Raw genomic sequence first — 72089 nt, forward strand, 5'->3', positions numbered from 1 at the left:
GGGAGCCACGAGGGTGGGGGCGCGCCCACCCCCCTGGGGCGTGACGACCCATAAGTATAGGGGATCTATCGTAGTCCTTTCGATAAGTAAGAGTGTCGAACCCAACGAGGAGCAGAAGGAAATGACAAGCGGTTTCCAGTAAAGTATTCTCTGCAAGCATTGAAATTGTAGGTAACAGATAGTTTTGTGATAAGATAATTTGTAACAGGTAACAAGCAATGAAAGTAAATAAAGTGCAGCAAGGTGGCCCAATCCTTTTTGTAGAAAAGGACAAGCCTGGACAATTTCTTATAATGAGAAAAGCGCTCCCGAGGACACATGGGAATTATCATCATGCTAGTTTCATCACGCTCATATGATTCGCGTTCGATACTTTGATAATTTGATATGTGGGTGGACCGGTTCTTGGGTACTGCCCTTTCTTGGACAAGGATCCCACTTATGATTAACCCCTATTGCAAGCATCCTCAACTACAAAAGAAGTATTAAGGTAAACCTAACCATAGCATGAAACTAGTGGATCCAAATCAGCCCCTTACAAAGCAACGCATAAACTAGGGTTTAAGCTTCTGTCACTCTAGCAACCCATCATCTACTTATTACTTCCCAATGCCTTCCTCTAGGCCCAAATAATGGTGAAGTGTCATGTACTCGACATTCACATAACACCACTAGAGGAGAGACAACATACATCTCATCAAAATATCGAACGAATACCAAATTCACATGACTACTAATAGCAAGACTTCACCCATGTCCTTAGGAACAAACATAACTACTCACAAAGCATATTCATGTACATGATCAGAGGAGTATTAATATGCATTAAGGATCTGAACATGTGATCTTTCACCAAGTAAACCATCTAGCATCAACTAAAAGGAGTAATTAACACTAGTAGCAACCCACAGGTACCAATTTGTGGTTTTTATACAAGACTGGATACAAGAGATGAACTAGGGTTTTGAGAGGAGATGGTGCTGGTGAAGATGTTGATGGAGATTGACCCCCTCCCGATGAGAGGATCATTGGTGATGATGATGGTGATAATTTCCCCCTCCTAGAGGGAAGTTTCCCCGACAGAACAGCTCCGCCGGAGCCCTAGATTGGTTCCGCCAAGGTTCCGTCTCGTGGTGGCGGAGTTTCGTCCCGTAAGCTTGCTTATGATTTTTTCCAGGGTAAGAGGCTTCATATAGTAGAAGATTCGCACCGGAGGGCCAACAGGGGGCCCAGGAGACAGGGGGCGCGCCCAGTAGCCCCCCCCCCCTCCTGGACAGAGTGTGGGCCCCCTCTGGTATTTTCTTTGCACAATAATTCTTATTAATTCCAAAAGTGACTTCTGTGGAGTTTCAAGATTTTTGGAGCTGTGCAGAATATGTTTCCAATATTTGCTCCTTTTCCAGCCAGAATCCCAGCTGCCGGCATTCTCCCTCTTCATGATAAACCTTGTAAAATAAGATAGAATAGCCATAAGTATTGAGACATAATGTGTAATAACAGCCCATAATGCAATAAATATTGATATAAAAGCATGATGCAAAATGGACGTATCAACTCCCCCAAGCTTAGACCTCGCTTGTCCTCAAGCGAAAGCCGAAATCGAAAAATATGTCCACATGTTTAGAGATAGAGGTGTCGATAAAAATAAAATACGGACATGAGGCCATCATGATCATTCTTATAACAACAATATATATATATATATATATTTTGTCATATGATTCCTCATGCTCAAGTAACAATCTATTCACAATGTCAAGTATGGTTCAGAAACTTCATTGGGAACTATCAAACTATAATCTCAGTCATTGAAGCAATTGCAATTTATCATAACATTAGAAAGAGTCAAGAATAGAGCTTTTCAGCAAGTCCACATACTCAACCATCATATAGTCTTATACAATTGCTAACTCTCACACAATACTTATGGTTATGAAGTTTTAATCGGACACTGAGAAAGATAGGGGCTTATTGTGTTGCCTCCCAACGTATTCACCTTTAGGTGATGTCAACAATAATAGTTCATGCTAACTTACATCCAATTGGATATATATATATATATATCAGGATCTTACCAATAAAAAGGGAAAGGTGAGGATCACCTTGACTCTTGCATAATGTAAATACATAAAGTAAAAGATAGGCCCTTCACAGAGGGAAGCATAGGTTGTCATGTGCTTTTAGGGTTGTTGCACAAAATCTTAATGCAAAAGAACGTCACTTTATATTGCCACTTGTGATATGAACCTTTATTATGCAGTCCGTCGCTTTTATTACTTCCATATCATAGGATCGTATAAAGCTTATTTTCTCCGCACTAATAAGTCATACATATTTAGAGAGCAATTTTTATTGCTCGCAACATGACAACTTACTTGAAGGATCTGTAGATATGGTAGACTCTCATGGCAAAACTGGGTTTAAGGATATTTGGAAGCACAAGTACTATCTCTACTTGGTGCTAGGAATTTTGGCTAGCATGAGGGGGAAAGGCAAGCTCAACATGTTTGAAAGATCCATTGCAATATACTTTAACTGAGATGTGAGAAAACATAACCCATTACATTGTCTTCCTTGTCCAACATCAACTCTTTAGCATATCATACTTAATGAGTGCTCACAATCATAAAAGATGTACAAGATAGTATATTTATATGTGAGAACCTCTCTTTTCTTATTACTTCCTATTAATTGCAACAATGACCAAAACTATGTTTGTCAACTCTCAACAACTTTTATGCCTCATACTCTTTATATGTGAAGTCATTACTATCCATAAGATCAATATTAACTCTTCTATTTATTTTTATTCTTTCTACTTTCTCAAGATCATAGCAAGATAGCAAAGCCCTTGACTCAACACTAATCTTTATTATAGATAGCTCACGGACTCGATTATATAGAGATATCACAAAGCAAAACTCAATACTACTTCATACCAAAACTTTATTCTAATAGATCAAGATATTACTAAAAGGATCAAACTAAGTAAAACGGTAAAGATAGGAGTGTGATGGTGATACAATACCGGGGCACCTCCCCCAAGCTTGGCAGTTTCCAAGGGGAGTGCCCATACCCATGTGATTATGTCTTTGGAGGTGGTGAAGAAGGAGTTGTTGATGATGTAGGCTTGTCGTCCATCTTCCAAGGCATAGGCTCACCATCATAGAAGGATGATCGAGTCTCCGGGATCCTGAAATCTGCAGCCAAACTTATCCTCTTGAATCTATATTCATACTCACAGTTTCGGTTTTGCAGGTCATAGATCTGGGCTTGGAGGTGCTCGATTTTCTCTTGAAGCTTGAAGATGGTCTCCCGAATGATCTTGGCATCTAGCTTGTGGTTGTTGGTGAACTCCGCGATCATCATCTGGTTGGCGTTGAGTCCTCGCTCCACCATCCCTTGGCACTTGAAAACTTGTTGCTCCATGGCTTCGAGCTTTGTCTCCACGCTTCCGGTTCGCCTTGGTCCCCCCACATCGCGGATGTGCAGCACCTCCTCACGCATCTCAATGGTTTGAGGGTGTTGCAGCACCTCCGCAAGATAGGGGTTGATAACCCTCTCGAAAAACTTGTCCTTGTAAGCGCTTGGAGACGTCATGGTGCTCTAGATCTATCAGAAAAACAGCTCGAAACGAAAACAAAGGATTTTTTTGCGTGATACGGTGGTAAAAACCTTCGGGAGATTATATAATGAATTTTTACTGACCAAAAGAAGTATCGTGCAAGAAAACAGAGTCCGGGAGGCACACGAGGTGCCCACGAGACAGGGGCGCGCCCAGTAAGGGTGGGTGCACCCTCCACCCTTGCGGAGGCCTCGTGTCCTTCCTGGATTACTTCTTGCTTCCCAAAATTATTAAAAATTCCAAAACGGAGAAAAAATGCCATTAGAATTGTTTTGGAGTCGGTTTACTTACCGTACCGCATACCTATTCCTCTTCGGAGTCTGAAATGTTCTGGAAAGTGCCCCTTATGTATTCCTTCGGGGTTACGGTTTCATATTAGTTTCAACATTGATAGGATTACGTGAGATATAATTTTTGATTCTTTGACCGTTCACCACCCTCGGACTTGTGCCTTCGAAGTTGTTGATTTTTATGGCACCAGAATGATAGACCTCCTCGATAACATAAGGACCTTCCCACTTAGAGAGAAGTTTTCCTGCAAAAAATCTTAAATGAGAGTTGAATAGCAACACATAATCACCTACGTTAAATTCTCGCTTTTGTATCCTTTTGTCATGCCGTCTTTTGACTTTTTCTTTGAACAGCTTGGCATTCTCATAGGCTTGGGTTCTCCATTCATCAAGTGAGCTAATATCAAATAACCTCTTCTCACTGGAAAGTTTGAAGTCATAGTTGATCTCTTTAATAGCCCAATATGCTTTATGTTCAAGTTCTAGAGGTAAGTGACATGCTTTTCCATAGACCATTTTATACGGAGACATACCCATAGGATTTTTATATGCAGTTCTATAGGCCCATAATGCATCATCAAGTTTCTTGGACCAATTCTTTCTAGATCTATTGACAGTCTTTTGCAAAATTAATTTGAGCTCTCTATTGCTCAACTCTACTTGACCACTAGACTGAGGGTGATAAGGAGATGCGATTCTATGATTAACATCATACTTAGCAAGCATTTTACGAAAAGCACCATGAATAAATGTGACCCACCATCAGTCATAAGATATCTAGGGACTCCAAACATCGGAAAAATAACTTCTTTAAGCATCTTAATAGAGGTGTTATGATCAGCACTACTAGTTGGAATAGCTTCTACCCACTTAGTAACGTAATCAACAGCAACTAAAATATGTGTGTATCCATTAGAGGCAGGAAAAGGTCCCATATAATCAAAGCCCCAAACATCAAATGGTTCAATAACAAGAGAATAATTCATAGGTATTTCTTGACATCTACTTATATTACCTATTCTTTGACATTCATCACAAGACAAGACAAACTTACGAGCATCTTTGAATAGAGTAGGTCAATAAAAACCGGATTGCAATACCTTATGTGCAGTTCTATCTCCAGCGTGGTGTCCTCCATATGGTTCGGAGTTACACTTGCGTAGGATCTGTTCCTGTTCATGCTCAGGTACACAACGTCTAATAACACCATCTACTCCTTTATAAAGGTGTGGGTCATCCCAGAAGTTGTCTTAAATCATAAAAGAACTTTTTCATTTGCTGGTATGTGAAGCTAGGTGGTATAAATTAGCAACAATGTAATTAGCATAATCAGCATACCATGGAGCAGTACAAGAAGCATTAATGACCGCTAATTGTTCATCAGGAAAGCTATCATCAGTAGGTAGTGGGTCATCAAGAACATTCTCTAACCTAGACAAGTTGTCTGCAACGGGGTTCTCGGCTCCCTTTCTATCAATAATATGCAAATCAAATTCTTGGAGCAAGAGAACCCATCTAATAAGTCTAGGCTTAGCATCTTTCTTTTCCATAAGATATTTAATAGCAGCATGATCAGTGTGAATAGTAACTTTAGAATCAACAATGTAAGGTCTGAACTTATCACATGCGAATACAACTGCTAAGAACTCTTTTTCAGTAGTAGCATAATTTCTCAGGGCAGTATCAAGAGTTTTACTAGCATAATGGATAACATTTAATTTCTTATCAACTATTTGCCCTAGAACAACACCTACAGCATAATCACTAGCATCACACATAATTACAAAGGGTAAATTCCAATCAGGTAGTTGAATAATAGGTGCAGTGATCAAAGCTTTCTTAAGTATTTCAAATGCTTCTACACAATCATCATCAAAGATAAAAGGAATATCTTTTTGCAATAAATTAGTCAGAGGCCTAGAAATTTTAGAAAAGTCCTTAATGAACCTCCTATAAAAACCGGCATGACCAAGGAAACTTCTTATACCTTTAATGTCCTTGGGACATGGCATCTTTTCAATAGCATCAACTTTAGCTTTATCAACTTCAATACCTTTTTTAGAAATTTTATGCCCGAAGACAATGCCTTCAATAACCATAAAGTGACACTTTTCCCAATTCATGACAACGCTAGTGTCTTCACATCTCTGCAAAACTCGATCCAGGTTGCTCAAGCAATCATCAAAAGCGGATCCATAAACGGAGAAATCATCCATGAATACCTCACAAATCTTTTCACAAAAGTCAGAGAATATAGCCATCATGCATGTTTGAAAGGTAGGAGGTGCATTACGTAAACCAAAAGGCATACGTCTATAAGCAAAAGTACCGAAAGGGCAAGTAAAAGTAGTTTTTGATTGATCCTCCGCTGACACAGGTATTTGAGAGAAACCAGAATAACTATCTAGAAAGCAAAAATGTGTATGTTTGGATAGTCTTTCTAGCATTTGATCAATAAAAGGTAAAGGGTAATGATCTTTCTTAGTAGCTTTATTTAATTTACGGAAATCAATTACCATCCTATAACCTGTATTAATTCTTTGTGGAACCAATTCATATTTATCATTAGGAATGATAGTGATACCTCCCTTCTTAAGGACGCAATGGACAGGACTTACCCAATCACTATTAGCAACGAGATAAATTATACCTGCCTCAAGGAGCTTTAGTATCTCCTTTCTTACCACTTCTTTCATCTTAGGATTTAACCGTCGTTGAGGATCTCTAACTGGTTTGGCATCTTTCTCCACTTTTATTTTGTGTTGGCATAGAGTGGGACTAATGCCCTTAAGATCATCCAAAGTATATCGAATAGTAGCACGGTGCTTCTTCAGAGTTTTCAATAATCTTTCTTCTTCCTGCTTTGAAAGGTTAGCACTAATAATAACAGGATATATCTTCTTTTCATCAAGATAAGCATATTTGAGATTATCAGGTAAAGGTTTGAGCTCAAACACGGGATCTCCCTTGGGTGGAGGAGGATCCCCTAGGATTTCAACAGGTAAGTTGTGTTTCAGAATAGGACCCTGTTGAAGAAATACTTCACCTATTTCCCTTCTTTCATTCATAAACATATCATTTTCATGGTCTAGCAAATATTGTTCTAACGAATCAGTAGGAGGCAGGGCAATAGAAGCAAGACCAATAATATTATCCTTACTAGATGATTCTCTATCACGGGGTTGTCTATGAAACTTAGCAAAATTAAACTCATGAGACATATCCCCTAAGCCAATTGTAACAATATCCTTTTCACAATCAATCCTAGCATTAACAGTATTCGAGAAGGGTCTACCAAATATACTGGGACAAAAGTCATCTTGTGGGGAACCAAGAACAAGAAAATCAATAGGATATTTAACTTTCCCACACAAGACTTCAACATCTCTAACAATCCCAACTGGTTTAATGGTGTCCCTATTGGCAAGCTTAATAGTAACATCAATACCTTCTAACTCAGCGGGTACAATATCATGCATAATTTCTTTACATAAGGAAAAGGGTATTGCGCTAGCACTAGCACCCATATCACATAAGCCATGATAACAATGATCTCCCATTTTAACAGAAATAATAGGCATGCCTACAACAGGTCTATGTATCTTAGCATCTAGTCTAGCAATATTAGCAGTTTCACCATAGAAATAAATAACATGCCCATCTATATTATCATCCAAGAGATCTTTAACCATGGCAATACTAGGTTCAACTTAATTTGCTCAGGGGGTGTATAAGTTCTAGTATTACTCTTACGATCATCATCAGAAGTAGCATTATAAGTGATAGTCTTTTCTTCAACTGTAATAGGTGCAACTACTTTTACTTCAATGGGAGAATTATATGTAAACCACTTTTCCTTAGGGAGATCAATGTGAGTAGCAAAAGATTCACAAAAAGCAGCTACTATCTCAGAGTCAAGTCCATATTTAGCGCTAAATCCATGAAAATCATCGGTATCCATAAAAGATTTAACACAATCAAACTTAGGTGTTATACCTGACTCCTTACCATCGTCGGAACCCCAATCTTCAGAGTTGCGTTTAATTCTTTCCAATAAGTTCCACTTGAATTCAATAGTCTTCAGCATATAAGAACCAGCACAGGAAGTATCAAGCATGGTGCAATCATTGAGAGAAAGCCGAGCATAAATTTTTTGAATAATCATATCTCTTGAGAGCTCATGATTGGGGCATGAATATAACATGGACTTAAGCCACCCCCAAGATTGAGCGATGCTTTCTCCTTCGCGAGGCCAGAAATTATATATGTAATTACGATCATGATGAACAAGACGCATAGGATAGAACTTCTGGTGACATTCCAACTTCAATCGTTTATAGTTCCAAGATCCCGTATCATCACATAGCCTATACCATGTCAATGCGTCTCCCTTCAAAGATAAAGGGAAGACCTTCCTCTTAACAACATCATCGGGTATACCTGCAAGCTTAAATAATCCACAAACTACATCCACAAAGATAAGGTGTAAATCGGGATGCAATGTTCCATCTCCTGCAAAGGGATTAGCTAGCAGTTTCTCTATCATACCGAAAGGAATCTCAAAGTAAACATTTTCAGTAGGTTCAGTAGGTTGAGTAGCAACTCTTTGCTCTACTGGTCGGGGTGAAGATACCCCTAACAAGCCCCTCAAAGGATTAGTCTCCATAGTAACAAGTGACAGAAAATTTCAGCACACTATATAGATGTTTCCTTACCAAGTTCCACTCACCAAAGGCGCTTCACTCCCCGGCAACGGCGCCAGAAAAGAGTCTTGAGGACCCACAAGTATAGGGGATCTATCGTAGTCCTTTCGATAAGTAAGAGTGTCGAACCCAATGAGGAGCAAAAGGAAATGACAAGCGGTTTTCAGTAAGGTATTCTCTGCAAGCACTAAAGTTGTAAGTAACAGATAGTTTTGTGATAAGATAATCTGTAACGGGTAACAAGCAATGAAAGTAAATAAAGTGCAGCAAGGTGGCCCAATCATTTTTATAGCAAAGGACAGGCCTGAACAATTTCTTATAATGAGAAAAGCGCTCCCGATGACACATGGGAATTATCGTCAAGCTAGTTTCATCACGCTCATATGATTCGCGTTCGGTACTTTGATAATTTGATATGTGGGTGGACCGTTGCTTGGGTACTACCCTTTCTTGGACAAGAATCCCACTTATGATTAACCCCTATTGCAAGCATCCGCAACTACAAAAGAAGTATTAAGGTAAACCTAACCATAGCATGAAACTAGTGGATCCAAATCAGCCCCTTACGAAGCAACGCATAAACTAGGGTTTAAGCTTCTGTCACTCTAGCAACCCATCATCTACTTATTACTTCCCAATGCCTTCCTCTAGGCCCAAATAATGGTGAAATGTCATGTAGTCAACATTCACATAACACCACTAGAGGAGAGACAACATACATCTCATCAAAGTATCGAACAAATACCAAATTCACATGACTACTAATAGAAACACTTCACACATGTCCTTAGGAACAAACATAACTACTCATAAAGCATATTCATGTTCATGATCAGAGGAGTGTTAATATGCATTAAGGATCTGAACATATGATCTTTCACCAAGTAAACCAACTAGCATCAACTACAAGGAGTAATCAACACTACTAGCAACCCACAGGTACCAATTCGTGGTTTTGATACAAGATTGGATACAAAGAGATGAACTAGGGTTTTGAGAGGAGATGGTGCTGGTGAAGATGTTGATGGAGATTGACCCCCTCCCTATGACAGGATCGTTGGTGATGACGATGGTGATGATTTCCCCCCTCCCTGAAGTTTCCCCGGCAGAACAGCTCCGCCGGAGCCCTAGATTGGTTCTGCCAAGGTTTCGCCTCGTGGCGACGGAGTTTCGTCCCGTAAGCTTGCTTATGATTTTTTCCAGGGTAAGAGGCTTCATATAGCAGAAGATGGGTTCCGGAGGGCCAACAGGGGGCCCAGGAGACAGGGGGCGCGCCCAGTAGGGGGGGGCACCCTCCTGGCCAGGGTGTGGGCCCCCTCTGGTATTTTCTTTGCTCAATAATTCTTATTAATTCCAAAAGTGACTTCCGTGGAGTTTCAGGATTTTTGGAGCTGTGCAGAATAGGTTTCCAATATTTGCTCCTTTTCAAGCCAGAATCCCAGCTGTCGGCATTCTCGCTCTTCATGATAAACCTTGTAAAATAAGAGAGAATAGCCATAAGTATTGAGACATAATGTGTAATAACAGCCCATAATGCAATAAATATTGATATAAAAGCATGATGCAAAATGGACGTATCAGGGCGCGCCTCCCTGCCTCGTGGCTTCCTCGTTTGCTTCTTGACGTCCACTCCAAGTCTCCTAGATTGCGTTTGTTCCAAAAATAACTCTCCCGAAGGTTTCATTCCTTTTGGACTCCGTTTGATATTCCTTTTCTGTGAAACACTGAAATAGGCAACAAAAAAACAATTTGGGCTGGGCCTCCGGTTATTAGGTTAGTCCCAAAAATAATATAAAAGTGTATAGTAAAGCCCATAAACATCCAAAACAAGTAATATAATAGCATGGAACAATCAAAAATTATAGATACGTTGGAGACATATCATCATGAATGATGAAGATCCAACATCTCTAGAGGCTCAAGAGAAGAGACAGAAAGCAAAAGCTGAGAAGGTAGCAAAGATGCCAAGTGCTGAAGAAGCTTCACAAGTGTTCCTCAAGTCAAAGCAAGACCAACTTGGATATCTTATTCAAGCAACCTTGAGAATTGAGAAAGGACTGGCCACCCTGACTCAGAACCAAGAGAGCTTGGAGAGGATCATTGAAACAAAATTTTATGATCTTGACTTGAAGGTAACAGAAATTCAAACAGCAGTTGAGCAGCTACAAGAAGAAGAAGAAGAGAGGAAGGGGAAATCAACCACTGAAGTGTTTCAGAGAGTGCCTAGGGCACAGAGGTCTGCAGCAGTGCCAGTGCCAGACACTAGAGCTACAACATCAATACCTGCAGCCACAGCTCCAGTTGCCCCTCCAGTGGCAACTCCATCAGCTCCATCAACTTCAACAGATGCTCTCATCCTTGGAGTCCTCTCAACACCACCTCCTGAAGATCAAGCCTAGAGAGTCGCATAACACTATGCATTTTCAAGCTTTTTGGTAACTTGTTGCCAACGGGGGAGAAAGTGTATAGATCATAGGCTTCGGAGAGAGAGAGAGAGAGAGAGAAAGAGAGAGAGAGAGAGAGAGAGAGAGAGAGAGAGAGAGAGAGAAAGAAAGAGGGAGCTTTGCTTCATTTTGCCACTTATTTGCTTGCTTGCTTGGTTGTTGGTTGAGATACTTTATGTTTATGTGTGTGAGATACTTTGTATTGTCATGTGTTTGATCATATTGTGCTTAATGTCTGTGCTTGGGTGATGATATTCTCTATATTTTATGTATGATCATTCACTTTGCCTTGGTGATGAGTGCTTTTTCCTATTTTTGTCATTTTGAGTCCTCCACCAAGATGTATGTGACATGGAAGAGTAACCCATGATCCTAATTGGTTGTGCATTTGCATTCAAAAGCAAAACCTAAATAATGGACAAATTTAGGGGGAGCTCTTACTTATCACATTATTCTCAAAGCGGCGATGTTTTTCATTCTTATTATCATTTGTCGAAGCTTTGATCTATATGTTGTCATCAATTACCAAAAAGGGGGAGATTGAAAGTGAAATTAATCCCTGGGTGGTTTTGGTAATTCTTAACAACATATAGCTCATTGAACTAATGCTCTTTCAAGATGATCATTTCAGAAATTTCAATGATTGGCATGCATGGACTGGAGATGTGGACCACTCAAAATGCTAAGGACACATATTAGCAACAAGCTCAAGAATCTACATTTTTATTTAAGTGATCCAAGATCACATCGAGTCCATAGGAAAGCCAATACTATTAAAAGTGGATGAGGTGTTGCTTAACGGCCTACTTGCTCAAAATGCTTAGTGATATGCTCCAAAATCCTCAGCCACTTTCTCATTTCCACATATGTCCTAAACCTAAAAGTCAAACTCGGCCCCACCGATTTGATATATCCAGCGCCACCAAGTTCATTTGACATAGCCACTGCCACAAACCCTAATAAGTTCGGTCTCACCGATAGGGATCTCGGTCTCACCGAGATGGGATTGAAAACTCACTATTTCCTTTTTGTAACATTTCGGTCTCACCGAAATGAGCGAATTGGTCCCATCGAGTTTGCAATGCAAACTCCCTATTTCCTTTAACGTTTCGGTCCCACCGAGATGAGCGAATTGGCCCCACCGAGTTTGCCTGGCCAACTCTCTATGTGCCTATTACAGAAATCGGTCCCATCGAGTTCATGTGATCGGTCACACCGAGATTACATTATGCCCTAACCCTAGCGAATCGGTCCCACCGAGTTGATTTTATCGGTCCCACCGAAAACTCAAACGTTCATATTTTGACCTGAATCAGTCTGACCAAGTTTTACCATTCGGTCTCACCGAGTTTGGGGATCTGTGTGTAACGGCTAGATTTTGTGTGGGGGTTATATATACCCCTCCGCCCATTCTTCATTCGCGAGGAAAGCCATCAGAACGTGCCTACACTTCCACCATTCATTTTCTGAGAGAGAACCACCTACTCATGTGTTGAGACCAAGATATTCCATTCCGACCACAACAACATTGATCTCTAGCCTTCCGCAAGTTGCTTTCCACTCAAATTCCACCATAGAAAAATCTGTGAGAGAGAGTTGAGTGTTGGGGAGACTATCATTTGAAGCACAAAAGCAAGGAGTTCATCATCAACCCATCGTCTATTACCTTTTGGAGAGTGGTGTCTCCTAGATTGGTTAGGTGTCACTTGGGAGCCTCCGTCAAGATTGTGGAGTTGAACCAAGGAGTTTGTAAGGGTAAGGAGATCGCCTACTTCATGAAGATCTACCCAAGTGAGGCAAGTACTTCGTGGGCGATGGCCATGGTGGGATAGACAAGGTTGCTTCTTCGTGGACCCTTCATGAGCGGAGCCCTCCGTGGACTCTCGCGGTCCTTACCCTTCATGGGTTGAAGTCTCCATAAACATGGATGTACGATAGCACCACCTATTGGACCCACGCCAAAAATCTCCATGTCAACATTGCGTTTGCTCCCTCCAAACTCCTCCCATTTACTTTCTTGCAAGTTGCATGCTTTACTTTCCGCTGCTCATATACTCTTTGCATGCTTGCTTGAATTGTATTGAGATTGCTTGATGATACGTCTCCAACGTATCTACTTTTCCAAACACTTTTGCCCTTGTTTTGGACTCTAACTTGCATGATTTGAATGAAACTAACCCGGACTGACTGACATGGTGTTGTTTATTGTGCAGAAAACAAAAGTTCTCGGAATGACCTAAAAATCCACAGAGATAACTTTTGGAAAATATAAAAAATACTCGCGAAAGAATCAAGGCCACGGGGCCCACACCCTGTCCACGAGGGTGGGGGGCGCGCCCCCTCCCCCTGGGCGCGCCCCCTGTCTCGTGGGCCCCCTGGAGCTCCACCGACCTCAACTCCAACTCCATATATTCCGTTTCACGGAGAGAAAAAAATCAGAGAGAAAGTTTCATCGTGTTTTACGATACGGAGCCGCCGCCAAGCCCCAATCTCTCTCGGGAGGGCTGATCTAGAGTCCGTTCGGGGCTCCGGAGAGGGGGATTCGTCGCCGTCATCATCATCAACCATCCTCCATCACCAATTTCATGATGCTCACTAGCGTGCGTGAGTAATTCCATAGTAGGCTTGCTGGACGGTGATGGGTTGGATGAGATTTACCATGTAATCAAGTTAGTTTTGTTAGGGTTCGATCCCTAGTATCCACTATGTTCCGAGATTGATGTTGCTATGACTTTGCTATGCTTAATGCTTGTCACTAGGGCCCAAGTGCCATGATTTCAGATCTGAACCTATTATGTTTTCATGAATATATATGAGTTCTTGATCCTATCTTGCAAGTCTATAGTCACCTATATGTGTTATGATCCGACAACCCCGAAGTGACAATAATCGGGATACTTCTCGGTGATGACCGTAGTTTGAGGAGTTCATGTATTCACTATGTGTTAATGCTTTGGTCCGGTACTCTATTAAAAGGAGGCCTTAATATCCCTTAGTTTCCACTAGGACCCCGCTGCCACGGGAGGGTAGGACAAAAGATGTCAAGCGAGTTCTTTTCCATAAGCACGTATGACTATATTCGGAATACATGCCTACATTACATTGATGAACTAGAGCTAGTTCTGTGTCACCCTATGTTATAGCTATTACATGAGGAATCACATCCGACATAATTATCCATCACTGATCCAATGCCTACGAGCTTTTCACATATTGTGCTTTGCTTATTTACTTTTCCGTTGCTACTATTACAATCACTACAAAACTGTTATCTTTACTTTCGTCACTGTTACCGTTACTTCCATACTACTTTGCTACCAAATACTTTGATGCAGATATTAAGTTATCCAGGTGTGGTTGAATTGACAACTCAACTGCTAATACTTAAGAATATTCTTTACTTCCCCTTGTGTCGAATCAATAAATTTGGGTTGAATACTCTACCCTCGAAAGTTGTTGCGATCCCCTATACTTGTGGGTTATCAAGACTAATTTCTAGCGCCATTGCCGAGGAGCATAGCTCTATTCTTTGAGTCACTTGGGATTTATATCTGATGATCACTATGAAGAACTTGAAAGATGCAAGAACTAAGATTTTTCCCTCAACTATGAGGGGAGGTAAGGAACTGCCATCTAGCTCTGCACTAGATTCTCCTTCTGTTTTGAGTAAGCTTGCGACACCTAAACCTGCTACTGCTATGAATTATAATATGTCGCATGTTATTGATGATGCCACTTCTGTTATGCATGATACTTATGATGAAACTACTTCTATGCTTGATACTACTATGCCATTAGGTGAATATATTGATGAACAACTTGCTAGGGTTAGAGAGAATGAAATTATTGAAGATGAAATTATTGATGATAGTGATGATGAAGGTTCTCCCCCAAATTATGAATTGCCTGTTGTTCCTGAGGGTTATGTTGTGGATGAAGAAGATGCTAGAGCTATTTTTGCTTGCAATGATAGATATGATCTTAAGAAGTTATTAGCTAAATGGAAGCAGCAATCCCTTAATGCTAGAATGAAACCAGACCCCTCTTTTGCTACTTCACCTATTTGTGTTACTGATAAGGATTATGAATTCTCTGTTGATCCTGAAATAATTACTTTGGTTGAATCTGATCCTTTTTATGGCTATGAATCTGAAACTATTGTGGCACATCTTACCAAGTTAAATGATATAGCCACCCTGTTTACTAATGACGAGAAGTCTCGCTATTATTATATCCTTAAGATATTTCCGTTCTCATTAAAGGGTGATGCTAAAACTTGGTTTAATTCTCTTGATCCTGGTTGTGTGCGTAGTCCCCAAGATATGATTTATTACTTCTCTGCTAAATATTTCCCTGCTCATAAGAAACAAGCTGCCTTGCGGGAAATATATAATTTTGTGCAAATCAAAGAAGAGAGTCTCCGACAAGCTTGGGGGAGGCTTCTCCGATTACTTAATGCTTTGTCTAATCATCCTCTTAAGAAAAATGAAATACTTGATATCCTTTATAATGGACTAACCGATGCTTCCAAGGACTACTTGGATAGTTGTGCTGGTTGTGTTTTCAGGGAAAGAACAGTCGACCAAGTTGAATTACTATTGAATAATATGTTGACTAATGAAAATAATTGGACTCTTCCTAAGCCAATTCCCGAGGCAATTCCTGAGCCAATTGAGCCAACTCCTGAGCCTATTCCTAAACCAACTCCTAAGAAGAGGGGAGTTCTATTCCTCAGTCCTGAAGATATGCAAGTGGCAAAGAAATCTTTGAAAGAAAAAGGTATTAAAGCTGAAGATGTTAAGTATTTACCCCCTATTGAAGAAATACATGGTCTTATTATACCGCCTATTGAAGAAATACATTGTCTTGATAACCCGACACAGGTAGTAAAGGTAAATTCTCTCTATAGATATGATAAAGTTGAAATCACGTCTACTAAATTTCATAGCCCATGCTTAGATGAATGTGATGACTTTATGGCTAGACAAGAAAGTTTTAATGCTTATGTTGGTAGAGAATTAAAGAATAATGCTTTCGAGATAGGACGCTTGAGTGATTATATGGCTAGAGTTAAAGGTGAACTTAAACTCATTAGCAAATATGCTTCTATGGTTACCACTCAAGCTGAAGCAAGTACTTAAAGCTCAAAGTGATTTGCTCGATGAATTAAATAATAAACATGATTTTCTGTTAGAGTGGCTACTAGAACTGGTAGAATGACTCAGGAACCTTTGTATCCTGAAGGCCACCCTAAGAGAATCGAGCAGGATTCTCAGAGAAATAATTTAGAGGCACCTAGTTCTTCTAAAAAGAAGAAAAAGAAAAATGATAGGACTTTGCATGCTTCTAGTGAACCTGTTGTAGACACACCTGAGAATCCCAATGATATTTCTATTTCTGATGCTGAAACACAATCAGGTGATGAACATGAACCTAGTGATAATGTTAATGATAATGTTCATGTTGATGCTCAACCTAGCAATAATAATGATGTAGAGATTGAACCTGCTGTTGATCTTGATAACCCACAATCAAAGAATCAACGTTATGATAAAAGAGACTTTGTTGCTAGGAAGCACGGTAGAGAAAGAGAACCATGGGTTCAGAAACCCATGCCCTTTCCTCCTAAACCATCCAAGACAAAGGATGATGAGGATTTTGAGCGCTTTGCTGAAATGATTAGACCTATCTTCTTACGTATGCGCTTAACTGATATGCTTAAATTAAATCCTTATGCTAAATATATGAAGGATATCATTACAAATAAAAGAAAGATACCGGAAGCTGAAATTTCCACCATGCTTGCTAATTATACTTTTAAAGGTGGAATACCAAAGAAACTTGGAGATCCAGGGGTACCAACTATACCATGCTCCATTAAAAGAAATTATGTTAAAACTGCTTTATGTGATCTTGGAGCCGGTGTTAGTGTTATGCCTCTCTCTTTATATCGTAGACTTGAATTGAATAAGTTGACACCTACTGAAATATCTTTGCAAATGGCTGATAAATCAACTGCTATATTTGTGAGGATGTGCCTATTGTGGTTGCAAATGTCACTATCTTAACGGACTTTGTTATTCTTGATATTCCCGAGGACGATAGTATGTCGATTATCCTTGGTAGACCCTTTTTGAATACTGCAGGGGCTGTTATTGATTGCAACAAAGGCAATGTCACTTTTCATGTTAATGGTAATGAGCATACGGTACACTTTCCGAGGAAACAACCTCAAGTTCATAGCATCAATTCTATTGGAAAAGTTCCAACTATCATTATTGGAGGTTTTGAATTTCCTCTTCCTACTGTCAAGAAAAAGTATGATATTCTTATTGTTGGGGATGTTCATATCCCCGTTGAGGTAACCTAGTGTTATTCGAAATTTCTCCGGTTCCATGTTATTCGGAATGAGTTTGTTAACAAGACTTGATCAACCTTGTTAGTGGATTCATTTGGATGATCATGAGATGGATGAAACTAGAAGGCACAACCTTCTGTACCCTCTTTTTACTTTCTGTTAGTTAGAATAAATAAAGCAAAAATAGTATTATCTGTCTGTTTTCTGAATTATCCGTGCAATAAAAAATATCCCGAAAATAAAAGTGCTCCAAATGCCCTGCAAATTTAGTATGATTTTTATGGAATATTTGAGGATTTTAGGCACTGAGAACACTGCAGGGGGGCATGCACCTGGGCACGAGGGTGGAGGGCATGCCCACACCCCCTGGGCGTGCTCCCCTATGTCGTGGGCCCACGGTGGCCCCCCTCCACTTATTCCTGCACCCACACACTTCATCTTCCTCCCAAAAAATCCCCATCCAGCTCAAGCACGAGTTCTAGCTCATTTTGCTGCGATTTTCGATCTCCTTGCTCAAAGCTCCATTCACAAAGCTGCTTTGGGAGATTGTTGCTTGGTATGTGACTCCTCCATTGGTCCAATTAGTTTTTGTTCTAGAGCTTTATTCATTGCAAATTTTTGCTACATAGGTGACCCTGTTCTTGAGCTTGCATGTCAAATTTATGAGGTCCCAAGTAATTTTAATGCGTGATATAGGCTCTAGGCACTTGTGGGAGTAGTTGCTATCAATCTTGTTTAGTTTTATTCACTTTTATTTTGAAGTTACTAAAAATTTCAGAAATTTTTAGAAAATGATAAGCAGATTTTTTAGGGTCTCTTCTAGCCAAGGCTCCAAGGATAAACAAGCTAAAGATAAGGAAAAGGCCAAGTATAATCTTCCTCGCGTAGCGGAAATACGGCCGTGTGAATGGCCTTGTGATAATTTCTAGAGAGAAGCCAGGATTTATGAAGACTTATATTCTCTGGCTGAAAATGCGGGCCTCACCGACTTCCTCCATGACCGGATCAATCAGTATCTCTTGCCCACCAATACTTTCGTGCAAACTTTTATTATTATCCCAAGAATTCACCTCCTTCAGTATCATTTCATTTATATGATGAGTTCAAGGAAATGTCATTACGTAATTTTTGCGCGGTATGTAGAATACCCTTTGAGTGTAGTTTAGATGAACCACATCGTAAAGATGTGGATGGTTTTGTTAACACTATTACTATAGGGGATTCGAGGAAGGGTTCCGATGCGAGAATCACTAGCATACATTTTCCTGTTTTACGCTACTTTGCCATATTTGCTAGTCGATGCTTAATTGGTCGTGGAAATAGTGGAAACTTCAGTGTTCCTGATATCATTATTCTGTTCCATGCCTTGTTTGGTGATAACAGTTTTAGTATGGGTGTCGTTATTGCTAAACGGCTAAGCCTGAACCGTACAAAGGGCCCCATCTTTGGAGGTATCTATGTTGCACGCCTTGCTAAACATTTTGAGATACCTATTAGGCATTATGAGAAAGAGGAGACAATGCTGCCTCTTTCCTTTTTAGATTACAGGAGCATGGTAGCGCATGAGTTTATTGTTGACAACAAAGATAAGATGCTTCTGTATAACCTGAGATTTAATAAGAAACACAATGAGATTATTACCCTGCCTGCGCCTTTGTTGTTTGATTTGACTGCAGATAATTACCTTGTCTTGCCGGAAGCGGTGTATGCTCATCGAGGCCAGGCATCCGCTCCAGAGCCTGAGCCGGAACCTCCACTAGACCCTTATCGTCCATCATCTTATCAGTGGGATCCGAAGGAGATCGCTAGCCAGTGGTATCCTGATGAAACTCCTCAGTACATCGGGAAGAGTAGCCGCGGTTCTTGGCATTAGACCAACTTAGGCCAAAAGCCTAAGCTTGGGGGAGTACGTATTTCTCACCGACGTTACATTCATGCTCACACACTATTCTAGTTGTCGGTGCTCATACTCTTTCATTGTATTACCCATGTTAGTTTAATTTCTTTTTCTAGTTTTCTTCTTGTGTGTTTGATAAACCTTAAGAAAAAAAATTAGTTAGTTTAATTTCCATGCTCGTAGTACCAATTAAAAAGAAAACCCCAAAAAGATTTCTCGTTCTTCTTTTGCTTGTTGGGATCTTTCCCGTGTAAATAGTTTTATTTTATTTTCTTTCCTTTGGGGGTCGAGAGTAGAAGGCCATATTGAAAACGCTTAGTGGTTGTTATATGCATGATTGTTGATTTAACTTAGAGCCCATATTACTTTGTCTTCTCTCTTCAATTGAATGCTTGCAGATTCTAGCTTAGTCCAATGCATGTGCACTATTATTATTATACACACCGTTTGGTCGTGCAAGTGGAAGGCAATAATGACGATATATGATGGACTGATTGAGATGAGAGAAGCTAGTATGAACTCGACCTCTTTTGTTTTTGTAAATATGATGAGTTCATCGTTCCTGATTCAGCTTATTATGAGTAAACATGTTTGCAATGACATTTAGAGATCATAGTTACTTATGCCATGCTTAATTAGCTATGAGTTTATAATGGTTTACCTTGCATGCCAACATGCTATTAAAATGATTGTGATGTGGTATGATGGGATGGTATCCTCCTTTCAATGAATTGAGTGACTCGACTTGGCACATGTTCACGCATATAGTTGAAACAAATCAACATAGCCTTCACGATATTTATGTTCATGGTGGATTATATCCTACTCATGCTTGCACTTGGTGTAAATTAATTTTAATGCATGTTCATGACTGTTTTCGCTCTCTCAGTTGGTCGCTTACCAGTCTTTTGCTAGCCTTCACCTGTACTAAGCAGGAATACTGCTTGTGCATCCAAACTCCATAAACCCCAAAGTTATTCCATATGAGTCCACCATACCTTCCTATATGCGGTATCTACCTGCCGTTCCAAGTAAATTTGTATGTGCCAAACTCCAAACCTTCAAATGAAATTATGTTTCATATGCTCGAGTAGCTCATGTTTCAACTAGAGCTGTCTGTATCTTCCATGCTAGGTGGGTTATTCTCAAGGAGTGGACTCCGCTCCTCATTCACGAGAAAATGGCTGGTAACCGGGATGCTCAGTCCCATGATCAAAAAGATCAAAGCAAATCAAAATAATTAAAACAAAACTCCCCCAGGGCTGTTGCTAGTTGGAGGCACTCGTTGTTTCGAGCAAGCCATGGATTGATGCTTGTTGGTGGTGGGGGAGTATAAACTTTACCATTTTGTTTAGGGACCGCCTATAATGTATGTAGAATGGAAGATATTGCCATGTCATAGTTGTTGCGTTGACAGTGAAAGTATGCCGCTCAAAATGTTATTCATCTCTATTTTAAAATCGAGCTCTGGCACCTCTACAAATCCCTGCTTCCCTCTGCGAAGGGCCTATCTATCTACTTTTATGTTGAGTCGTCACCTTCTTATTAAAAGCACCCGCTGGAGAGCACATTGTCATTTGCATGCATTACTATTAGTTTATATTGGGTATGACCTGACTGGATCTCTTTTACCATGAATTACACTGTTTAGTCAGTCCTTGATCTTTAAATGTGCTCTGCATTTATGTTTTGTGGTCTCAGAAAGGGCCAGCGAGGTACCATCTTGTTATATCATATTATGATTGTTTTGAGAAAGTGTTCTCATCCGAGTTTTATTATTATTGCTCGCTAGCTGATTATGCTATTGATATAAGTAAATATGAGACCTAAGTGTTATTGTGAATATGGTTAGTTCATAATCTTTGTTGAAAACTTCAATGCTGGCTTTACATATTTAAACAACAAGAGCAAATAGAGTTTGTAAAAGTTTTTCTTTATCACTTTCAGTTTATCAACTGAATTGCTTGAGGACAAGTAAAGGTTTAAGCTTGGGGGAGTGGATACGTCTCCAACGTATCTACTTTTCCAAACACTTTTGCCCTTGTTTTGGACTATAACTTGCATGATTTGAATGAAACTAACCCGGACTGATGTTGTTTTCAGCAGAATTGCCATGGTGTTGTTTATTGTGCAGAAAACAAAAGTTCTCGGAATGACCTAAAAATCAACGGAGATAACTTTTGGAAAATATAAAAAATACTGGTGAAAGAATCAAGGCCAGGGGGGCACACCCTGTCCACGAGGGTGGGGGCGTGCCCCCTCCCCCTAGGCGCGCCCCCTATCTCGTGGGCCCCCTAGAGCTCCACCGACCTCAACTCCAACTCCATATATTCTGTTTCGCGGAGAGAAAAATCAGAGAGAAAGTTTCATCGCGTTTTACGATACAAATCCACCGCCAAGCCCTAATATCTCTCGGGAGGGCTGATTTGGAGTCCGTTCGGGGCTCTAGAGAGGGGGATTCGTCGTCGTCGTCATCATCAACCATCCTCCATCACCAATTTCATGATGCTCATGGCCGTGCGTGAGTAATTCCATCGTAGGCTTGCTGGACGGTGATGGGTTGGATGAGATTTACCATGTAATCAAGTTAGTTTTGTTCGGGTTTGATCCCTAGTATCCACTATGTTCTGAGATTGATGTTGCTATGACTTTGCTATGCTTAATGCTTGTCACTAGGGCCCGAGTGCCATGATTTCCGATCTGAACCTATTATGTTTTCATGAATATATGTGAGTTCTTGATCCTATCTTGCAAGTCTATAGTCACCTATTATGTGTTATGATCCGACAACCCCGAAGTGACAATAATCGGGATACTTCTCGGTGATGACCGTAGTTTGAGGAGTTCATGTATTCACTATGTGTTAATGCTTTGGTCCGGTACTCTATTAAAAGGAGGCCTTAATATCCCTTAGTTTCCACTAGGACCCCGCTGCCACGGGAGGGTAGGACAAAAGATGTCATGCAAGTTCTTTTCCATAAGCACGTATGACTATATTCGGAATACATGCCTACATTACATTGATGAACTGGAGCTAGTTCTGTGTCACCCTATGTTATAGCTATTACATGAGGAATTGCATCCGACATAATTATCCATCACTGATCCAATGCCTACGAGCTTTTCACATATTGTGCTTTGCTTATTTACTTTTCCACTGCTACTATTACAATCACTACAAAACTGCTATCTTTACTTTTGTCACTGTTACTGTTACTTCCATACTACTTTGCTACTAAATACTTTGTTGTAGATACTAAGTTATCCAGGTGTGGTTGAATTGACAACTCAACTGCTAATACTTAAGAATATTCTTTGGCTCCCCTTGTGTCGAATCAATAAATTTGGGTTGAATACTCTACCCTCGAAAGCTGTTGCGATCCCCTATACTTGTGGGTTATCACTTGACTTGTGCTAAATTGCTAAAATCTGCCAATGCCGAGAATTAAAATTGGGAAAAGGTTAAGTTTTTATTTGTTCAAGTAGTCTAATCACCCCCCTCTAGACATACTTCCAATCCTACAAATGATCATTGCTTGGATATCGTCATGAGTATTTGAAGTTCTATCAATTTCCCAACAATAATTTATTTATCCACCATTTGTTATTTTTCTCGAGAGAAGCCAGTAGCAATGTTGTGTTTCTCCTGAGGAGGGCCGTGAGATTCTATGAGAGATTCATGAATGAGATTGTGGTCACCATGCCGGCTCTAAATCTCTCGTTGCTAAAGCTTTTCGTCAAGGGTTTTATTGGCTAACAGCTCATGCTGATGCAGAAGATTTGGTCAGTAAATGTGATGTATGTTAGAAATTTTCAAGACGAGCTCATGTGTCGGCTCAAGAATTGAGGATGATTCCTATTACTTGGCCGTTTGCAGTCTGGGGGTTGGATATGGTTGGACCTTTTAAAAGGTCCAAGGACACAAAGACTCACCTTTTGGTGGCTGTTGACAAGTTTACAAAGTGGGTTGAAGCTGAGCCGGTCATCAAATGTGAGGTAGCGACAGCGGTTCAATTCATTAAAAAGGTGATCTTTCATTTTGGATACCCTCATAGTATCATCACTGATAATGGTACTAACCTGTCTAAGGGTGCAGTGAAAGACAAGAGCATATTCGTCTTGATGTATCATCGGTAGCTCGGTCAACTGAAACAGCCAATCAAGAAATCTTGAAAGGCATAAAGCCTCGGCTTATGGTCCCTTTGCAGAGGACACCGGGTTGTTGGGTTGAGGAGTTACCTTCAGTGCTTTGGAGTATCAATACCACGCCCAATAGATCTACGGGTTACACACCTTTCTTCATGGTTTATGGAGCAGAGGCGGTTCTCCCAAGTGACATCCGTCACGACTCGCCCCGTGTGGTGGCTTATGTTAAAGCTAATAATGAAAAAGCATGTCAAGATGCTCTTGACCTTCTGGATGAGGAGCGTGACCTTGCGGCGGCTCGTTCGACGATTTACCACAAGATATGCGTTGTTATCATAGCCGTCGGGTTAAAACCAGGACCTTTCAAGAAGGATATTTGGTGCTCCGACTCATCCAGGATCAAACTGACATGCACAAGCTATCCCCACCTTGGGAAGGGCCCTTTGTGGTCAGCAAAAATCTAAACAACGGGTCATACTACCTTATCGATGTTCAAGACCACAAGGACTCACGCACGTCGGAGGAGGAGACCCGCCGGCCATGGAATATTGCTCATCTTCGGCCTTATTACACCTGAGCCACTCGCTCTTGTGATGTACATACTACTACCAATGTATATATTATGATTAGTATAATAAAGCCGGCATCCCTGATAATTTAGGGCCTATGTCGTTTCATTTCTGAGAATCTGAGTCTTTATTATCAGTTCATAAGATCGCTTGGGGGCTTCCTGTTCAAACGAACATAGCTATTACTACCCTTTTTGATCCGTCTTGTATGCCTTGATTGCAAATTACTTGGGGGCTTCCTGCTCATTGAGCATAGCTATGACTACCCTACTGATCCGGCTTGGACGCCTTGATCGAAATATTACTTGGGGGCTCCTTGTTATACGAACAAAGCTTTGTTGTCCCTTGTAATAGGCTTGGATGCCAGGTGTATTCACCAAAAATCTAGGTATCCTTCCTTTGTATGCTTGCCACTCCGACCAGGTAATCCTGGAATGACTCGCCGTACTCTTGACAGTTAATCCTATGAAGACCCTAAACTTGTCAAAGTTAAAACAGCGATTGGTCATGTGAGGCCCGGCTTACATGTTTAAATTGAGGAGTAACTCAGTGGATGTGCGGCCCTTGAATAGCACTTGATATTGAGGCTTGGCAGCCTTTGAATGGCTTGTTTTTCTGGTTTATATTGGTTTTGAGTCTTTTTTGAGATTTCTATTTCTACCATATTGATATATGGTTGAAAATTGATTAGGTCCATGATGCTTTGACCCTTATGATTCATATTTGAATATATCTGGTGTTTTGCTAACCCGGCCTGGCTTTGGACGTTAAGTTGCTAGTGTGTGATAATTATGTGCTTGGAGTTCTGCACTAAGTTTTGGGATGTTACCCTTTGCTGCCTATGGCGTTGTAAGCCGGTGGTATGAATAAATTGCACAGGGTGTTGTGCTCTGAGTTTTTGGGTTGTTACCCTTATTACGTGCGGCGTTGTAAGCCGGTAGTATGAATAAATATCACAGGTATGGTAATTACTTTGTTATGATTATATGAGGTTTTGATAAACGTGCCCTGGTTATGGACGATACAGTCACCAGTGGATTTTATGTGGGGCATTATGACCCGCCTTGGGGTAAACAGCCAAGGCACTTGTTCTCTATTTGTATGCAGGGCTTATGACAACATGATCTGCAAGGTTGACAATGATTATGAGCATAAATAGTGGATCTTCAAATCAGATCGAACGACTCATAAGTGTTATGCAAATAAACACGCACGATGGCGTGGCAGATCATGGTTTTTCGACTAGCCTATTACAAGGCATCATGTGGCCACAAAAGAATAAAGTGTTTTGAGACAAACGGCATCCAAACATTGTGGCTGGTAAACTGACTCATGGATCAAGACTCCTGGTCTTGTCGGGTCGTGGCTTTCGGGTCATCTTGCACCGGTTCATCTTCTTCTTCACCCATTGACTGGAAGTCAGATGTGGTCCAATTGATCCCAATCAAAGCTTTGCACACAACTTCGTCATCAGTAAGTGTTGACGGGTCAATATCAGGGGCAAAGGTGTGCTTACGAGTTGGCGGAATAAGGACCTGGGCTTCATGAACCGGCACTTTCACCTTCTTGTTTTCAGCGTCATAAACCGCCTGATACTGGGACATGTCCGTGTCTTCGGCCAGTTTTCTTGCTAATGGGTGCATTGCCCTTACTATTTTAGCAAAGTCATCAATGCTGAAGAGATACTCGTCTTCTTTTACGCTTGGGCGGCCATTGGACAAATCTTCTGGATTAAGATCTGCTTGCCACGCCTTTGCCCGGGTTAATGCAATGATGGCACCGGCCCTGGCGGCTAATCGCTTCAATTCTTTGATTCTCTGCGGCAGCACAGATAGCCTCTCCAGCACTTCTGAGATGAGAGAAGGCGGTGACTTTTTGTGTAAGGCGGCAGAGATGGCTCGTTGAGCGCCAGTGTACAACTGCTCCACCAGAGTATATGTGGCTTTGAGTTTGACGCGCATATCTTGACCAAGGCAGGAGCTTCTCGGGCCTGCATCAATGAAAAAGTATTGATAAAACAGATAATGATTGATATACATTGCTACAGAAAGATTGAAGTACCGTGTCATTTTCCCAAAGATGGCGGCTATCATGATGTTAATTTGACGCTTTAAGCTGGAAAGCTCGTCAGCCACCGGCTTAAGGACAGTCTCCCTTCCTCAGCTCTTTTCAATAGAGCTGCCTTCTCAGTCTCCCATCTTGTCATGTCAGCCTTGAAGTCCTTTTTCAACTTTTCCATCTCTTCCAAGGCAGTTGTCATTTCTGATTTGGCCTTGGAAGTTTCAGATTGTTGAGACTTGATATTTTGCCGAAGATCGGTGACTTGGGATTCTTTCACATTTAGCTCCGCCTGTGATATGCAAATGATAGGCGGTGTTACAATCATTTTATTTAAAGTCCCAAGCACAATACAAGTATTTCTCTTGGCACTTGGGGCTAATGCACATTGCTCTTTTTTGAAGACAACTCCATGATGACCCGGCTACACTATTATGACTATAGCCGACTCATGGGGGCTACATACTTGGCTTTTATTGACAAGTCCTGGCTTATCCATGCTGATTAAGCCAGCCCTTGGGGGCTACAGGTGCAAAGTTGCTCACTAATATTCGAAGTCCCGACTTATCTTGACAGCTTAAGCTGGCCCTTGGGGGCTACTTGTCTTGATCTAGATATCTATAAGGCTATGTAAAGTCTACAACACATTCAATTCTATCATATCCAGTAGACTTGGTGGCTGATACAAGTATATTTATATGAAGAAGATTGTAGCGTTTACCTCAAAACGTTCCTTCATGAGATTGACTAAGCCGGCATCAAAGTCGCGGCTTGTGTGCAGACGGTTCAGATACCCAGAGTGGATCTCTTGAGCGCTATATTGGGCATAACTTTCCAAATTTACTGACCATTTGCCTTTGTCAGCAACGGAGATTTCATCCTTAGCATTGTGCTTTGACAAGACAGTGGGGTTGCCCAGCGCCGTGTAATCAAGCCCAATAATGACAACACCATCAGCCTTTTCTTCAGTAGGCTTGATGGGACTTGGCGGATTGGTAGTGGCCGGGTCAACATCCATATGATTGATGGTGACGTTGTGCTCTTCTGGTGGCAGGTCATCATTGGTAGCCTCAGCAACTTGGAGAGAAGTTTTTGTTCATTGCTTCTTCGGTTCATTAAAGGTTTCAGCAATTTTAGTCACCTTCAACTTTTTGTTGGGCTTTGCCATAGCTTTGAAAAATGAAGCACAAGACGGGGTTAATACGACAATTGAGTACATGATTGAAAATAGAGAATTAACATTTTTACCTGGGCACGGTCTTGAAGGTTGGGATGTGAGTCCCTATTGAGTCTGCAGAGGAGGAATGAGATGTTCCCTGGTAATTTTAGTCGGAAGGATTAAGAGGTTGTTGAAAAAGACTCGCCTTGGGATAAGCTAAGTCAGAAATTGGTGAAACCTCTGGACGACGCTTGCGAGGAGCTGGTGTGTTTGGTAAGCCGGAGGAGAGAATCCCGCCTCCGCTGTTCCGGGTTATGCGGCGAGTTTCATGTTGCCCCTTCTTCAAAATAAAGTTGGGATCCAAATAAGCTAAAGGATGAGAAAACCTTACTTTCCGGATTGCTTGTCGAGTTTTCTATTTCGGTAGAGGTTCTGAGCCGGAGGAAAGAACAATTACCTCTTCATCATCTACACGGTTGGCCTCTGCTTCATCCTGATAATGGTCATTGTCAATGAGATGTACAAAAAATGATCCAAGAGAGTCAAGTTCTACCTCCAACTCATCATCATCATCATCATCCAAGTTAAATAACTCGGAGGGGTTGGTCTTCTTCTTGGCAGGCTTTTTAGGAGCCTTGTTCTTTGTCCGGGTCTTCTTGGTCGGCTTGTCCTGCAACTTCTTCTTCCAAAAAGGAGAATCGTCATGTGGAAGTCAGACGGTTATAAGAGGACAGTTTAAATGAAAATATAATTCAACTGAAAATTGTGTGCAGAATTTACAGCTGACGGCTTGTTGAGAGTGCAGAAAGGATTCAGTCTGGCTTTGCTGCAATCTGCCAAGCTCTCGTTCAATAGAGTCTTGGTCATATTATTGATATCCTCATCAGTCAATTGAATCTGCTAGTGGCATTGTGGATCTTTTAAGTCGCTGGTGTACTCGCACGCAAAGCCGGGGCGGCGGCTTAAGGGCAGAACTCTCGAGGTGACCCAGCACCGAACTAGATCCGAACTAGATCGATTCCGGTCAAACCATTGTCCATCAAGGCTCGGATCTTTGAGAAAACGAGCATATATTTTTCCCTTCTGCTGTGTTGATGCGGTATGGAAGAGGATGCCTATTGCTAAGTCGGCTAACATGATAACCCGGTAGAGGTTTTTCCCCTTCTGGAGAAGTGTCTTGGCAATAAAACCAAGTTTGGTTCCAGTCTTTGGGATGACTAGGCAGTCTGGCGGCTATGAAAGTGGCTTATTTCCATCTTTGAATCGAAATACCACCTAATTCTGAGTGGGCCCGTCTGTGAACTTGGTTTGCTGGTTCAAGTAATAAAATTCTCTGAATAGTTCTACAGTGGGCTCCTGTTGAAGGTACACCTCGCAGAACACTTGAAAATTACAGTTGTTTGAAACGGAGTTTGGCCCGATATCTTGAGGATGGAGCTGAAAAAAGTGTAGCATGTCACGGAAGAATTTTGAGCCGGGAGGGCTAAACCCCCGGAGCAGATGATTAGTAAAAAAAAATTACTTTGCCCTCCTTGGGCTCATGAGGGTTTTCAATGCCTGGGACCTTCCAGTGGATGACATCTTTGTTGGCTAAGAAACATGTCTGTACGAACTCGTTTAAATCCTCCTCGGTGACCCGGGAAGCTACCCAGTTGCATGAAGTAATAGTATTGGTCATTTTTGAGGGTGAAGGTATGAAAAGAAAATATTGCCGGTTTAAGACTATGTTGTTAAGCTGGTCATTGGTTCAAAGGTAAGAGCTATAAATAGCCAACGTGTTAAGCTAGAAGACAGCATTGAGTTATGCAGATATGTATTTTGGCGGCTTAAAAGGGGACTAATGGTACATGGCAGGTTACGGATTATCAGCTAAGCCGCCCGAACAAGTTGTTACATTTCAGATCTATAAGTAAGGATTTGCTAAGTTATGACAAATAGATTTCACAAACTGGAGCTACAATTTTGGATCTACAGCTATTCAGAAAATAGAATAAATTCTAAACCTAAGGCAGTAGCAGCGGAAGAACTCTTGTGTTCGGATGAGATTGTTTCTATGGAATAAGAATCTTTTTGATTAAAAAGAGATGCTAATAGTTGCCGCATTACTTTGGTAACGGATTCAGATTCAACTACATGATCTAAGGAGGAACAAAGAAGAACGGAGATGAATTCTGATGAACTTGAGCAAACCCTAATCGAGATCTGCTACGAGAAAAGAGGAGTACTTACTAGGGCTACTGGACAGCGAAGGTGCACTGTGGTGCTCTGGTTCGTTCAGGTCGATGCGGCGGCCGGAGTCGAGGAAGTTTACGAGGTCGACAGAGGCGGAGCTCGGGCGTGCATGGCATTGCGAGAAAGAAGACGAAGATGAGGAGGCAAGGGGGGGGGAATGAAAAGGACCCTTGTCCCTATTTATAAGGCAGTGGATAGATGGCATGCGTGGGAATCGAGGAGGCCGAAAAATGGTTATGTGGTGGCACGGATGCATCGATTTTTGGGAGGTTCGCCAAAGATAAAGATACACTGACATGTTTTGGGCTTCGTGCGAAGTTAATGCGAGATGACATCATGGCGGGTTAACACCATTTTGAGGTATGACGTCATGGCGGGTTTGTTGGGGAACGTAGTAATTTCAAAATTTTCCTATGCACACACAGGATCATGGTGATGCATAGCAACGAGATGGGAGAGTATGTCCACGTACCCTCGTAGACCGTAAGCGGAAGCGTTAGCACAACGCGGTTGATGTAGTCGTACGTCTTTACGATCTGACCGATCAAGTACCGAACGCATGGCACCTCCGAGTTCAGCACATGTTCAGCTTGATGACGTCCCTCGAACTCCAATCCAGCCGAGCTTTGAGGGATAGTTCCGTTAGCACGGCAGCATGGTGACGATGATGATGTTCTGCCAACGCAGGGCTTCGCCTAAGCACTGCTAGATATTATCGAGGTGGAATATGGTGGAGGGGGGCACTGCACACGGCTAATAGATCTCAAGGATCAATTGTTGTCTCTAGAGGTGCCCCCTGCCCCCGTATATAAAGGAGCAAGGGGGGGGCGGTCGGCCTAGGAGGAGGGCGCGCCAAGGGGGGGAGTCCTACTCCCACCGGAGTAGGACTCCTCCTTTCCTTGTTGGAGTGGAAGAAGGGAAGGGAGAAGGATAATGAAGGAAGGGGGCGCCCCCCCCCCTCCCTAGTCCAATTCGGACTAGTCCATGGGGAGGGGTGCGGCCACCCTTTGGGGCCTTTCTCTCCTTTCCCGTATGGCCCATTAAGGCCCAATACGAATTCCCATAACTCTTCGGTACTCAGAAAAATACCCGAATCACTCGGAACCTTTCCAATGTCCGAATATAGCCATCCAATATATCGATCTTTACATCTCGACCATTTCGAGACTCCTCGTTATATCCCTGATCTCATCCAGGACTCCGAACTCCTTCGGTACATCAAAACACATAAACTCATAATATAACCGTCATCGAAATTTAAGCGTGCGGACCCTACGGGTTCGAGAACTATGTAGACATGACCGAGATACATTTCCGGTCAATAACCAATAGCGGAACCTGGATGCTCATATTGGCTCCCACATATTCTACGAAGATCTTTATCGGTCAAACCGCATAACAACATACGTTGTTCCCTTTGTCATTAGTATGTTACTTGCCCGAGATTTGATCGTCGGTATCTCAATACCTAGTTCAATCTCGTTACCGGCAAGTCTCTTTACTCGTTATGTAATGCATCATCCCGCAACTAACTCATTAGCTACATTGCTTGCAAGGCTTATAGTGATGTGCATTACCGAGAGGGCTCAGAGATACCTCTCTGACAATTGGGGTGACAAAACCTAATCTCGAAATACGCCAACTCAACATGTACCTTTGGAGACACCTGTAGAGCTCCTTTATAATCACCCAGTTACGTTGTAACTTTTGGTAGCACACAAAGTGTTCCTCTGGTAAACGGGAGTTGCATAATCTCATAGTTGTAGGAACATGTATAAGTCATGAAGAAAGCAATTGCAACATACTAAAGAATCAAGTGCTAAGCTAACAGAATGGGTCAAGTCAATCACATCATTCTCCTAATGATGTGATCCCGTTAATCAAATGACAACTCATGTCTATGGTTAGGAAACTTAACCATCTTTGATTAACGAGCTAGTCAAGTAGAGGCATACTAGTGACACTATGTTTGTCTATGTATTCACACATGTATTATGTTTCCAGTTAATACAATTCTAGCATGAATAATAAACATTTATCATAAAATAAGGAAATAAATAATAACTTTATTATTGCCTCTAGGGCATATTTCCTTGAGTCTCCCACTTGCACTAGAGTCAATAATCTAGTTCACATCACCATGTGATTTAACACCAATATTCACATCTGTATGTGATTAACACCCATAGTTTGCATCGTCATGTGATCAACACCCAAAAGGGTTTCTAGAGTCAATAATCTAGTTCACATCGCTATGTGATTAACACCCAAAGAGTACTAAGGTATGATCATGTTTTGCTCGTGAGAGAAGTTTAGTCAACGGGTCTGTCACATCAGAGCCATATGTATTTTGCAAATATTCTATGTCTACAATGCTCTGCACAGAGCTACTCTAGCCAATTGCTCCCACTTTCAATATGTATCCAGATTGAGACTTAGAGTCATCTGGATCGGTGTAAAATCTTGCATCATTGTAACTCTTTACGACAAGCTCTTTTATCACTTCCATATTGAGAAATATTTCCTTAGTCCTCACTAAGGATATTCTTGACCGCTGTCCAGTGATCTACTCCTAGATCAAAATTGTACTCCCTTGCCAAACTTGGAGCAAGGTATACAATAGGTCTGGTACACAGCATAGCATACTTTATAGAACCTATGACTGAGGCATAGGGAATGACTTTTCATTCTTTTTCTACTTTCTGCCATGGTCGGGTTTTGAGTCTTACTCAACTTCAAACCTTGCAACACAGGCAAGAACTCCTTCTTTGACTGTTCCATTTTGAATTACTTCAAAAATCTTATCAAGGTATGTACTCATTGAAAATCTTATCAAGTGTCTTGATCTATCTTAATAGATCTTGATGCTCAATATGTAAGTAGCTTTACTGAGGTCTTTCTTTTAAAGAACCCCTTTCAAACACTCATTTAAGCTTTCCAGAAAAAATTCTACATCATTTCTGATCAACAGTATGTCACTCACATATACTTATCAGAAAGGTTGTAGTGCTCCCACTCACTTTATTGTAAATACAGGCTTCACTGCAAGTCCGTATAAAACTATATGCTTTGATCAACTTATCAAAGCGTATATTCCAACTCCGAGATGCTTGCACCAGTCCATATATGGAGCTTGCACATTTTGTTAGCACCTTTTGGATTGGCAAAACCTTCTGGTTGCATCATATACAACTCTTCTTTAAGGAATCCATTAAGGAATGCAGTTTTGACATCCATTTGCCAGATTTCATAAAATGTGGCAATTTCTAACATGATTCGGACGGACTTTTAAGCATCCATATGAGTGAGAAAATCTCATTGTATTCAACACCTTGAACTTATCGAAAAACTTTTTGCAACAAGTCGAGCTTTGTAGATAGTAACACTACTATCAGCGTGTGTCTTCCTCTTGAAGATCCATTTATTTTCTATGGCTTGCCGATCATCGGGCAAGTCAATCAAAGTCCACACTTTGTTCTCATACATGGATCCCATCTCAGATTTCATGGCCTCAAGCCATTTCGCGGAATCTGGGCTCATCATCGCTTCCTCATAGTTCATAGGTTTATCATGGTTTAGTAACATGACTTCCAGAATAGGATTACCGTACCACTCTGGTGCGGATCTTACTTTGGTTGACCTACGAGGTTCGGTAGTAACTTGATCTGAAGTTACATGATCATCATCATTAGCTTCCTCACTAATTGGTGTAGGAATCACAGGAACAGATTTCTGTGATGAACTACTTTCCAATAAGGGAGTAGGTACAGTTACCTCATCAAGTTTTACTTTCCTCCCACTCACTTCTTTCGAGAGAAACTCCTTCTCTAGAAAGGATCCATTCTTACCAATGAATGTTTTGTCTTTGAATCTGTGATAGAAAGTGTACCCAACAGTTTCTTTTGGGTATCCTATGAGGACGCACTTCTCCGATTTGGGTTCGAGCTTATCAGGTTGAAACCTTTTTCACATAAGCATCGCAACTCCAAACTTTAAGAAACGACAGCTTAGGTTTATTGCTAAACCATAGTTCATACGGTGTCGTCTCAACGGATTTAGATGGTGCCCTATTTAAAGTGAATGCAGCTGTCTCTAATGCATAACCCCAAAACATAGTGGTAAATCGGTAAGATACATCATAGATTGCACCATATCCAATAAAGTGCGGTTACGACGTTCGGACACACCATTACGCTGTGGTGTTCCATGCGGCGTGAGCTGTGAAACTATTCCACATTGTTTTAACTGAAGGGCAAACTCGTAACTCAAATATTCGTCTCCATGATCAGATCGCAAAAAACTTTATTTTCTTGTTACGATGATTTTCCACTTCACTCTGAAATTCTTTGAACCTTTCAATTGTTTCAGACTTATGTTTCATCAAGTAGATATAATCATATCTGCTCAAATCATCTGTGAAGGTCAGAAAATAACGATACCTGCCATGAGCATCAACACTCATTGAACCGTATACATCGGTATGTATTATTTCCAACAAGTCAGTAGCTCGTTCCATTGTTCCGAAGAACTCAGTTTTAGTCATCTTGCCCAAAAGGCACTGTTCGCAAGCATCAAATGATTCATAACCAAGTGATTCCAAAAATCCATCTTTATGGAGTTTCTTCATGCGCCTTACACCGATATGACCCAAACGGCAGTGCCACAAATAAGCTGCACTATAATTATTAACTTTGAATCTTTTGGCATCAATATTTATGAATATGTGTATCACTATGATCGAGATCCAACAAACTCTTTTCATTGGGTGTATGACCATTGAAGGTTTTATTCATGTAAACAGAATAACAATTATTCTCTGATTTTAAATGAATAATCGTATTGCAATAAACAAGATCAAATCATATTCATGCTCAACGCAAACGCCAAATAACATTTATTTAGGTTTAACACTAATCCGAAAGTATAGGGAGTGTGCGATGATGATCATATCAATCTTGGAACTACTTCCAGCACTCATCGTCACTTCCCCTTCAACTAGTCTCTGTTTATTCTGTAACTCATGTTTCGAGTTACTAATCTTAGCAACCGAACAAGTATCAAATACTCAGGGGCTACTATAAACACTAGTAAGGTACACATCAATAACCTGTATATCAAATATACCCTTGTTCACTTTGCCATCCTACTTATCCACCAAATATTCATGGTATTTCTGCTTCCAGTGAACATTTCCTTTGCAATAGAAGCACTTAGTTTCAGGCTTTGGTCCAACTTTGGGCTTCTTCACGGGAGTGACAACTTGCTTGCCATTCTACTTGAAGTTCCCTTTCTTTTCCTTTGCCCTTTTCTTGAAACTAGTGATCTTGTTTAATCATCAACACTTGATGCTTTTTCTTGATTTCTACCTTCATCGATTTCAGCATCATGAAGAGCACGGGAATCGTTTCCGTCATCCCTTGCATACTATAGTTCATCACAAAGTTCTAGTAACTTAGTGATGGTGACTAGAGAACTCTGTCAATCACTATCTTATCTGGAAGATTAACTCCTACTTGATTCAAGTGATTGTAGTACTCAGACAATCTAAGCACTTTGCTCACTAGTTGAGAAATTCTCCTCCATCTTTTAGGCGAAGTATTTGTCAGAGGTCTCATACCTCTTGACATGGGCATGAGTCTGAAATATCAATTTCATCTCATGGAACATCTCATATGTTTCGTGACATTTCAAAAACGTTTTTGTAGTCCCGGTTCTAAGCCATAAAGCATGGTGCACAAAACTATCAAGTAGTCATCATATTGAGCTAGCGAAACATTCATAACGTCTGCATCTGCTCCTGCAATATGTCTGTCACCTAGTGGTGCATCAAGGACATAATTCTTCTGTGCAACAATGAGGATAAACCTCAGATCACGGACCAAGTCCGCATCATTGCTACTAACATCTTTCAACTCAGTTTTCTCTAGGAACACATATAAAAACATAGGGAAGCATCAACGCGAGCTATTGATCTACAACATAATTTGCAAAATACTACCAGGACTAAGTTCATGATAAATTAAAGTTCAATTAATCATATTACTTAAGAACTCCCACTTAGATAGACATCCCTCTAATCATATAAGTGATCACGTGATCCAATCAACTAAACCATGTTCGATCATCATGTGAGATGGAGTAGTTTTCAATGGTGAACGTCACTATGTTGATCATATCTACTATATGATTCACGCTCGACCTTTCGGTCTCAGTGTTCCGAGGCCATATCTGTATATGCTAGGCTCGTCAAGTTTAACCTGAGTATTCCGCGTGTGCAACTGTTTTGCACCCGTTGTATTTGAACGTAGAGCCTATCACACCCGATCATCACGTGGTGTCTCAGCACGAAGAACTTTCGCAACGGTGCATACTCAGGGAGAACACTTATACCTTGAAATTTAGTGAGAGATCATCTTATAATGCTACCGTCAAACAAAGCAAAATAAGATGCATAAAGGATAAACATCACATGCAATCAATATAAGTGGTATGATATGTCCATCATCATCTTGTGCTTGTGATCTTCATCTCTGAAGCACCGTCATGATCACCATCATCATCGGCGCGACACCTTGATCTCCATCGTAGCATCGTTGTCGTTTCGCCACCTATTGCTTCTATGACTATCGCTACCATTTAGTGATAAAGTAAAGCAATTACAGGGTGATTGCATTGCATACAATAAAGCGACAACCATATGGATCCTGCCACTTGCCGATAACTTGGTCCCAAAACATGATCATCTCATAGAACAAAATATAGCATCACGTCTTGACCATATCACATCACAACATGCCCTGCAAAAACAAGTTAGACGTCCTCTACTTTGTTGTTGCAAGTTTTGCGTGGCTGCTACGGGCTGAGCAAGAACCGTTCTTACCTACGTATCAAAACCACAATGATAGTTCGTCAAGTTAGTGTTGTTTTAACCTTCTCAAGGACCGGGCGTAGCCACACTCGGTTCAACTAAAGTTGGAGAAACTGACACCCGCCAGCCACCTATGTGCAAAGCGCGTCGGTAGAACCAGTCTCGCGTAAGCGTACGCGTAATGTCGGTTTGGGCTGCTTCATCCAACAATACCGCCAAACCAAAGTATGACATGCTGGTAAGCAGTATGACTTGTATCGCCCACAACTCACTTGTGTTCTACTCGTGCATATAACATCTACGCATAAAACCTGGCTCGGATGCCACTGTTGGGGAATGTAGTAATTTCAAAATTTTCCTACGCACACACAGGATCATGGTGATGCATAGCAACGAGGTGGAAGAGTATGTCCACGTACCCTCGTAGACCGTAAGCGGAAGCTTAGCACAACGCGGTTGATGTAGTTGTACGTCTTCACGATCCGACCGATCAAGTACCGAATGCACGGCACCTCTGAGTTCAGCACACGTTCAGCTCAATGACGTCCCTCGAACTCCGATCCAGCTGAGCTTTGAGCGAGAGTTACATCAGCACGACGGTGTGGTGATGATGATGATGTTCTACCGATGTAGGCTTCTCCTAAGCACCGCTACGATATTATCGAGGTGGAATATGGTGGAGGGGGGCACCGCACACGGCTAATAGATCTCAAGGATCAATTATTGTCTCTAGAGGTGCCTCCCTGCCCTCGTATATAAAGGAGCAAGGGGGGAGGCGGCCGGCCTAGGAGGAGGGCGCGCCACGGGGGAGTCCTATTCCCACCGTTAGTAGGACTCCTCCTTTCCTTGTTGGAGTGGAAGAAGGGAAGGGAGAAGGAGAAGGAAGGAAGGGGGCGCCCCCCCTCCCTAGTCCAATTCGGACTAGTCCATGGGGAGGGGTGCGGCCACCCTTTGGGGCCTTTCTCTCCTTTCCCGTATGACCCATTAAGGCCCAATATGAATTCCCATAACTCTTTGGTACTCCGAAAAATACCCGAATCACTCGGAACCTTTCCGATGTCTGAATATAGTCGTCCAATATATCAATCTTTATCTCTCGACCATTTCGAGACTCCTCGTCATGTCCCCGATCTCATCCGGGACTCCGAACTCCTTTGGTATATCAAAACACATAAACTCATAATATAACCGTCATCAAACTTTAAGCGTGCGGACCCTACGGGTTCAAGAACTATGTAGACATGACCGAGACACATTTCCGGTCAATAACCAATAGCGGAACCTGGATGCTCATATTGGCTCCCACATATTCTACGAAGATCTTTATCGGTCAAACCGCATAACAACATACGTTGTTCCCTTTGTCATCGGTATGTTACTTGCCCGAGATTCGATTGTCGGTATCTCAATACCTAGTTCAATCTCGTTACCGGCAAGTCTCTTTACTCGTTATGTAATGCATCATCCCGCAACTAACTCATTAGCTACATTGCTTGCAAGGCTTATAGTGATGTGCATTACCGAGAGGGCCCAGAGATACCTCTCCGACAATCGGAATGACAAAACCTAATCTCGAAATACGCCAACTCAACATGTACCTTTGGAGACACCTGTAGAGCTTCTTTATAATCACCCAGTTAAGTTGTGACATTTGGTAGCACACAAAGTGTTCCTCCGATAAACGGGGGTTGCATAATCTCATAGTTGTAGGAACATGTATAAGTCATGAAGAAAGCAATAGCAACATACTAAACGATCAAGTGCTAAGCTAACGGAATGGGTCAAGTCAATCACATCATTCTCCTAAAGATGTGATCCCGTCAATCAAATGACAACTCACGTCTATGGTTAGGAAACTTAACCATCTTTGATTAACGAGCTAGTCAAGTAGAGGCATACTAGTGACACTATGTTTGTCTATGTATTCACACATGTATTATGATTCCGATTAATACAATTCTAGCATGAATAATAAACATTTATCATAAAATAAGGAAATAAATAATAACTTTATTATTGCCTCTTGGGCATATTTCCTTCAGGGTTACCACAAATTCATAGAGTTGACAATGAAAGATTCTGCTAAGTCAAGTACTGAAGATTGATATGAACAAGTTCAAATCAACCTAGGTGTAACAGCCTGGATTTTGGCACTTTTCTTTTTCTTCTGATTTATTTGGTTTTTGCTCTGTTTTTCTTTTTGGAGTGGTTATGTGGCCTTGCCACCTGGGAAATCATCCTCATTCCCCCCTCCCAAGTGGCCCATAATTCTCAAAACTTTGCCAAGATCATGTCACTTCACTCCTTGACCAAACCCTAAAATTCTTTTTCTAGGGAAAATTCCTTTTTCATTAAAGGAATAACCCTATCTGCCCTAGGTTGTGAAGCAACCTATATTTCTGTCCATCCAAAAATCCCCAAATAATCCTCATAATTCCTTTGGGTCATATATAGCTCAAATATGCCCAAACATTTCCTTGTACAGTTCAAAAATAATTCCCCAATATTTCTTTTTCTATTCTGCCCTGAATGGCACTTTGTGAAGGAAGTGTCACTTATATTTTCCTAGTGGCTCCCAACCTTTTTGGGCATGTTTATATGTCCAAATAATTGCCTCATACACAAGTTAAACTTTATTTTCATAGGCAATCTTCCTCAGTGAATTTTCAAAGTTTCTATCAGACAGAAGGCTTTGTGAAGGAAGTACTAGCTAGGAGTATCCAAATGAGTTGAACTTTCACACACTCCTTAATGTGCTCATATTAACCCCCTCCACCCATTTGCAGACCCATCCAATCATCTATGTGAGCACAGAAGCAAATCTTTGATTCTGGCAATATTTTTAGGTTGTGAAGCAAGTGCATTTTATATTGCTTCAAAAATCCTGATAAATTACCAGATCATTTTTATACCCATAAAACATCTCTCTACCCAATTTGGCATCATTTCATTGATCCATTTGATCACCAAATATATTCCAAGTTTCTGGACAGAAATGATGTTTGTGAAGCAAGTGCCATTTTGGCTTGTCCATTTGGCATGAGCTTTTTACAGCATCTTCATATGTCCAAATAATCAATCCTTGCCCAATTTGAGCTCAAGTTGATACTCCATGTGAGTGCATCATCATGCTCAAGTCTCTGGACCATTTTGGTCAGTTGTGAAGCAACAGCAGTAAAACTTGGTCCATTTCCCCTCAAAACCTCCAAGATCATAGTCCCTCCATAGCTAAACCTCCCAGACAAACGTTTTACCACGTTACCAAGCTGGTGCCACCACAGCAAGTTACAAACACCTTCTTACTGATTTACTTTGGAGCTAAGTGCAAATCACTTCTTTGCCCCTGGAACGATTTGTTTCCTCATTTATACTAAGGTCACTAGGGTCATTCCACTAGACATGGTCGTCCACACCAAAACCAGCCATTTGTTCCAGTGCCGGTGGTGATCACGCTGATGTCATGCAAATCACGTGCTCTGGCTTCTTCCCGCCACTATGCTCATCTCCTCCCTCCTCGTCTCGACCTCCATTCATGTCCTGGAGCTCGCCCGTGATCGACTGCATCGCCCTGCGTTGATGCTTCGTCGTCATTCGCTTTAAATGTGCCGCTAGCGCCATGCCCGTGCCGCGTCCAGCCTCTGCCCGTCATTAAAGCTCGGTCGGGAGCTCGCTCGTGAGCTCTAGAGCTCTCCCCCGTGCCTATATAAGGACGCCGAACCCCTCCGCACCTCACCAGACTCTCCCCAAGCCTCCTCGACCACCGGAGTCGCCCAATCTCGCCGTTTTCTTCTTCGGCCACCACCGGAGTTCATCTCCGTTCCGGCCACCGCAAGCCCCCTCTCCTCCTCCCAAGCCCTCCGCTGGCTTCCCCTCATTCCACTCAGCCGCCCCACCCCCTTGCCCCTTGCCGAAGTAGCCTGCATCGCCGAGAGCCCCCGCCGCTCGAAGCTCTCTCTAGTCTTCCATCGCTGCGGCCTCCCCTCCGTTCTGCTCCTCCCCGGCAGCGGTTCTTCCTCTCACTGGACACGGCATGGTTCTCTAGTCCCGCTAGTGTCCTCAGATCAGCCGGAGCCCGCCAGATCAGCCAGCGCCATCACCACCCGTTCGCCCCTGTCTCCTCGTGTCGCCATGTGACACCGCGACCTCAGACCTCCCCGATGCCTGCTAGCCTCTGGGATGGATGCGGGAGGCCAGGACGCAACCGCCGGTGGTTGCTGCTCGGTCGGAGGTGTCCTGAGCCGGCCGCCACATCGCCGGCAGCTCGGCCCCTCCCCTGCCTCTTCTGTCCTGCACGGGGGAGCAGCAAGGAGGAAGACGACGACGACCCCCCCCCCCTCCAGCTGGCTGATGGGCCCCGCGGGTCCCGATGGTCAGCCCCTCAGCTGTTGACCCGGCTGACGCTGACGTGGATAAGTGGAAGCATAGTTCCCAGAATACGCTTTCAGTTTTTCTGTCCAGGCCCATGTTTGAAAATAGTTTTCTTGCAGATAGGTCCTTGGCAGAAAACACCTCATAACTTTTTATCCGTAACTCCAAATGAGGTGATTCCAAAGCCTACTTCTTGGTTTCGTCGAGCCCGTTCTGTTGGTCACACTTCCACCATCTGTTAACATTCTGAAGATGACCATTTTTCCCCTACCCTTAATCAGCCCCCTTCAAGAGAGAATGATTTCCGGCAATTCTTTCCGGGAGCTTCTTGCACTTTCTTCCGGTGATTTCTTCCACCCCAGGAAAGCCACACCCTCCATTTGCATCACTATAATGCAGTGACATGGTTTAATCTATTTTAACTTGTTTAAAATATTGCTTTAGCTACATGACTCTGTGCATGGCATTTTCTCGGAGTATTATTTTTTATCTTGTTGTTGCCATGCTATTGTTTGGATTATTAGGAGTTATGGTTGTAGTTGAGTAATCATGCTATCATTGGAGTATTAGTGGCTGGTATTATGATTACTTTCATGATGATATCTGTTAGTATATTTTGGCATATTACTTTGGATGTCATGCTACCTTTGGATTATTAGTGGTTAGTATGATTATTTTCATGATGCTAGTTGATGTTCTGTTGCTTGGAGTATTATTTTTGGAGATGATGTTTACATGTGGATCGTAGTTGGATAGCTTGTTCTTGCATATTGGAGTAGTAGTATTTGTTGGAGAACGTAGCAGAAAATTAAAATTTTTCCTACGGTTTCACCAAGATCCATCTATGAGTTCATCTAAGCAACGAGTCATGGGAGAGAGATTGCATCTACATACCACTTGTAGATCACGTGCGCAAGCGTTCAAGAGAACGGTGATGATGGAGTCGTACTCGCCGTGATTCAAATCACCGATGACCAAGTGCCGAACGGACAGCACCTCCGCGTTCAACACACGTACGGAGCGGATGACGTCTCCTCCTTCTTGATCCAGCAAGGGGGAAGGAGAGGTTGATGATGATCCAGCAGCAGGACGGCATGGTGGTGGATGCAGCGGAACTCCGGCGGGGCTTCGCCAAGCTACTGCGGGAGGAGGACGAGGTGTAGCAGGGGGAGGGAGGCGCCAAGACTTGGGGTGCGGCTGCCCTCCCCCTGCCCTCCTTTATATAGGCCCCCAGGGGGGCGCCGGCCCTGGGAGATGCAATATCCCAAGGGGGCGGCGGCCAGGGGGGTGGAGTGCCCCCCAAGGCAAGTGGTGCGCCCCCCCCCCCCCCACACACACACACACACCTAGGGTTTCCAACCCTAGGCGCAGGGGGGCCCAAGGGGGGGTGCACCAGCCCACTAGGGGCTGGTTCCCCTCCCACTTCAGCCCATGGGGCCCTCCGGGATAGGTGGCCCCACCCGGTGGACCCCCGGGACCCTTCCGGTGGTCCCGGTACAATAACGGGTGACCCCGAAACTTTCCCGATGGCCGAAACAGCACTTCCTATATATAATTCTTTACCTCCGGACCATTCCAAAACTCCTTGTGACCTACGAGATCTCATCCAGGACTCCGAACAACATTCGGTTTGCTGCATACTCATATTCATACAACCCTAGCGTCACCGAACCTTAAGTGTGTAGACCCTACGGGTTCGGGAGACATGTAGACATGACCGAGACGGCTCTCCGGTCAATAGCCAACAGCGGGATCTGGATACCCATGTTGGCTCCCACATACTCCTCGATGATCTCATCGGATGAACCACGATGTCGAGGATTCAAGCAACCCCGTATACTATTCCCTTTGTCAGACGGTATGTTACTTGCCCGAGATTCGATCGTCGGTATCCCAATACCTTGTTCAATCTCGTTACCGGCAAGTCACTTTACTCGTACCGTAATGCATGATCCCGTGACCAGACACTTGGTCACTTTGAGCTCATTATGATGATGCACTACCGAGTGGGCCCAGTGATACCTCTCCGTTATACAGAGTGACAAATCCCAGTCTCGATCCGTGTCAACCCAACAGACACTTTCGAAGATACCTGTAGTGCACCTTTATAGTCACCCAGTTACGTTGTGACGTTTGGTACACCCAAAGCACTGCTACGGTATCCAAGAGTTACACGATCTCATGGTCTAAGGAAGAGATACTTGACATTGGAAAAGCTCTAGCAAAACGAACTACACGATCTTGTGCTATGCTTAGGATTGGGTCTTGTCCATCACATCATTCTCCTAATGATGTGATCCCGCTATCAACAACATCTAATGTCCATAGTCAGGAAACCATGACTATCTGTTGATCAACGAGCTAGTCAACTAGAGGCTTACTAGGGACATATTATGGTCTATGTATTCACACGTGTATTACGATTTCCGGATAATACAATTATAGCATGAATAAAGACAATTATCATGAACAAGGAAATATAGTAATAATCCTTTTATTATTGCCTCTAGGGCATATTTCCAACAGTCTCCCACTTGCACTAGAGTCAATAATCTAGTTACATTGTGATGAATCGAACACCCATAGAGTTCTGGTGTTGATCATGTTTTGCTCGTGAGAGAGGTTTAGTTAACAGATCTGCGACATTCAGATCCGTATGTACTTTGCAAATATCTATGTCTCCATCTTGAACATTTTCACGGATGGAGTTGAAACGATGCTTGATGTGCCTGGTCTTCTTGTGAAACATGGGCTCCTTGGCAAGGGCAATAGCTCCAGTGTTGTCACAGAAGAGTTTGATCGGCCCCGACGCATTGGGTATGATTCCTAGGTCGGTGATGAACTCCTTCGCCCATATTGCTTCATGCGCTGCCTCCGAGGCTGCCATGTACTCCGCTTCACATGTAGATCCCGCCACGACGCTCTGCTTGCAGCTGCACCAGCTTACTGCTCCACCATTCAACATATACACGTATCCGGTTTGTGACTTAGAGTCATCCAGATCTGTGTCGAAGCTAGCGTCGACGTAACCCTTTATGGCGATGTGACGCCCCCGATTCAATCGTACACTAATCATGCACGCAAATGTGTACGATCAAGATCAGGGACTCACGGGAAGATATCACAACACAACTCTACAAATAAAATAAGTCATACAAGCATCATAATACAAGCCAGGGGCCTCGAGGGCTCGAATACAAATGCTCGATCATAGACGAGTCAACGGAAGCAACAATATCTGAGTACAGACATAAGTTAAACAAGTTGCCTTAAGAAGGCTAGCACAAACTGGGATACAGATCGAAAGAGGCGCAGGCCTCCTGCCTGGGATCCTCCTAACTACTCCAGGTCGTCGTCAGCGGGCAGCACGTAGTAGTAGGCACCTCCGGTGTAGTAGGGGTCGTCGTCGACGGTGGCGTCTGACTCTTGGACTCCAGCATCTGGTTGCGACAACCAGGAAGAGAGGAAGGGGAAAAAGGGGGGAGAAAGCAACCGTGAGTACTCATCCAAAGTACTCGCAAGCAAGGAACTACACTACATATGCATGGGTATATGTGTAAGGAGGCCATATCAGTGGACTGAACTGCAGAATGCCAGAATAAGAGGGGGATAGCTAGTCTTATCGAAGACTACGCTTCTGGTCACCTTCGTCTTGCAACAGGCAGAAGAGGGTAGGTCGAAGTCCTCCAAGTAGCATCTCCAAGTAGCATCTCATAGCGTAATCCTACCCGGCGATCCCCTCCTCATATCCCTGAGGTAGAGCGACCACCGGTTGTATCTGGCACTTGGAAGGGTGTGTTTTATTAAGTATCCGGTTCTAGTTGTCATAAGGTCAAGGTACAACTCCAAGTCGTCCTGTTACCGAAGATCACGGCTATTCGAATAGATTAAACTTCCCTGCAGGGGTGCACCACATAGCCCAACACGCTCGATCCCATTTGGCCGGACACACTTTCCGGGGTCATGCCCGGCCGCGGAAGATCAACACGTCGCAGCCCCACCTAGGCAAAACAGAGAGGCCAGCACGCCGGTCTAAACCTAAGCGCGCAGGGGTCTGGGCCCATCGCCCTGAGCACACCTGCACGTTGCGTGGGCGGCCGAAAGCAGACCTAGCCTAGTGGCGTTCCAGTCCAATTCGGCGCGCGCCGCTCCGTCGCTGACGTCTGAAGTGCTTCGGCTGATACCACGACGTCGGGATACCCATAACTACTCCCACGTAGATGGTTAGTGCGTATAGGCTCGTAGCCAGACTCAGATCAAATACCAAGATCTCGTTAAGCGTGTTAAGTGTCCGCGAACGCCGAACAGGGCCAGGCCCACCTCTCTCCTAGGCGGTCTCAACCTGCCCTGCCGCTCCGCCACAAAGATCCACACAGAGGGCCGTCGGGACAAAGGTCCTTTCAGCCCCCAATCCGTGAATCACTCGCGGGTACTCTTCGAGCTGACCCGACTTTAGTCACCATCTGTGTAGTATGTAATATGTATAGTATATACCCGTGATCACCTCCCAGGTGATCACGGCCCAATAGTATAGCAAGGCAGACTGACAAGAATGTAGGGCCAATGATGACAAACTAGCATCCTATACTAAGCATTTAGGATTGCAGGTAAGGTATCAACAGGTGTAGCATCAATGTCAGGCTATGCATCAGAATAGGTATAACAGAAAGCAGTAACATGCTACACTACTCTAATGCAAGCAGTATAGAGTAGAATAGGCGATATCTGGTGATCAAGGGGGGGGCTTGCCTGGTTGCTCTGGCAAGAGAGAGGGGTCGTCAACTCCGTAGTCGAACTGGGCAGTAGCAGCGTCGGTCTCGTAGTCTACGGGAGAGAAGAGGGGGAAGAAACAATGAATACAATGCAAACAAATGCATAACGATGCATGACATGACAAGTAACGATGCTAGGTGTGCCCAATCGCGGTAGTAGGTGATACCGACGAAAGGGGGAAACATCCGGGAAAGTATTCCCGGTGTTTCGCGTTTTCGGACAGATGAACCGGAGGGGGAAAGTTGCGTGTTTGGTATGTTAGAGGTGTGTGGTGGACGAACGGGCTGCGTATCCGGGTTCGTCTCGTCGTTCTGAGCAACTTTCATGTTGAAAATATTTTAATCCGAGTTACGGATCAAAAGATATGATTTTTTAAAAGATTTTAACAATTTTGGAATTTAATTATTTATTTAGTTAATTCGAAAAAATGTATTTATGACATCAGCATGATGTCGTGCTGACGTCAGCAGTCAACAGGGGTTGACTGAGTCAACCCTGACATGTGGGTCCAGTGGGACCCACCTGTCATTCTCTATTTAAATTAATTAGGGTTTAGGTTAATCTAATTACAGTTTAATTAAACTAATTAGTTAATTAGGTTAATCTAATTATGATTAATTAACTTAATTAATTCCTTAATTAATTAATTAATTTAATTATTATTTATTTATTTAATAATATATTTTTTTAATTCCCTTTTTTTTAATTTAAAGTTCTGGGGCGTGGGCCCCGTTTATCATAGGCCCATAGGGGCCTATCGGGCGCGGGTTAACGGGGATGGAGCGGAGCAGAGCCACAGGGCTCGCGGGTGGACCCGGCGAAACGGGGCGGAGCCCCGCTGTGCGGGCATAACCCGCCCAGACAACGCGTCAGAGCTGGCCGCGGGCGCCGGCGGCCAAGGGCACACGAGCGCCGGCCGGAACAGGGCAGCGGGACGGAGGGGACCGGAGCCATGGGCGCGCGTGTGTCGGCGAGCGACAGCACGGCGTAGGCGGACGGGCGAGGCGCGGTGGCCGCACGCGCAGGCGGCGACGGACGTAGCGGAACGGCGGGGCAGGGCGAGGTGCGTCGGTGCGGGGCGACGGGCGCGGCCAGGGAGTGGCCCGACCGCGGTGAGCGGGGCGACGCGGTCGCGCGGTGACTGGGCCAGGAGAAGGGGAGCTCACAGGGGGGGCGTAGGGATCTGGCAGTGGCTCGGGGAGGAGTTGAGGTCGCGTCGGAGAGGACGGCGGGGCAGCTCCGGCGAGGTGTCGAGGAGGTGGCCGTGGCGGTGGTGGGCAGCAGTGTCGAGGGTGCCGGTGTCGGGTGGTGGCGGTGTCCAGGCGGCGGGGCGCGGATCGATCCGGCGGCTTCGGGGTTGGTGGCGGGGCGAGGCGACGGCGGCGATGCGAGGCGGCGCCGAGGACGCGCGCCAGCGTCGAGGAGTGGGGGGGGCGCGGTCGCCGGGGAGAGGCGGCGGGGTCGGCGATGGTGGTCGACGCGGGCGTCGGGGTCGAGGGGTGAGCGCCCCCGATCCAGAACGTGGGGAGGGAGTGGGAAACGGGGGAAGTGGGGGGTGGGATCGGGCTAGGGTTTCGGTGAGGGGGATAAGGGGAGTGGGGTGGGCCGCCGTCGGTGGGCCGGCTGGGCCGGCGTGGTCGGCTGAGCCAACTGGGCCAAGGGGCCCAGTGGTGGGGGGGGGGCTTGTGGCCTGCTGGGCCGAAGCCCAGGGGGCAAGGGGGGGTTCTCCTTTTCCTTTTTTTGTCTTGTTTTCTGTTTTCTTTATTATATCTTTATTTCTTTATTTTAGTTGCATTTTAATTTAGTAAAATATACACTTAGTATCTAATTCAGTATTTTGACTTAGTCCAAGTCACAAAAAGTCTAGACCCCAAATAACTTAGTTTGACATTTTATTAATCATAAAAGTTATTCAAATAATCATTTTTACTACTGTTTTATTCATCTCATGGTATTTAAACATTTTATAAATGTGTGGTTTTTCCCCAATAATTATCTATGCAATATTTGGTTCACTCCGAACATTTTAGTTTTAATATTTGAAAACTTTTATTGTTTGCCTAATTTTGAATTTGAATTTGAATCGGTTTCGAACTAACTGGAGATTAGCAGCTATAAACGAGGTCACGTGGCATCATTAGCAGAGGATCACTGTAGCTTAATTACCCGGACGTCACAATTCTCCTCCACTACAAGAAATCTCGTCCCGAGATTTAAGCGGTGGAGTAAGGGGCGAAGGTGTTGGTAGCGAAAAACCTAACGAGTCTTCTTGGTCTTGGTTGCTCTTCTCGAAGTGGTCGATCCATTACATTGATGTCTTCATTTTTCTGCTTCAGGTCATTAAGATGAAGTCGGCATCCTTTCTTCGGGATATCCATCGTACTTACGAATAGGTAAGGGACAGCTCTACAATGATAGGATGTTATAAGGGAAATTCATCTGGGGGTATCCCAAGAATGAACATATGAGTATCTCTCGAGTTGAATAAATGACACACATCGGGAGCAAAGTAAGACGGTGTAATAAGAAGTTTCAAGCGGATAGGCAATCATTCATTGCCTGAAGCAGAGTGTGAAAGGGGTTCAGAGCAACGGGAATAAGTATTGTGTCCGATACCAGAATAGATCAACAGGCAAGTGGCCCGTGAATAACATACAAAGTCAAGCACGAGGAATAACTTTGACATCAGGTTGTACAGGAGAGTCAGGTTTCGATCCTGTGAAACTGTGGGTTATGGGCCCACCATGTGGTTGAAAGCAGGAAGGCGGCCGACATTTTGCACGGTCATGATAGTAAGGTGTGTCAAAGGGTAGCCTGTCAGATATGTCGGCAACAACATCGATACCAAGGGCGAGGGACGAAGAGAACCATTTTCCTGTTCGTTGAACGAGGCGGACCAATAGGCAAAGTTCTCGTCCATCGGTGGCTACCGGAATGTCATCAACAATAGTAACAGGGTTACACCAAACAAGATGGTACACCGAGGTGTTTACATGAGCAGGGATATTACTGCTTATATTATATAGATCACAAGAAGGTTTAAACAAACCAAGGGAAAGGAAAAGTGATTATTATGTTTAAACAGAACAATGGAAAGGAAAATGTGTTTAAACACATATTTCAAGGGTATATCCTTCCCAAGGACAAGGAGAGCACAATATCCAAGACATGATATAATGTAGGAACTCATTAGGTAAGGGGAGGAATTTTCATGACATTACCCATACACGGTGTTTGGATAATAGAGCAGGAAACATTTAGCATTGGGCTTCAAATGTACTTGTTGAAAATCCGAGTACCATAGGCATGCTTCGAGATAGCATTGACATGGTCATCCTGTGAAGATCAGACTTTGGAAACACAAAGGATCCATCTGGAATAACTTGTAGAATAAGTCTTACAATTTCCTCAGGGAAGAATGGCTAAACTTGCTAAAAAGGATACTACAATAATAGGTCCTCCACCCAGGGGGGGGTGCTAGGCATGACATCATGTTACCAGGTCATCAAAGGACCAATGTTATAACTCTTGAAAATATGTTCCAACCATCATATCTGATGGAGATTCAGATATGATGGGTGTCAGGATACCTCAGGCTCAGGATGCCCGAGAAGAAAGGTGCAACACAAATTGACGGGATGACACTGTAAGATTCTCGGGAAATGAACTATGGGAGCGGGTTTCTGAAGCAATAGTTCACCATTAAACCAAGGAGAGGACAAGGAGGTGTCTGGTGAACTCAGCGGCAATTCACCGATATTCCCAAAAGATGGATTTCCACCATTAGGTGAACAGGGAGATAACATTTGTCAGATCAAATGATATAAGGAAGTATGCTCGAGGAAAACATACACAAGTAAACATTGGTTGAAAGGTGCGCCCGAAATATGGGTTGGGTTGCACGACCAATGTCAGAATGGTGATTCAGTAATCAATAGCCTAAGAATAAACTTTCGACCATTAACTTCAAAAATAGGGTTGCTAGAAGGAAAGAATCCAAACAACACCGTTCACTTGTTGGAATTAACACGGGGACCAAGAAAGAATGGTGATGGTGAGAGGTATTTCCATGTCAAGAATTCTCAAGAGGTGGAACAAATCTCAGAACATTCTCGACATAAGGGATGGTAATACTCCAAGGTAAAGAAGAACAATTGCAGGATAGCAAGGAACTCAAGGTATAACACCAAACATGAACAAGCTTGTGTTGGTGGGAAGGCAATAAGGTGGTCGATGATAATACAATTCATCGAGGGCAAGGATGGTATTTCTCATCATGAATTCAATTGATATCCTGGATGAACTCAGAATGTTGATGATCACGACACCTTTGTCGCGAGAGTTCATGAAGATGTAATCGATCGGCGACGACATCAAGCACCTTTGTCGCGAGAGTTCATGAAGATGTAATCGATCGGCGACGACATCAAGCACCTTTGTCGCGAGAGTTCATGAAGATGTAATCGATCGGCGACGACATCAAGTCAAAGTAATGATGAAGTGAAAGGTTATTGGAACCAAGGGTACAACACAAACTTGAAATCTAGCTCGTTGTTCAAGGCGAAATGATATGACGAGGAAGATCGACGTAAGCTTAGCTATCGTCGCAAATTGGTGCTCCGAGAATAAGGACCAGGTAGCACAGTTAGAATCATCACGGCAATGATGTAGCCAAACAGGCTAGGAATGGCGTGATCGGGTACAAACTCATACTTATAGAAGCTTACTGAAGAGTTGTTGAACCGTAGAGCGGACTCGGTTCAGTTATCGGTGTCTTTGAGTGTTTAATAACTCAGAGCCCGTGAAAAATTGGAATCAGTGGTAAGGTAGCACTTGATGAAGAACTCATAAGAAGTTATGAAGTACCATAGATAATCTCGAGATACCAGGGGGGTAATACTCAACACAAGATCAAAATAAAGGTTGGACTGGTGTATTGATCCATAGAAGACAATTGTTTTAACTTGTCCGAGAAATGGTATTTAAAGGAGATCATGGTCGGAACCACGATTGCAAAAGGCCAGATCCCAGATATAAGATGAACTTATACCAAAGGAATAATTATTTTTACGAGCAGCTTCCATGATAAGTTATACATCGTGTCCCTGGGCATGAACGCAAGGTTCCAGGTCGACTCCCACTTCTTCAATGTATAACCTTCCATTCACTATTCGCTTTGATAAAGGCATTAGTGTTGAAAGTTTTACCTGGTGAAATACCAGATGAGTATGACTCGTGAAAACTTCCGAGTTCACACATATAAAGGAAGGCATCGGATCAACCCGTTAGGGTATCGTGGAAACATATACCACAATCTTCAAGAGTAGATATCACCAGCTCAAAAGCAGAGCATGGTTGGCAAAAGGAGAGGATACAATTTACCAAAGGCATTATGTATCAGAGGAACGGCTCACAAGGTTATTGAATATGAAGGGCATTGTCAGATAAAATCCAACAAAGGATCTGGTGGTCCAAAAGGGTTCTGACGTGAGTATCGGTACTCAACTAGAGGAGAAGAATGCAAGGAGATCAGATTATAGAAACAACTGACTAACTCAATTGTCAAATGCAAAGGAATTATGATTTCCAAATCAAGGGATCAGAAGCAATGCTCTGATTAGGGATGGATAAGTTGAATAGCCTTAGGGTATAATCAACGACAATTGGATTGGTCGAGAACCAATTCCAGTTAAAAGAATGGAAGCTCAGCCGGAAAAGTAATTTATAAGGATCAATGATGATTGCGTGTATTCGCAAACATATTGAGTCAACAGACTCAAAATGATAATGACAAGGAATGTCATTAAGACTACGAGACTTATGGGATTAACCATAATGCAAGCAAGCAAGAATTTCAAGAGCCAAAGGCTCCAGAGGATTTTCGGAAGATCGAATATTATTTTTGAAGACTTTTGTGAAACACAAGAACAACTGGGGATGAGCGGATACTCGGCAAGTGCGGCGATTTATTTGAAGGGGTATTCATGTGGCAAAGAACTGCTAGGCAGTAGGCACGAAGTATTCTCGGAACAATAGAGAAAACTTCGGGTATCTTGTAATAACAAGAACAATGGGGAATGATCGTAAGAATGGCAAGTGTAAGTAGTTATCCATAAGGATTTATCGGTGGTCGGGAATAGCAAAAGTGATGGGCACAAAGTCTCGAGAGAATATCAAAGAGTATCTCCGAAATCTTCTGGTGCAGTCGGTGACCATCTGGACTGAAGGGGCTCTCCGGGAGAAAGTACTCGCGAGAACCTAAAGTTAGTTTTGTTATTAGCAAAATCGTTTAACCCGAATAGAAGAGAGTTCAGAATCCCAGAGTAAAGATCGAGGAGTAAAAGATCCTAATACCACCCGATGGCGACGTGGGCCCGTAGGCCACACAGCCATGTTAGTAAAAGTTTTGTAAAGTCTAGACTCGACTTCGGCCAAGGAGTTGGAAGGGGGATTCCTACAGGCAGTCGGCTCTGATACCAACTTGTGACGCCCCCGATTCAATCGTACACTAATCATGCACGCAAATGTGTACGATCAAGATCAGGGACTCACGGGAAGATATCACAACACAACTCTACAAATAAAATAAGTCATACAAGCATCATAATACAAGCCAGGGGCCTCGAGGGCTCGAATACAAGTGCTCGATCATAGACGAGTCAGCGGAAGCAACAATATCTGAGTACAGACATAAGTTAAACAAGTTTGCCTTAAGAAGGCTAGCACAAACTGGGATACAGATCGAAAGAGGCGCAGGCCTCCTGCCTGGGATCCTCCTAACTACTCCTGGTCGTCGTCAGCGGGCAGCACGTAGTAGTAGGCACCTCCGGTGTAGTAGGGGTCGTCGTCGACGGTGGCGTCTGGCTCCTGGACTCCAGCATCTGGTTGCGACAACCAGGAAGAAGGAAAGGGGAAAAAGGGGGGAGAAAGCAACCGTGAGTACTCATCCAAAGTACTCGCAAGCAAGGAACTACACTACATATGCATGGGTATATGTGTAAGGAGGCCATATCAGTGGACTGAACTGCAGAATGCCAGAATAAGAGGGGGATAGCTAGTCTTATCGAAGACTACGCTTCTGGTCACCTTCGTCTTGCAACAGGTAGAAGAGAGTAGGTCGAAGTCCTCCAAGTAGCATCTCCAAGTAACATCTCATAGCATAATCCTACCCGGCGATCCCCTCCTCATATCCCTGAGGTAGAGCGACCACCGGTTGTATCTGGCACTTGGAAGGGTGTGTTTTATTAAGTATCCGGTTCTAGTTGTCATAAGGTCAAGGTACAACTCCAAGTCGTCCTGTTACCGAAGATCACGGCTATTCGAATAGATTAACTTCCCTGCAGGGGTGCACCACATAGCCCAACACGCTCGATCCCATTTGGCCGGACACACTTTCCTGGGTCATGCCCGGCCGCGGAAGATCAACACGTCGCAGCCCCACCTAGGCAAAACAGAGAGGCCAGCACGCCGGTCTAAACCTAAGCGCGCAGGGGTCTGGGCCCATCGCCCTGAGCACACCTGCACGTTGCGTGGGCGGCCGAAAGCAGACCTAGCCTAGTGGCGTTCCAGTCCAATTCGGCGCGCGCCGCTCCGTCGCTGACGTCTGAAGTGCTTCGGCTGATACCACGACGTCGGGATACCCATAACTACTCCCACGTAGATGGTTAGTGCGTATAGGCTCGTAGCCAGACTCAGATCAAATACCAAGATCTCGTTAAGCGTGTTAAGTGTCCGCGAACGCCGAACAGGGCCAGGCCCACCTCTCTCCTAGGCGGTCTCAACCTGCCCTGTCGCTCCGCCACAAAGATCCACACAGAGGGCCGTCGGGACAAAGGTCCTTTCAGCCCCCAATCCGTGAATCACTCGCGGGTACTCTTCGAGCTGACCCGACTTTAGTCACCATCTGTATAGTATGTATGTATGTATAGTATATACCCGTGATCACCTCCCAGGTGAACGCGGCCCGATAGTATAGCAAGGCAGACTGACAAGAATGTAGGGCCAATGATGATAAACTAGCATCCTATACTAAGCATTTAGGATTGCAGGTAAGGTATCAACAGGTGTAGCATCAATGTCAGGCTATGCATCAGAATAGGTATAACAGAAAGCAGTAACATGCTACACTACTCTAATGCAAGCAGTATAGAGTAGAATAGGCGATATCTGGTGATCAAGGGGGGGGGCTTGCCTGGTTGCTCTGGCAAGAGAGAGGGGTCGTCAACTCCGTAGTCGAACTGGGCAGTAGCAGCGTCGGTCTCGTAGTCTACGGGAGAGAAGAGGGGGAAGAAACAATGAATACAATGCAAACAAATGCATAACGATGCATGACATGACAAGTAACGATGCTAGGTGTGCCCAATCGCGGTAGTAGGTGATACCGACGAAAGGGGGAAACATCCGGGAAAGTATTCCCGGTGTTTCGCGTTTTCGGACAGATGAACCGGAGGGGGAAAGTTGCGTGTTTGGTATGTTAGAGGTGTGTGGTGGACGAACGGGCTGCGTATCCGGGTTCGTCTCGTCGTTCTGAGCAACTTTCATGTTGAAAATATTTTAATCCGAGTTACGGATCAAAAGATATGATTTTTTAAAAGATTTTAACAATTTTGGAATTTAATTATTTATTTAGTTAATTCGAAAAAATGTATTTATGACATCAGCATGATGTCGTGCTGACGTCAGCAGTCAACAGGGGTTGACTGAGTCAACCCTGACATGTGGGTCCAGTGGGACCCACCTGTCATTCTCTATTTAAATTAATTAGGGTTTAGGTTAATCTAATTACAGTTTAATTAAACTAATTAGTTAATTAGGTTAATCTAATTATGATTAATTAACTTAATTAATTCCTTAATTAATTAATTAATTTAATTATTATTTATTTATTTAATAATATATTTTTTTAATTCCCTTTTTTTTAATTTAAAGTTCTGGGGCGTGGGCCCCGTTTGTCATAGGCCCATAGGGGCCTATCGGGCGCGGGTTAACGGGGATGGAGCGGAGCAGAGCCACAGGGCTCGCGGGTGGACCCGGCGAAACGGGGCGGAGCCCCGCTGTGCGGGCATAACCCGCCCAGACAACGCGCCAGAGCTGGCCGCGGGCGCCGGCGGCCAAGGGCACACGAGCGCCGGCCGGAACAGGGCAGCGGGACGGAGGGGACCGGAGCCATGGGCGCGCGTGTGTCGGCGAGCGACAGCGCGGCGTAGGCGGACGGGCGAGGCGCGGTGGCCGCACGCGCAGGCGGCGACGGACGTAGCGGAACGGCGGGGCAGGGCGAGGTGCGTCGGTGCGGGGCGACGGGCGCGGCCAGGGAGTGGCCCGACCGCGGTGAGCGGGGCGACGCGGTCGCGCGGTGACTGGGCCAGGAGAAGGGGAGCTCACAGGGGGGGCGTAGGGATCTGGCAGTGGCTCGGGGAGGAGTTGAGGTCGCGTCGGAGAGGACGGCGGGGCAGCTCCGGCGAGGTGTCGAGGAGGTGGCCGTGGCGGTGGTGGGCAGCAGTGTCGAGGGTGCCGGTGTCGGGTGGTGGCGGCGTCCAGGCGGCGGGGCGCGGATCGATCCGGCGGCTTCGGGGTTGGTGGCGGGGCGAGGCGACGGCGGCGATGCGAGGCGGCGCCGAGGACGCGCGCCAGCGTCGAGGAGTGGGGGGGGCGCGGTCGCCGGGGAGAGGCGGCGGGGTCGGCGATGGTGGTCGACGCGGGCGTCGGGGTCGAGGGGTGAGCGCCCCCGATCCAGAACGTGGGGAGGGAGTGGGAAACGGGGGAAGTGGGGGTGGGATCGGGCTAGGGTTTCGGTGAGGGGGATAAGGGGAGTGGGGTGGGCCGCCGTCGGTGGGCCGGCTGGGCCGGCGTGGTCGGCTGAGCCAACTGGGCCAAGGGGCCCAGTGGTGGGGGGGGGGGCTTGTGGCCTGCTGGGCCGAAGCCCAGGGGGCAAGGGGGGGTTCTCCTTTTCCTTTTTTTTGTCTTGTTTTCTGTTTTCTTTATTATATCTTTATTTCTTTATTTTAGTTGCATTTTAATTTAGTAAAATATACACTTAGTATCTAATTCAGTATTTTGACTTAGTCCATAGTCACAAAAAGTCTAGACCCCAAATAACTTAGTTTGACATTTTATTAATCATAAAAGTTATTCAAATAATCATTTTTACTACTGTTTTATTCATCTCATAGTATTTAAACATTTTATAAATGTGTGGTTTTTCCCCAATAATTATCTATGCAATATTTGGTTTACTCCGAACCTTTTAGTTTTAATATTTGAAAACTTTTATTGTTTGCCTAATTTGAATTTGAATTTGAATCGGTTTCGAACTAACTGGAGATTAGCAGCTATAAACGAGGTCACGTGGCATCATTAGCAGAGGATCACTGTAGCTTAATTACCCGGACGTCACAGGCGAGCTCTTCGTCACCTCCATAAACGAGAAACGTGTCCTTTGTCCTTTTCAGGTACTTCAGGATATTCTTAACCGTTGTCCAGTGTTCCTTGCCGGGATTACTTTGGTACCTTCCTACCAAACTTACGGCAAGGTTTACATCAGGTCTAGTACACAGCATGGCATACATAATAGATCCTATGGCTAAAGCATAGGGGATGACACTCATCTCTTCTTTATCTTTTGCCGTGGTCGGGCATTGAGCCGAGCTCAATCTCACACCTTGCAATACATGCAAGAACCCCTTCTTGGACTGATCCATTTTGAACTTCTTCAAAATCTTATCAAGGTATGTGCTTTGTGAAAGACCTATGAGGCGTCTTGATCTATCCCTATAGATCTTGATGCCTAATATGTAAGCTGCTTCTCCAAGGTCCTTCATTGAAAAACACTTATTCAAGTAGGCCTTAATACTGTCCAAAAGTTCTATATCATTTCCCATCAAAAGTATGTCATCTACATATAATATGAGAAATGCTACAGAGCTCCCACTCACTTTCTTGTAAACGCAGGCTTCTCAGTCTGCATAAACCCAAACGCTTTGATCATCTCATCAAAGCGAATGTTCCAACTCCGAGATGCTTGCACCAGCCCATAAATGGATCGCTGGAGCTTGCATACTTTGTTAGCATTCTTAGGATCGACAAAACCCTCCGGCTGCATCATATACAGTTCTTCCTTAAGATGCCCGTTAAGGAATGCCGTTTTGACGTCCATCTGCCATATCTCATAATCATAGTATGCGGCAATTGCTAACATGATTCGGACGGACTTCAGCTTTGCTATGGGAGAGAATGTCTCATCGTAGTCAACCCCTTGAACTTGTCGATAACCCTTAGCGACAAGTCGAGCTTTATAGACGGTAATATTACCATCCGCGTCCGTCTTCTTCTTAAAGATCCATTTGTTTTCTATCGCTCGCCGATCATCGAGCAAGTCAGTCAAAGTCCATACTTTGTTTTCATACATGGATTCTATCTCGGATTGCATGGCTTCAAGCCATTTGTTGGAATCTGGGCCCGCCATCGCTTCCTCATAGTTTGAAGGTTCACCGTTGTCTAACAACATGATTTCCAGGACAGGGTTGCCATACCACTCTGGTGTGGAACGTGTCCTTGTGGACCTACGAGGTTCTGTAGCAACTCGATCCGAAGTACCTTGATCATCATCATTAATTTCCTCTCCAGTTGGTGTAGGCACCACAGGAACATTTTCCTGAGCTGTACTACTTTCCGGTTCAAGAGGTAGTACTTGATCGAGTTCTACTTTCCTCCCACTTACTTCTTTCGAGAGAAACTCTTTTTCCAGAAAGGAACCGTTCTTGGCAACAAAGGTCTTGCCCTTGGATCTTAAGTAGAAGGTATACCCAATGGTTTCCTTAGGGTATCCTACGAAGACGTATTTTTCCGACTTGGGTTCGAGCTTTTCAGGTTGTAATTTCTTGACATAAGCATCGCATCCCCAAACTTTTAGAAACGACAGCTTAGGTTTCTTCCCAAACCATAATTCATACGGTGTCGTCTCAACGGATTTAGAGGTGCCCTATTTAAAGTGAATGTAGCTGTCTCTAGAGCGTATCCCCAAAATGATAGCGATAAATCGGTAAGAGACATCATAGACCGCACCATATCCAATAGAGTGCGATTACGACATTCGGACACACCGTTACGCTGAGGTGTTCCAGGCGGCGTGAGTTGTGAAACGATTCCACATTTCCTTAAGTGTGTACCAAATTCGTGACTTAAGTATTCTCCTCCACGATCTGATCGTAGGAACTTTATCTTTCGGTCACGTTGATTCTCTACCTCATTCTGAAATTCCTTGAACTTTTCAAAGGTTTCAGACTTGTGTTTCATTAAGTAGACATACCCATATCTACTCAAGTCATCAGTGAGAGTGAGAACATAACGATATCCTCCGCGAGCCTCAATGCTCATTGGACCGCACACATCGGTATGTATGATTTCCAACAAGTTGGTTGCTCGCTCCATTGTTCCGGAGAATGGAGTCTTGGTCATTTTTGCCCATGAGGCATGGTTCGCATGTGTCAAATGATTCATAATCTAGAGACTCTAAAAGTCCATCAGCATGGAGCTTCTTCATGCGCTTGACACCAATGTGACCAAGGCGGCAGTGCCACAAGTATGTGCGACTATCATTATCAACTTTACATCTTTTGGTATTCACACTATGAATATGTGTAATATTACGTTCGAGATTCATTAAGAATAAACCATTGACCATCGGGGCATGACCATAAAACATATCTCTCATATAAATAGAACAACCATTATTCTCAGATTTAAATGAGTAGCCATCTCGTATCAAACGAGATCCAGATACAATGTTCATGCTCAAACTTGGCACTAAATAACAATTATTGAGGTTTAAAACTAATCCCGTAGGTAAATGTAGAGGTAGCGTGCCGACGGCGATCACATCGACCTTGGAACCATTCCCGACGCGCATCGTCACCTCGTCCTTCTCCAGTCTCCGCTTATTCTGCAGCTCCTGCTGTGAGTTACAAATGTGAGCAACGGCACCGGTATCAAATACCCAGGAGTTACTACAAGTACTGGTAAGGTACACATCAATTACATGTATATCAAATATACCTTTAGTGTTGCCGGCCTTCTTGTCCGCTAAGTATTTGGGGCAGCTCCGCTTCCAGTGACCCTTCCCTTTGCAATAAAAGCACTCAGTCTCAGGCTTGGGTCCATTCTTTGACTTCTTCCCGGCAACTGGCTTACCGGGCGCGGCAACATCTTTGCCGTCCTTCTTGAAGTTCTTCTTACCCTTGCCCTTCTTGAACTTAGTGGTCTTATTGACCATCAACACTTGATGTTCTTTCTTGATTTCAACCTCTGCTGACTTCAGCATTGAAAATACTTCAGGAATGGTCTTCACCATCCCCTGCATATTGTAGTTCAACACAAAGCTCTTGTAGCTCGGTGGGAGCGACTGAAGGATTCTGTCAATGACCGCCTCGTCTGGGAGGTTGATCTCCAGCTGGGACAGGCGGTTGTGCAACCCAGACATTTTGAGTATGTGCTCACTGACAGAACTGTTTTCCTCCATCCTACAACTATAGAACTTGTAGGAGACTTCATATCTCTCGACCCGGGCATGATCTTGAAAAACCATTTTCAGCTCCTCGAACATCTCATATGCTCCGTATTTCTCAAAACGCTTTTGGAGCCCCGGTTCTAAGCTGTAAAGCATGCCGCACTGAACGAGGGAGTAATCAGCAGCACGTGACTGCCAAGCGTTCATAACATCTCGGTTCTCTGGGATGGGTGCTTCACCTAGCAGTTCATCTAGGACATATGCTTTCTTGGCTGCTATGAGGATGATCCTCAGGTTCCGGACCCAGTCCGAATAGTTGCTGCCATCATCTTTCAGCTTGGTTTTCTCTAGGAACGCGTTGAAGTTCATGTTGACATGAGCGTTGGCCATTTGATCTACAAGACATATTTTTGCAAAAGTTTTAGACTAAGTTCATCTAATCAAATTATTTAATGAACTCCCACTCAGATTAGACATCCCTCTAGTCATCTAAGTGTTACACGATCCGAGTCGACTAGGCCGTGTCCGATCATCACGTGAGACGGACTAGTCATCATCGGTGAACATCTCCATGTTGATCGTATCTTCCATACGACTCATGTTCGACCTTTCGGTCTCTGTGTTCCGAGGCCATGTCTATACATGCTAGGCTCGTCAAGTTAACCCTAAGTGTTCTGCATGTGTAAATCTGTCTTACACCCGTTGTATCTGAACGTAAGGATCTATCACACCCGATCATCACGTGGTGCTTCGAAACGACGAACTTTAGCAACGGTGCACAGTTAGGGGAAACACTTTCTTGAAATTATTATAAGGTATCATCTTATTTACTACCTCCATTCTAAGTAAACAAGATGCATAAAACATAATAAACATCACATGCAATTATATAGTAGTGACATGATATGGCCAATATCATATAGCTCCTTTGATCTCCATCTTCGGGGCTCCATGATCATCTTCATCACCAGCATGACACCATGATCTCCATCATCATGATCTCCATCATTGTGTCTTCATGAAGTTGTCACGCCAACGACTACTTCTACTTCTATGGCTAACGCGTTTAGCAATAAAGTAAAGTAATTTACATGGCGTTCTTCAATGACACGCAGGTCATACAAAAAATAAAGACAACTCCTATGGCTCCTGCCGGTTGTCATACTCATCGACATGCAAGTCGTGATTCCTATTACAAGAACATGATCTCATACATCACAATATATCATTCATCATTCATCACAACTTCTGGCCATATCACATCACATGACAATTGCTGCAAAAACAAGTTAGACGTCCTCTAATTGTTGTTGCATCTTTTACGTGGCTGCAATTGGGTTCTAGCAAGAACGTTTTCTTACCTACGAATAACCACAACGTGATTTTGTCAACTTCTATTTACCCTTCATAAGGACCCTTTTCATCGAATCCGCTCCAACTAAAGTAGGAGAGACAGACACCCGCTAGCCACCTTATGCAACTAGTGCATGTCACTCGGTGGAACCTGTCTCACGTAAGTGTACGTGTAAGGTCGGTCTGGGCCGCTTCATCCCACAATACCGCTGAAGCAAGAAAAGACTAGTAGCGGCAAGCAAGTTGACAAGATCTACGCCCACAACAAATTTGTGTTCTACTCGTGCAATAGAGAACTACGCATAGACCTAGCTCATGATGCCACTGTTGGAGAACGTTGCAGAAAATTAAAATTTTTCCTACGGTTTCACCAAGATCCATCTATGAGTTCATCTAAGAAACGAGTCATGGGAGAGAGATTGCATCTACATACCACTTGTAGATCGCGTGCGGAAGCGTTCAAGAGAACGGTGATGATGGAGTCGTACTCGTCGTGATTCAAATCACTGATGACCAAGTGCCGAACGGACAGCACCTCCGCGTCCAACACACGTACGGAGCGGATGACGTCTCCTCCTTCTTGATCCAGCAAGGGGGAAGGAGAGGTTGATGATGATCCAGCAGCACGACGGCGTGGTGGTGGATGCAGCGGAACTCCGGCAGGGCTTCACAGAGCTACTACGGGAGGAGGACGAGGTGTAGCAAGGGGAGGGAGGCGCCAAGACTTGGGGTGCGGTTGCCCTCCCCCTGCCCTCCTTTATATAGGCCCCCAGGGGGGGCCGGCCCTGGGAGATGCAATCTCCCAAGGGGGCGGCGGCCAGGGGGGTGGAGTGCCCCCCAAGGCAAGTGGTGCGCCCCCCCCCCCACCTAGGGTTTCCAACCCTGGGCGCAGGGGGGGCCCAAGAGGGGGCGCACCAGCCCACTAGGGGCTGGTTCCCCTCCCACTTCAGCCCACGGGGCCCTCTGGGATAGGTGGCCCCACCCGGTGGACCCCCGGGACCCTTCCGGTGGTCCCGGTACAATACCAGGTGAGCCCAAAACTTTCCTGATGGCCGAAACAGCACTTCCTATATATAATTATTTACCTCCGGACCATTCCGAAACTCCTCGTGACGTCCGGGATCTCATCTGAGACTCCGAACAACATTCGGTTTGCTCCATACTCATATTCATACAACCCTAGCATCACCGAACCTTAAGTGTGTAGACCCTACGGGTTCGGGAGACATGTAGACATGACCGAGACGGCTCTCCGGTCAATAGCCAACAGCGGGATCTGGATACCCATGTTGGCTCCCACATACTCCTCGATGATCTCATCGGATGAACCACGATGTCGAGGATTCAAGCAACCCCGTATACTATTCCCTTTGTCAGACGGTATGTTACTTGCCCGAGATTTGATCGTCGGTACCCCAATACCTTGTTCAATCTCGTTACCGGCAAGTCACTTTACTCGTACCGTAATGCATGATCCCGTGACCAGACACTTGGTCACTTTGAGCTCATTATGATGATGCACTACCGAGTGGGCCCAGTGATATCTCTCCATTATACAGAGTGACAAATCCCAGTCTCGATCCGTGTCAACCCAACAGACACTTTCGGAGATACCTGTAGTGCACCTTTATAGTCACCTAGTTACGTTGTGACGTTTGGTACACCCAAAGCACTCTTAGGGTGTCTGGGAGTTACACGATCTCATGGTCTAAGGAAGAGATACTTGACATTGGAAAAGCTCTAGCAAAACGAACTACACGATCTTGTGCTATGCTTAGGATTGGGTCTTGTCCATCACATCATTCTCCTAATGACGTGATCCTGCTATCAACGACATCTAATGTCCATAGTCAGGAAACCATGACTATCTGTTGATCAACGAGCTAGTCAACTAGAGGCTTACTAGGGACATATTATGGTCTATGTATTCACACGTGTATTACGATTTCCGGATAATACAATTATAGCATGAATAAAGACAATTATCATGAACAAGGAAATATAATAATAATCCTTTTATTATTGCCTCTAGGGCATATTTCCAACAGTATTACTGTTGTCAGATTCATCATTATAATAGTGTTGTGCTACCCTTGGAGTATTTTGAGATGATGATATTATGCTTGGATTATTTGTTGGATATTGCTATGACTTGGATTATAGTCTAATAGTTGATATTGGAGTATCAGTTAGCACAATTATATTTTTGGGATTAAATTCCGTCATTAAGTTGGTCAGGTGCCGCCGAACCGGGCTTTTCCAGTGCAACCACATTTGCCGGTATGGGACGGCCCTAATGCGATCCTATTGTCGTGCCTCTTGCTGGTGCATCCAATGAGGGAAGGTTATGGGCGCGTGCTACCCTGATCAGGTAGGCAGACATAAGCCTTGTGTGCCCGTAGTTGGATTTTGCACGCGGGTCCCCGTGTGGGATCGTTTATGTTTTGGCCACGACGGTGGTTGTTGTGTCTTTGGTATACACGGGGCCACCCATATTTAGCCCAGAGGGGAGTGAGTCGGAGTGGCCGGGAGAGTGTCATGGCAGTAGATCGGTTTTGTCAGAACGTCGTTGGTCCACCCGAATGGGAGTGCGAGGCCATGGATCTGTGGTGTGGGTAAAGTGCACTACCTCCGCAGAGTGTGAATTTTAATCTATCGATAGCCGCGTCCTTGGTCATGGGCATGGGTTCGTACTAGGTCACACCGTTCGATCAACACTCACATGACGGAATGACTAATAGGTAATTTATATGTGGATAGTTTGAGACCAAGTGTTGGTCGTGGTAGTGATCGCCGTAAGGACCACAGTTTGAGACCAAGTGTTGGTCGTGGTAGTGATCGCCGTAAGGATCACAGTTTGAGACCAAGTGTTGGTCGTGGTAGTGATCGCCGTAAGGATCACAGTTTGAGATCAAGTGTTGGTCGTGGTAGTGATCACCGTAAGGATCACAGTTTGAGACCAAGTGTTGGTCGTGGTAGTGATCACCGTAAAGATCACAGTTTGAGACCAAGTGTTGGTCATGGTAGTGATCGCCGAAAAGATCACCGTTTGGTTTTGATCACGAGGTGATCGAGATGGTATATTGGTTGGTCGGTTAGCCAAGAGAGATATGGTTATGGAGATCTGAGATGGTAATTTATCAGTATTGTAGTAGCTTCATATCATGCTTAGTAGTTGCTGCTGTATTAGGGTAGCTATTAATTTAATTAACATGCTTAATGCTATGTTGTTGTCTTGCCTTGATGCTTTTTGTTGTTGTGAGCTTGCAAATACATTCAATGTACTGACCTGGCGTGTCATGCCAGATTGCAGGTGATGCCGTGATTGCTTGATTGCTTGTCGTGGTTTCCATTCGTGCGAGCTAGATCGTGTCCCAGCCAAACTCCCTGCGGAGTGGAGTTCACTACCTTCATCGTTGTTCCGTTGCTTTGAGTTGTTCCGCTGCTAGCATAGAGCAAGTGTAGTACCGCGGGCGTAGTGTCACCGTGCTGATGTGAAACTTTGTAACACCAGACCTTTGTATTTATTCTTGTAATAAGAGCTGATTTGTTCTATGTCAAGTAGTGCTGTATTCCAAAGACTTCTCCTCGCTCTCTGGGCTGGAATATGGGGCATTCCAGTTTCTCTGAGCCGGGGTGCCACACTGGGGCCTAATGTTTGGGATATAACTATTGGGTATGACCCGCCCAGGAGGGGCCGAGTCATATCGTTGGCGATTCAAGGATGAAGATGGCGGGTTATGAAGCAAGCCTATTGAAGGCCCAAGATCCAGAGGCGACTTGAGGCCCAAGAGGATAAACCGCCATATGTGTAACTTGTATTGTAAGGCAAGTTTAATTAGTCACTGAGCTGGACACGTTGTGTATGAGCCAGCCGAGACTCTGTAAGCCATCGGGCATCAACCTGTGTATATAAGGGGGTGACCCGGCGGCGGGTTAGGACAAGAAACAACAAGTAAAGAACTAGCTCAAGTGTATTCGCTCCCTAGTAATCGAAACCCAAGAAATACAACCTAAAGCAAGAGTAACTTTTACCTCATTGAGAGGGTCCGAACCTGGGTAAAAACTCTCTGTGTCCTTTATCCCGTTTAACCCCTTTAAGCTAACCTAGCGGTGATGGCTCCAGACCTAAGTCCTCTTGTTAGGGCATCTATCGTGTTAAGTGCATGACAAGTTCTGTTAAACCAAAAATACAAAAATATCATGCTGCAAGTTTTAGTAATTTATTTTATCTCGCGTTCCCATGAGATCTATTTATCCAATCTACTACAGTTTTTATCTATCTTTTGACCAGTGAGAGATTGACAACCCCTCTCTTACGTCGGGTTGCAAGTATTTGTTCTTTTTGTGCAGGAGTTGTTTACGTGGTGTTGCGTGGTTCTCCTACTAGTTCGACAACCTTGGTCTCATCACTGAGGGAATACCTACTATTGTTGTGTTGCATCTTCCCTTCCTCTTTGGGGAAATACCGACGTAGTTCAAGCAAACATCAAAAGGAATTTCTGGCGCCGTTGCCGGGGAGGATCAAGTCAAGATAGTCTCCCGGCTCTGTGCCAATTTCTGGCGCCGTTGCCGGGGAGACATCATCAACATCAACAAGGTTCCTAATCGCAAACCTCATCTCCTTGCAATTTACATTATTTTCCATTTGCCTCTCGTTTTTCTCTCCCCCACTTCACAAAAATTCTCGTTTTATTTGCCCTCTTTTTTGTTCGTCGTTTTCTCGTCAGATCTATCTTTTTGCTTGCAATCATGAGTGATTTTGGTATGGCAGAAACAGATGATGGCCTAACTCCTAAAATGGAGCGTATGGATAATCTGGATGGCAAAACTTTTGTCTTGTGGCAGGGGAATTTTGTGGGAAAATAACATATCCAAGAATTCTTCAATTGTGTTGGAAAATTAAGTCTTGATGATGCTCCTATACTTAAAAGGACTAAATCTTATGCGGAAGCTATTTCGGCACTAGCTCTGAAACTTAAAAATAAGTTTATTCATACTCATCCTACCTTGCAAAGGTTGTTCTATGAGTTACCCGTTATAAAGAATCCTAAAGCTAAAAAGTTAGCCACTCTTGTTCTCATGAATGAATTTGACTACATAATACGGGAAGCTAAGGAAATCTTTGATTTTTATGGTGTGAATCATGAAACACCCGTGATTGATGAAATTATTTATAATAGTGATTATGCGTTGAGACATTTGCTTGGGAATAATCAAATCTTGATGAGAACCTTAAAAAGCAAGTCCCTATTTTAGACATGATCCAACAAGTTTTCAATGATATTAATCAACACTATTCTTGGATTGCTGCCGAAAATCAAAAGGGTTATGATGATAAGCAACTTGATAGTGCTAAGGTTTCCATGGATAATGTGTTTTATGTTTTATTTGCAAAACCCCCTGATAAAAATACCCCCAAGGAATACAAGGACAAAAATGGCAACACTTAGATCATTCGCCTTATGCCTAGCTAGGGGCGTAAAATGATAGCGCTCGTTGAGAGGCAACCCAACTTGTATCTTTTTGCTTTTTGGTTTTCTTGTTGTTTTCAATAAAATACCCAATTATGACTCTGATTAGATGTGTTTTTGTGGTTTAAATTAGTGTTTGTGCCAAGCAAGGACTTTGGGATGATTTGGGTGCGAGTTGATTTGATCTTGTGAAAAACAGAAACTTTTGCGCTCATGAAAATAATTCCCATTTTTAACAGAAGAGTGCTTTTGAGTTAAATCTTTTTGCAGAAGATTAATAAACAAATTTTTCATGTTGTCCTAATTTTTCAGAATTTCTGGAGTTACAGAAGTATTCGAAGTTTCCAGATTGTTGCAGACTGTTCTGTTTTTGACAGATTCTGTTTTCTTTGCGTTGTGTGCTTTTTTGATGATTCTATGGTTTTCCTTTGAAGAGTTTTTGCCATAGAAAAGTTGGAATACAGTAGATATAATGCAAAAATAAAATATGAATGGGTTTGCAATAGTACTTATAGTAGTGGTTTGCTTTCTTATACTAACGAGTCACACAAAGGTTTTGTTGAGTTTTGTGTGATTGAAGTTTTCAAGTTTTGGGTGATATTACGATGGATGAAGGAATAAGGATTTGCAAAAGGCTAAGCTTGGGGATGCCTGAGGCACCCCAAGATAGTATTCAAGAAGTAGCAAGCAACTAAGCTTGCGGATGCCTTCGAGTGGCATCCCCTCTTTCTTCTAACAACCATTCGTATTTTACTTGGAACTATGTTTTTATTTGTCACATATTATGAGTTTTGCTTGGAGCATCTTGTATGATATGAGTCTTTGCTTATTTTGCTTTGTGTTTTAAGTCTTGAATCCTTGCTGGACACACCTTTTTGAGAGATCCAAAAAATTATGCTATACTTGCTCCTATGTTTCACTTAAATTTTTAGAGCTATGGAATTGCTCTAGTGCTTCACTTATATCTTTTTGAGCACGATGTGCTTTGTTATTTTTGAAGAAATGATCTCATACTTCACATAGATTTATTTGGGAGTTAGTAAAATTTTGAAGAAATTCTCTCTTGCTTCACTTAAATTATTTTGAGAGAAAGAAATATTATGCTCATGTTCTTCACTTAAATTTGTTTGAGCTTATTAAAAGCAACATATGAAATTGGTCCCAAAGTGATAGATATCCAAAGATGATATAATAAAAACTTTCATGAAGATAATAGAATAAACTTTGTTTTTTGTAATGGTTTTGAGATATGACGATATGATATGTGAGTCATGTTGATGAGTAATTATTCTTTAGTAAGAATATTGGTGTTAAGGTTTGTGATTCCTAATACTTCTCCAACGTATCTACTTTTCCTAACGCTTTTCCTCTTGTTTTGGACTCTAATTTGCATGATTTGAATGAAACTAACCCCGGACCGACACTATTTTCTGCAGAACTACCATGATGTTGTTTTTGTGCAGAAATAAAAGTTCTCAGAATGGAACGAAACTTTTTGAAGATTTTTTATATCAAATAAGAGAATTTCTGGAGCCAAGAGGTACCTGAGGGGGGCACCTAGGTGGGCAGAACCCACCAGGGCGCGCCTGCCCCCCAGGCGTGCCCAGGTGGGTGCTGCCCACCTGCTGGCCCTGCTGACCCTGAAACAGATGCTATAAAATCACATTATTCCAGAAAAAAATCAGGGAGAAAGAATTATCGCGTTTCACGAGACGGAGCCACCGCGGTCTCTTGTTCTTCATCGGGAGGCTAGATCTGGAGTCCGTTTGGGGCTTCGGAGAGGGGGATCTTTGATCTTCATCATCACCAACACATCTCCATCACCAATTCCATGATGCTCCCCAACGGGAGTGAGTAATTCCTTCGTAGGCTCACTGGTCGGTGAGGAGTTGGATGAGATTCATCATATAATCGAGTTAGTTTTGTTAGGGCCTAATCCCTAGCATCCACTATGTTCTAAGATTGATGTTGCTATGACTTTGCCATGCTTAATGCTTGTCACTTTGGGCCCAGGTGCCATGATTTCAGATCTGAACCGTTTATGTTATCACCATTATATACATGTTCTAGATCCGATCTTTCAAGTTATAGTCACCTACTATGTGTTATGATCCGGCAACCCCAGAGTGACAATAGTTGGGACCACTCTCGGTGATGATCGTAGTTTGACGAGTTCATGTATTCACCGTGTGCCAATGCTTTGGTCCGGTTCTCTATAAAAAGGAGGCCTTAATATCCCTTAGTTTCCAATAGGACCCCGCTGCCACGGGAGGGTAGGACAAAAGATGTCATGCAAGTTCTTTCCATAAGCACGAATGACTATTTACGGAACACATGCCTACATTATATTTATGAACTGGAGCTAGTGTCGTATCGCCCTAGTTTATAACTGTCTCATGATGAATATCATCCAGCGAGTCACCGATCCAATGCCTACGAATTTACCTTATATTGTTCTTGCTAAGTTACTACTGCTACTGCTATCGTTACTGCTACAATATCACTGCTATCACTGCTACAGTTACTATTGCTACTGCTGCTATCATCAAAACTATCATATTATTGTGCTACTAATCACTTTGTTGTAGATAATTTATCTCCAGGTGTGGTTGAATTGACAACTCAGCTGCTAATACCTTCAAATATTCTTTGGCTCCCCTTGTGTCGAATCTATAAATTCGGGTTGAATACTCTACCCTCGAAAACTGTTGCGATCCCTTATACTTGTGGGTTAAAAAACCTTTTTCTGGCGTCGTTGCCGGGAAGCGTAGCTATATTTGTTGAGTCACTTGGGATTATTATCATATAATAATGAATCTATGGATGTGAATTTTGTTGGTAGGAACAATTTTGGTAACAACGCGTATAGAGGAAACTTTAATCCTAGGCCGTTTCTTAGTGATTCCTCTAATAATTATGGTAATTCCTACAACAACTCTTATGGAAATTTTAGTAAGATGCCCTCTGATTTTGAGATTAGTGTTAAAGAATTTATGATCTCTCAAAAGAATTTCAATGCTTTGCTTGAAGAAAAATTGCCTAAGATTGATGAATTGGCTAGGAACGTGGATAGAATTTCTCTTGATGTTGATTCTTTGAAACTTAGATCTATTCCACCTAAGCATGATATCAATGAGTCTCTCAAAGCCATGAGAATTTCCATTGATGAGTGCAAAGAAAGAACTGCTAGGATGCGTGCTAAGAGAGATTGCTTTGTAAAAGCGTGTTCTTCTAGTTTCGATGATAATAATGATGAAGATCTAGAAGTGATTGATGTGTCCCCTATTAAATCTTTGTTTTGCAATATGAAGCTTGATAATGATGGGACTGGAGATGAGCCAACTTTAGTTAAAAGGCATCCCAATTATTCGAAGTTTTTAGATCTTGATGCTAAATTTGGTAAAAGTGGGATTGGAGAGGTCAAAACTTTACATAGCAATGAACCCACTATTTTGGGTACTAGTCCACCTCTTCGAGAGCTCATACAACTTACTCAACTATGCCAGAGCCCATAATGACTTGTGGCTGCACACGGAAGTTTCTAAGCATGAAATATCATATGATCCCTTTGAGCCTGGGTGGCGAACCGAGGAAAAATCACACGGGTACTCCGCGATTTCCCAAATGGACAAACACTGGACTCTCCAAGTGCCCCGACCAATCCATCCAGATGTGTATTAAAGTTGCCACCTTAATGTTATCCAAGATTAATAACTCTCATAACTTCCATGTGTATCACGATCCAATCCCCGTCTACGAGCATGGCTAAGCAATAATAGAGCATAACGTATATTCTTGGGGTGATCAAAAAGGTCTTAGGTTCCTACCTCAAGTACTACAACCAAACCAGAGCAGCGGAACCGTGGCCGCCACCTCCAGAGAACTGGGCTGCACTATCAGTGGACGGGTCTTTTTGTCCAAGTGATACGTCGGCGGCCGCGAGGATGGTGCTATAATTTTTGCAGCATACAAAGTATTGTTTCACTATAATGATGCTGTGAAAATGGAGATTCATACTTTGATGCAAGGTATGGCTCTAGCCATCCAACATACGGATAGACCAATGCTTGTGCAATCTGACTCAATGGTTGCGTTATCCATTCCATTTAGTGACAACCTGTTACCGTCAGCATATGGACAACTTGCAACTGGGATTAAGGCTCTCGTGTTTGATAAGGAGATTGTTCGCCAGATGATTAGTCACTCACAAAAACAAAATATGGTAGCAGATCGGTTAGCTTTTTATAGCCATATGGAGTCTGTGTACATATGTATGGTTGCATTATGGACCTTCATGTATTGAGGACCTTGTGCCTCTGGATTGTAACCTCATCCTATGGAATAAACTCTTTCTCATTGCAAAGAAAATATTGCAACCACCTGAAGAATAAGAATAAATAGATGCAAGGGATGGATGGCATGAGACTGACATGCATGCCGTGGGGGTGCGCGCGTCCCCCGTTAGCCCGTCAGGTCTCCATTGACGGACGAGTGGTCCCAGTCAACTTGAGCCCACGCACCATCGGATTCGCTCTCCACGCTCCACGGACAAAACCCAACAGGTGATCTTTTCTCCGGCAACGTACAACTACCTCTACAGTACCAGCAGTACTCACTACTGTAAAACGGAGGATTACAGTAAAAATACATTTGTTTGTCACCTAGTGGTAGAGTAGAGTAGTAGTAGCTGCATAGGCTCTGTTCATCTAGGTCGACTAGAACGAAGCGTACATGGACGGACGGAGAAGACGGCGAAAAGATGTAGCAGCAGGCAGCAGCGGGAGATGGATGGACGAGTGACTGGTGCATGGGCAAAAGGACACACACGCCCGTGACTGCCCCTGAGACTCCGGCCAGCTCCGGTCCCACCACCAAAAGCAGCAGCGCCCATCTCATCACTTTCCCCTCCCTCCGCCTGCATCTCTGGCTTTTGCTTCCCCCTCCCTCTCTGCTGAGGTTGTTTGAGTTTTTTTATTTCAAACCAGATGTTTCAACTTATTCACCCTCGCTCGTCAGGGGTAAAAAAGAACCGGTCCTATCCTCTTCTTCTAACGAATGATAAGCAAAGGAGAGGTTATTTTCACAAACACCCAATTTGATGTCCACAACACATCCATGGTAGTCATTAGTCACAAAGTGGCCACTGCTGCCAGGAGTCAAAGACTAGCCAAGCAGTGACGGTATACTTGTTCTTCTGTCATCAGACTGAGATGAGATCCACACAAACAGAGGATTGACCTTGACCTGACCGAGCACACACACGCAGCAATGCAGTTATGCATGATGGTTTCTAGTAAAAAGTACTTTCCACACACTTTCCCCTTGCTATGCTCGGCTCGGCTCGACTCGACTCTTGCAGGAACTAGGTAATAATTAAAACGACTGACTGGTACTATTTATGCTGCTACCATATACTACTAACTACTAAAATGCCTAGGGCTAAAGACAACCTAGGACTTGTTTCCTTTCTTAATCTGTTGCTGTTGTTGCTGTTGAGTTGCTGCCGCTGTCCCTCTCTTCAACTCAACAAAGATACACCTCCTAGAATCTGTTAACGCTTTCCTTTTCTTTTTCCTACCACCACTTGATGGGGTCAGTCATCACACGAGCCCCTGCATGCACACAAAAAAGCCCATCATCAGGGAGGGTAATATTTTACTATTACATACATACATCCTTCTACCATGATTGAGTCAGTGATTGTTGCTGTTGACACTTACTCCCGGCACAGCAGGGAGCAGATGACACCCCTCTTCTTTGCTCTATTCACAGCCCAATTGCTCCCTGCCCAGACGACAATCTGAAGAGGAAAAACAATTTTACATCTCTCACATAGCTGTTGACAATTTTCTCACAAAAATGTACTAATTCCTGATGCAGGTTAAAAACAGATATTAGCATGAAGGGAAGTGAATCAACTGGAGTGATGTTTTCAAATAATAATCACCTAGGCACTTGAGAGAAGCAGGAGCTGTAGAGAGGTTTTGTAGGCGGGAAAAGAGAAGAGGCCACCAGGTGGGGGCTGCTACTGTTGCCCATGGCACCAGTGTGAGCTGTCAGCTGCTCAGCAGCAGCAGCAGCAGCAATGGAGGCCTCCTTGGTGGGGGAAGAAGCAAAGGGGCTACCAGGCAGGTGGTGGGTGTGCTCCATGCCACTACAATTCAAAAACAAGAGACACACGCACACACATCAATCAATTATGGAAATACAGTATGGTAGAGCCCCCCACAAACAAAGGCAAAAGGACTGTTTAACCAGTTCATAATAATAT

The 72089-nt window shown here is 43.6% G+C and overlaps 1 protein-coding gene across 2 annotated transcripts in view; it reads right to left on the reverse strand.

The window, feature by feature from the left end:
* Positions 1-70917: 70917 nt before the first annotated feature.
* The window catches only part of LOC123091576 (zinc finger CCCH domain-containing protein 53), a 3884-nt gene continuing 2712 nt past the window's right edge, over positions 70918-72089 (reverse strand). Inside the window, exons 6-8 of one of the 2 annotated variants that reach the window (XM_044513122.1) lie at positions 71766-71972; positions 71539-71618; positions 70918-71430 (exon numbers count right to left, since the gene is read on the reverse strand). In XM_044513122.1, the coding sequence (XP_044369057.1) occupies positions 71585-71618; positions 71766-71972 (241 nt within the window). In that variant the 3' untranslated portion in view covers positions 70918-71430; positions 71539-71584. The remainder of the gene's footprint in view (positions 71431-71538; positions 71619-71765; positions 71973-72089) is intronic. The other variant, XM_044513123.1, reaches the window with a different exon arrangement.

The sequence above is a fragment of the Triticum aestivum genome, chromosome 4B, assembly GCF_018294505.1.
Source record: "Triticum aestivum cultivar Chinese Spring chromosome 4B, IWGSC CS RefSeq v2.1, whole genome shotgun sequence".
Lineage (NCBI taxonomy): Eukaryota > Viridiplantae > Streptophyta > Magnoliopsida > Poales > Poaceae > Triticum > Triticum aestivum.